Here is a 72,089-nt window from a genome sequence, read left to right on the forward strand (position 1 = left end):
GGTAGGGAATATTAAACATTTCTAATGATTGATTGCATCTCAACTTTCAGGTGTTACATGGATCAGACCTTTAAGGGGGGGTATTATTCCTTTAAAGCACATTAACAGAACTTTCTTATTATTTTTTTAAAAGTCAATGCCCTGGATTTACTATATTTAATCCACATTTTATCCAAGAGTGAAATTCCTTTTTGGCAGAATCATCAATAATTTACTGCATCTCAGACTTCCCTTTCAAATGCAAAAAATATTGGCTATAAGAGTTCTGGCTGACACGTTATAAAATAAAGCTGGCAAATGGATTGTATGATATTTTGCCAATTCCATATCCATGCGAAGATTCCAATGTTCATCAGCATGTCTTCCTTTTAGGGCCACCTTCTGAAGTCTAGTGTTTACCTCTGAGCTTCTAGAAAGACAAGAGCCTTGGCCATGGTCACCTGGAGTGGCTATTAACAGCTTCCCACTTTCCTTAGTCAGGAATTAGTTTATTTCAGAGCACACCCAAAGAGAGGTTCAGTCAACTTCCCTTGAAAGTAGTACTCTGGAATGCCACATTTTCACTATTGATTAGCTCTGAATGCTGAGCCCTCATCCATCCTCTGAGACGTGTTTTTTACTCTCTGCTTGTGGCTGTTTTCTTCAAGACCATGGTGACTATCCCTGACCCTCACTAGAACACAGACTTGCAAGGCCTTAATCTGACCCCCTTGTCGTTTCCATGGGGATGAAGTTGAGTCCTTCAATTCAGTAGATGCTCTTTTTGGAACTTGCTTTCATTTGTTGTAATACTTTAAAAAGCGTGAAGCCCAAATATCAAGTGTTCTGTCAGTTTTAATATACTGCCCATCACTTGTCAAATAATTCTCATTTAATTGCTATATCTGTAGATGATTATGCTGGTGATACAATCATAAAAGTAGTGATAAAAACAGATATTTTATTAATTTGTATTTTTCATATCACAATTAGAAGCTTTTTTGTTTTGGTGTGTGTGTGTGTGTGTGTGTGTGTGTGTGGTTTTATTTGTTGTTGTTGTGTTGTGTTATGTTTGCCATCCATGCATTATTACCCCCATTTTAAAGCTGAGAAGATAATTTCAGGACATTTAAGTGACACATCCAGAACTATCTTCTGAATCTGGGATATTTTGCTAACAAAGTCCTAATGTTTTCCTGTGCAGGGTAAGTTTGGAGCTCTATGTGCTTGGTCAGCTAGGTCATCCCACTGCCTTCTGTGTCTTACTGCTCCAGCACAAGACACACAAGTGCTATTCTCAGTTTTTTCAATTACAGGCCTCTTCCTGTCCATTCCAAACTACAGTCTGTCACGGTCTCCCCACTGCTATCTTCTAAGTCTTTCTCCATGCCACACTGATCTCCTCCACACTGACCTTAGCTCTAAGTAGCCCTGCAACTTAAACATTCACCAATTATCCCATTGTGTGGCTTCATTTTCCTCAAAGTGACCCTGAGCAACAAAACCTCTGTTTCCTTTCTCTGGCTCACGAGATGAAATTGAGTCTGCATGCTGCTCAGGCTAAACATCAGACAGGCTGACCCATGAAGGGATGAGAAACTGAGGCATGTTTGTTGAGACTAGGCAAGATCACTTCCTTGATGCAGAACTGTGTACAAGCTTGGAGGGGTCCCTCAGTTTAGGAGTATCAGAAAGAGTTTTGTCTTCTGATAGACAGACAGATTTGATTATTTATTTATGTTTATGTCAAAATAGAGTTTCTTTCTTCATTCTTAGTAAGAAACGTTTCATTCATACAACCCATTATCCAAGCAGGTGCATAGTAGGTGTGTTTCTCAAGAAATAAATGCACAGAAGAAATTAGGGAAAATTTCTGCTTAGATCATCCACAGAAACTTTTTAATGGACCCTAAAGACAGAAATTGGATGGAGTCTTTCAATTTCTGAGCTTTCAACACAAAGTCATGGTGGATAAGGTGTTCAGTCTTGCTTTCTGTTTTTCCTGAGTTATTAGCATATGTGGAATATAATGAGACCAGCCAGATCCTTTTAGAAGAAATACATACGACTTTCAGTATTTCAAGTATTCTTTAGCAGAGAATCCAGGGTTTTCTAAAGTGTTTAAAAATGTCTGATGATATGGAAAAATAAGTGAATCTTCAATGGTATCCCAGGAATCACACACACACACACACACACACACACACACACACACACACACACACATCTCCATAGTCAACAAGGTCTTGAATGACTTGTAGATGGCTTGAATGGCTCATCAGTGAAGTACAAGCAAAAGGACACTTGTCTTGGTGTGTCGCACTTACTTAAAAGCCAGCTGCGGTAGCACACATCTTTAATCCCCACACTGGTGAGGCAGAGACAGGTGGATGCAGGAACTCACTACCAGCTGATCAAGTCAACCAGTGAGCTCTAGATTCAAGAAGAGACCTTCTCTCAAAAGACAAGATAGAACAGTTAAGGAAGATACCCAGAGTTGACCTCTATCTACACACACACACACACACACACACACACACACACACACACACACACCACAGGAGCATTGAGCGGATGTTAGAGCTCTGCAGTTCATAATAGCTCCCTCCCCCAACTCCCAGTGCTTGAAAGGCAACATGAGAACCCCTGTCATCACTGCCACTCCCGACCTCCAGAAATTAGGGGGCTGTAGAATGAGCACCAAGTCTCTTTGAGGCTGTAACTATTTTGACACTCGGGATAACTTGCTAGAATACCAGTGCAGGCAAACAAATAGGTCCAATCGTCAAACCTGCCCATGCCTTCGCTTTTTCCCCATCTTAAAATCTCATGTGAACATATCTAATTTGCAAACCCTAATTGGTCTCGTGAATCCTGGCCACAGAGAGGTCTATGGAAAGTGGCTCCAAACCTTTTATTTTTTTAGACGATCAGGAAGGTAAACAGCATTGAATGGAAGTAAGAATGGATATGTGACACCAATTTACACAACCCACCGAGTGGGAAATGATCCCTAGACTCAATTAATATACTTGTTTACTCACTGTCTTCTTTGGTGGAATTATGTATATAGTCTTTACCTCAGCATTTTATTTTCATGAATCATAGAATGGACAACATTTAAGGAGGAGGATACTGGAATATACCATAAACCATGTAAGTCAGCTGTCACCTCGGTTCTCAAGCTATGTGGGAAGGCACCCTGCAGCTCCACAGAAAACTCATAGGGTACCTGAATTTTCTAAGGAAGCATAACAATACTTGACATGTATTATATTGTGTGCAAAATATTAGTTTGAAGTAATAGCTTAAAGGAATTTGTAGTTCACAGTAGATTAGACTCAGTGTTAGATTATTCTATGTCCCCTTTGAGGCCTTATCTTTTTGAAAATGAGTCTTTAGCAGTGACTGGGATGTAAAACCTGTATTTCACAAGCCTCAGTGTGAGGATGACAATCTTGGATGCAGTTCTGAGGTCTAGGGAAGTATCCAATGACCCGCATGTCCCATAGGAAGCATCACGGATTGCCTTGTGTTCTACCTCAAACTCATATGCTGAACTAGTAATATGAGGATGTGACTACACTTGGAGATACAGCCTCTAAAGGTGGAGTAAGCTCAAATGCACTTCTCAGGTGAGTCCTTTTACAGCATGACTAGTACCTTTATAAGAACAGAAACCTGGGCACACAAAGAAGCCCTAGGGCTTTACACACACTGAAGACCTTGCAAAGACATGGGGAAGCAGCCATTTGCAAGCCAAAGTAAAATGCCTGGGGAGGAAGCCACGATGTTAATAAAATGACTGTCTTGGACAGATAGCCTGCAGAACTGTGAGGGAAAAAAACCAATTTGGTTGCCTTAAGCTGTGTGTAGCTTTTCCTTAGAGGAATCTGAAGTGATTAATCTGTGTATCAACTTGACAAGACCCTGAGGTGCCCAGTTATTAATTAAGCATCACTCTGTGTGGAACTGGAGGATATTTCTTGCTGAAACTAGAATTTGAATTGGTAGAACTGATTAAAGAAGAGCTTACAACCCACAAATACTGGGGAGCCCATCCACTCAAATGGATAGTGGAATACAGCAAAATCCTGGGGAAAGAGAACTTGCTGTGACTGAGAGAACTGGGACCTTTGTCTCCTGCCTTTGGGATGGCAGATGAATTGAAACACAATCCTAGGGCATGTAAACCAGGCCACCAGAGGCATGGGGCTGGTGAGATGGAGCATGCTCAAATGGAGGAAATCTCAGAATTTGAGAACCGCAGGAGTAGAGCTAACTCCCTCCCTGTTTCCGTGTCTGCCTTGGGGCACATAACCAGCACTCCCAACAGGTAATCAGGAGCAGTCGGCCATGTAGCAAGCACCTGGAATTCTTCCCCATGCAAATAGAACATCACCAGCATCTTAGCCTCAGCCAACAGAATATTTTTACTCACAAAATCCCATCCCACTCCCCAAAGTTCATATATCACAAATGATTGTCAGATACTGGCTATTTTACTAAGGCTAACACTTGGAGGAAGGCTCTCTCTCCCCTAAGCACTGGCCTCTGTCACTCACAGAAGTTCACATCAGAGCACCCGCTCCTGACATCACTTCCTAAACCTCTCCAGACTCGGGAGCCAGCCTCTTGTCCCACCAGCTGCCCAAATATCTCTGTTCCTTCTCTAAGACCAGTAACATTTCCAGCATTTGGTACCCTGTTTCTCCTGGACTCCACCCTCCTTGGTCTGGTGTACAGGGATGGCTGACGCCCCAGAGGGAAGAGGCAGACTGTAGGCCCCACCCATTTTGGACTTTGCACTGCCCTCTCTGAGCCCTCTGAGCCCACTGAGTCCTCTGAGCATCTGCAGCATCTGGGAACTCCACCAAGAGAGGCAGAACACAGAATGACACATTCATAGCTCCTGGGCCTCCAGCTTGCCAACTATAGACTGTAGGTCTTATCAGCTTACATAGGTACATAAACCAGTTCCCAATAATAAGTCCATTATACATGTGCACATACATAATCACAGAAACTTACTAAGCTTCTCTGGAGAGCCTCGAATAACATAGACCCATGACAAACAGAATTCTGCACAAAGGCCAACTCCAAATAGATGGAAGACCTCAGCACAAAGTCAAATCCCCCTAAATTCTAATCTTAAAGAGGAGGGAGGAGAGAATATGCTTTGACTTTATAAACGCAGGAAAAGAACAGGACCCTGGTAGCACAGGCATTAAGACCAACAGTTGACAAATGGGACCTTGTGAAATCAAAAAACACCTGTATACTAAAGGATGCTGTGATTCAAGTGAATGACTGCCTTCTTTACCAGGTGTATACATGGCAGAAAGTTATAGTCTAGGATATACAAAGAAAGCGGAAAGTTAGACAATAAGAAAACAACCACTAAGAAAACTTAAACTTGGAACATGGATTAAAATCAAAATTCTCAGAAAAGAAATACAAATTTCTGAAAAGATTGTACTTTTCATGTTCAATATCTTTAACTATCAATATTAAAACTACTTTGAGATTTCATTTTACTCCAGTCAAAGTGGCTAAGATAAAAAAAAAACTTATAGCAAAATAAAATAAATGACAAAAGGCTGGAGATACGACTCTGTGGTTAAACACACTTATTGTTGCAGAAGACTGAGGTTTGATTCCCAGCACCCATGTGGCTGCTCACAACTGTTCATAACTCCAGTTAAAGGGGATCTGATACCCCTGTCTGGCCTCTGTAGACACCAAGCGTATACATGATATACATATATATATATGTACATATATATATATAGGCAGGCAAAATACTCATACACATAAAATAAAAATAAATCAGACTCGGTGCTTACATTTATGGAGCTTCCCTTGGATGACTTGCTGCTCTTGTGATCTGAGTGTGTGTGGTTTCTCAGAATTCACATGCTGAAACCTAATCCCCAAAGTGACAGTGTTAAGAGGCTGGCATTTTGGAAGTAGTTTTCTCACAGATGCATAGACCTCAAAAGGGGGATTAGAGTTTTTATAAAAAGAGCCCTAGAGATTTGTCCTAGAGGACACAGTGAAGAAGGACTGAGTTACCCCGAGTGCTCGAATCTTAAATGTCCAACTGTCCAAAACCATGAGCAATATGTTTGAAAGCAACCGAGTCTCCAGCATCATGTGGCAATAATCTGAACAAATGCAGGCATCCACCTCCACCCTGAGCCCTTCCTTTGTCAGCCTCTCCTCCAGCCATACGGGTACCTTCTTCTATGTTTGTCTGAATTCACCACTCCTCATTTGAGAAGTCACTCTTTGGTTTATTCCCTGTCCCCTTGAATCTTACATATGGTCCCGTCTTGCCTCTAAGCTTTGTTCATTCTGTAGTGTTCTATCTGGGTTACACTGCCTTGGGGTATCTGGACAATGCATATCCAGCTCCCTACTGGACTCTAGCCCAGTTCTCCTTCCTCTTACTTCTTTCATTTGTTCATCTGGTGAATGCTAATTGGTGCAGTAGGTCATACCGGATGAGTTATAAATAATAAACAAGACAGTTCCAACTCTCAAGAGTTTACATCCCAGTGGGAAAAGTAGGTAAGTAGGGCATCAAAAACAGATCATGTCTAAACAGGAATCAAGATACACAGTGGAGGCATTTGACGTCACTGTAGAGATAAGGGAAGACCTTTCAGAGGAAAGCTGTACCTAAGGTCAAATGAAGAGGACGCATGGGAGTTATCCAAGATAAGGGGAGTATACTTAGGATAATTGGAGATTAGGGGCAGTGCTGTATGTGTGCGTGCTGTGCATGCTGGGGAGGGATGGAAAAGAGAAAAGAATGCTGCATTAAAGTAGTTGAACTTTATCCTGCAAATGATGGGGAACACTAGGAATTTAAAGCAGGTGAAAAGAATCTGGGCCTTTGGTCTATCATTTTTGATAAAAATGTGTCTGTAAGGTAGTGAGTGGCAGTGGAGGCTGTCCCAAAGGTGGGGAGACAAACAGGCAAGAGACAAGCTTTGGAGCATATCACACCTAGTGTCTCCAGATAAATTAAGGCCCCAGAGATAGCATTCTTCCTTGGAATCATCTCTTTATCTTAATCATTCTGGTAGAGCCACTAAAAATTCCACAGGCTGCTTGGGCTCGGCTGGGAGACTGCTGGAGCCCCTCTGCTGCTCAGCACTCCTTGGTCGCTGCTTGTTTTTCAATAGGTTTTCATTTCCCTCTTTGCAGCTCCACTCATCTCGCCATTTATTACCTGGCCTTCATCTTCTAAAGCCCGACTAGCCTGCAGACAGCTTCCTTGGATTTTTTTTTAACTGACAGATGTGGTCTGAAGTTCCCTGCCATTGCCTGGCAACAAAGGGATCAGCGCACCGAATCCCTCCATCCCTTTAAGAGAGAGGATGATAAAATAAATACCGGGGGAGGTGGTAATGAGAAGACCATGCACACTCCTGCTTTCCATCTGTACACACTCAGCCGTCTCCTGAGAAATCCTAGCGGCCTGGAATTTTGTACCTAGGAATATTGTTTCTTAGCTCAAGATTCCATGGGGTGCACGTTGTACATGGGCAGGATTTCTGGGGAGGGGTGGGATGAGCATTTTGAATTTTCAGTTTTAGATCCTTTAAAGATAGGACAGTGTCTGGGATGAAGGAAGCAGTCTGAACTTGTTTAACTGAGTTTCAATCTTTTTCACTACTCAAGTATAGCATTTGATTGGACTTGCCCTTGTCAAGGTCATCACCAATTGGCATGATGATGAATCCCGGGACATCTCTATGTTCTCTTCTTCCTCAGTCTTTCAGCAGCATTTAATAAGATGGCCACCAACCCTTTCCAAGGGCACTGTGCCTTCTCCACTTCTTTTCTGTATTTCTTCTTTGACTCTTTTTCAGAGTCCTTGGCCAGCTTCTCGTCCTTCCTACAGTGAAAACACTAAGTACCTCCACTTTTAGTCCTCATTCCCTTCTCCTCCTACTGGCGCCCAACAAGGCTATCCTCTGTTACATACGCAGCTGGAGCCATTCCCTTCCAGTGGACCCCACTTGACACTTCCGTGAGTGTGTAGTGAAGCTATGCCCAACTCATCCTGCACATGGAGGATGTGCTGATGGATGGCCGAGGCTGCTCTGTTGCATTTTCCTAGACAACAAGGAGCGGAAAGATGCAGAACATGGGTCTGGAAGCCTCCTCCCGCCACCTCCCATCGCATTATACAGTGGATAGACATGAAAGGGGTCGAGAAACAAAATCCCCGTTAGCTACCAGTAGCGTCTCTGATCATTTCGGATTGGTAACAGCTGCCAGGACTCCAGATGTTTCTAGGATGGGACATTAGGCAGCATCAGTAACAGAGATTGCACCTGCTTCTGAACTCGAGCCCATCAATGGCAGGTAGTACCCTGACCTCATTATGCTAACCCATTTTGCTTCATACTCTAAGTATAGGATACATTTATAAGGGTCAACCAAATTGTTAGGCACAATCAGTACACTACCTCAGCCCACAATATATCCATGGATGCCAGAAAGGTTTCACTCACTTTTTATTAAGCCATAAGAAACACTGAATATGTGACAGTGAAAAGAGATTAGATTATAGTTGTCTTCCTACAACACAGTCAAGACTTTGTCAAGTAAAGGCCGACACAATCCATGATTTTTTTTTACAGTGATTTGATTTTTTATTGGATAATTTTATTTATTTACATTTCAAATGTTATCCCCCTTCCGAGTTTCGTGCCCGTAAACTCCCTGTGCCATCTCCCCTCTCCCTTCTTCTATGAGGGTGTTTCCCCACCTATCTGCCAACCCCTTCCCTCCCCCCTGGACATTCCCTTACACTGGGGGTTTGAGCCTTGGCTGAACCAAGGGCTTCTCCTCCTATTGGTGCCCAACAAGGCCATCCTCTGTTACATATGCAGCTGGAGCCAGGGTTTTGCCCATGTGTACTCTTTGAATGGTGGCTTAGTCCCTGGGAGCTCTGGTTGGTTGGTATTGTTGTTCTTATGGGGTTTCAAGCCCCTTCAGCTCCTTCAATTCTTTCTCTAACTCCTCCAACGGGGACCCCATTCTCAGTTCAATGGTTGTCCGTGAGTATCTGCCTCTGTGTTTGTCATGCTCTGGCAAAGCCTCTCAGGAGACAGCTATTTCAGGCTCCTGTCAGCATGCACTTCTTGGCATCAGTAATATTGTCTGGGTTTGGTGACTGTATGTATATGGGTTGGATCCCCAGGTGAGACAGTGTCTGGATGCCCTTTCCTTTAGTCTCTGCTCCAAATTTTGTCTCCATATTTCCTTCTATGAATATTTTTATTCCCCCTTCTAAGAAAGACTGAGGCATCCTCACTTTGATTGTCCCTCTTCTTGAGCTTCATGTGATTTGTGGGTTGTATCTTGGGTAATCCAAGTTTTTGGGCTAATATCCACTTATCAATAGGTGCATACTGCGCGCGCGCGCGCGCGCGTGTGTGTGTGTGTGTGTGTGTGTGTGTTTTTGCGATTGAGTTGCCTCATTCAAGATGATACTTTCTAGCTCCATCCATTTGCCTATGAATTTCATGAAGTCATTGTTTTTAATAGTTGAGTAGTACTCCATTGTGTAGATATACCACATTTTCTGTATCCATTCCTCTGTTGAGGGACATCTGGGTTCTTACCAGATTATGGCTATTATAAATAAGGCTGCTATGAACATAGTGGAGCATGTGTCCTTGTTATATGTTGGAGCATCTTTTGGATTTTTTTAATGGAAAAATAAGTCCAAGAAAGGAAAAGTACCAGCAAAATTGTAATGCATCCTTTATAACAGACCTTTATGACTGGTACCTGTGATAGATTCACCTCTGGTGTAAGTATGCAGAGTAGTTTCTATGAAAACACAAAACAAAAGAAACAATAATACCGGGCACTGCCTAATATGATGCCCTGAACAGAACTCTTAATTCCTTCCCCATCATCCACTTTTTCTCTCCTCCATATCTCCTGAAATGATATCATCATCAGAGACCAGGCCAGTTCCTTAAATGATACATTGATCTCCTGTCTCTATTCCTGCATTTCAAATATCACCAAGTTCCATTCATTCCAGTCAAAAATATTTTAAACTCACCCTCTGGTTCCACCTTTTTCAGGTCAGCATAAACACTTTTTTCTTGCCTTAAAACAAAAACATACCTACTTATCGTGCTCCTTGGAGCTCTGAGTTGTAAAGAATCTGCTCCCCTTCTCTATCTCTTTTTCTGCCTCCCACCCCTTGTTTTGTATGTCCTAATGTGGTAGATAGATTATAGTCATGTACTCTCAGAAGTTTTAATTGCACCTTGCTGCACTCCAGATGAGGAACCCACAACAGAATGAGTGATAATACTATGATCCCTCTCTACCATGGGTTAGGAATCATGAAAACTTCAACTCTGGAGCTCTCTATCCAACCTGCAGGCAGCTCAACAGGTTATCCTACCTCCTTTCCAGAGCAGTTCTTCCCACTTGTATAATCTTGGGGGAGGGTAGAGGTGGGAGGTCTTATGAACCTGGTAAGATTCAGGGACTTCTTGAGACTTGTGAGTTGTTTTCCCCCATGGATCTTAAGCTTACATTTAGAAAATCTTGAGTTTTCACTAGCTTCCTTGGAGAAATCTTAACAGCTTCACTCTTGGATGGGGCATTTCATTTTGAAGAAATTGTTCTACATCTCTCACCTCTGCATGTCCCTATGCGCTTTAGTAACCCCATCATATACAGACAGCACGTTCATAACCATTTGCATCTTTATGCAGATTCTATCTCACAGATGACCTGACCTGAAATTGTGTCTTCCTTCAGAATTCTTATTATAACCTTGGAAGTATAGAGTTATTTTCAGATGTTGGTGATACCATTTCAGAGTTTTGTGACCTCTTCTTTTCAGAGCTCCATTGACTCAATACCTAAAATGGGAATAAAAATTACCTTATAGGGAAATTGTAAGAAATCCATTAAATAAAGACATAATGCTGATCCACAATAGATCTCCAGTAATAATATTGTTCTTTTATCAAAATGGTATCAGCAATAGTATTAAATTTACTGTTTTATTATTTAGAAGTTTACTTAAAGCATATGTAAATAAAAGAAACTAGTTTGAGTTATAAAAATCACCATTGTTCTTGTGCTTCAACAAAAGCTAATAATTGCATCAAGTATTGAGAATCTTGGGATACACAATTTCCAAAGGCCTCAGTATTGGGGTATGGTATTTCCAAAGGTTTCAGTATTCATAATAGATCTGTGCCTGTATATGTAGTGTATTGGGACTCCAGAGACAAATAACATTGAATTCCTGACCCAAATGTGTTTTATGAGTGTTTTCCTGATATCATAGTAGGGCCATTTATGGCTCTCGAAAAATAGACTGCTAAGAGTCATTTCATGGGACAAGAGACTCCAGAATGGTTATAAAAAGGCAATCATTCTGCACAGCACGCCTTCTGGAGAGTGGTTCTGCTAAGAAATTGGCATCAGTCCTGGTCTTCTTCCCCAGGTCATCTTCATTTGCCTGGTTTCCTGAGTTGCTGGGAGATATAAAAAACAGGTGCGCTTTGATGGCAACAGCTTTTGCTACTGAAAGATTCCATTCCTCAAACCCTCCAAAATTTAAAGGGGAATAAAACTGCCTTCAAAGGACTTTTTTCCTTTGGATGACCCTAACACTGATGACACACCAGGCTCAAGTTCTGTTACCATCAGCACTGAGAAATCTGTCCATGAACCTTCTTCCATACTTTGTATTTCAAAAATTTACACTCACCACCTGGGTTTATGCATCTCTATGGAAGTAAAGGGCAAAGAAATCCAAGCCTTAGAAGGAGTGGAAGCGTGTTCTAAAGAAGAGCTCCAGGTAAAGAACAAATTCAGATTTAGAATTCTCCTACCTCATCCCTCCTTCATGCAAGCCTCCCTCAAACAAGGTGATTACCTCAAAAACAGAACCTCAAGTGCATTCGCTCATCAAGTTTCTTTCCCTCTGTTTAATTTTTTTCTCTAGAGGCCAATGGGAGAAAATTCTTGCTATAAAGTCAGTGGATTCTATCACTTCAATATGAAGAAAAAAGGAAACATTCAAAAGTTGTGCAAGAAGACTATTGTCCAAGGCTTCTTTTCTGGAACATTAGATATACAAAATGGCAATAAATATTCTGAGGAAAAAGTTCTGTGGTCAACTAGAATTGAGAAATTCTGATTTAGTTTCTTTTCTGCAGGAATTGTTTTCTACTCAAGTGCATTATAAATCTTTGGAGCAGGAAATGGAACATAGGAATATTAATAAGGAGATAGACCAGTATCTTAAGAAAATAGCAGGAAGCAATACAAACTAAAACGAAATTCCTATACTTGATCAGTCACAGCCTACTTGGGACAATCCGATACAGAGGCAGTAGACTTTCAATCTATGATTGACCTCTCACAGTGGCATTCAGTACACAGAGGGCTGAGGAAGTCCTATAGACAAACATTGCCAGAAAGAGTCCTAGTTTTAGTCCACCCTCCCTGATCATAAGTCTGGAATAAACATGTTCTCTTCACTAAAGTGTATTTGTTCTTTTACTTTGATATGTCTGCCCACACGCTTGCCTTTTGCTTTCTTTGGAAGCTACTTAATGAATACATTATATGCAAATGTCAGTCTCACCCCTCATTAGCTCTGGAATCCTGAACAACTACCTCAACTTCATCTGTGTTTCAGATGAATTGTGATGAGCCCCAGAGATCATGTCAGGAAAGCACCCAGCAAAGTTCCTGAAACATAGTACATTCGACTACTTGTACTACTACTGTTTTTATTAGGTCTTAAAGTTGGAACAGACTTACAGATCAAATGTCCCATTCATCATCATTTATATTATAGCTTCTGTTTGAAACTCTCCTTAAATCCAATTTGCTTTAATTAACTCCCAGACTCTCAAAGACATACTGTTCCAACTAGGATAAATACCAAATGAGTCAACTACAAATCTTGTCCTGAATTGTAATTTCCCAGTGAGATGCTAGGGATATGGCAAAGTAGGATGGAAAAGATATAAAGATAAACACAATAGACATGGAATTCAATAGCCACCAAATACGAGAGTCATATAAGACTCTGCGGAAGAAAGCATTCGGTCTCACTGACAGATGAAATGCCTCACCAAATAAGTGACATTAAATCTGACTTTAGTGTGTGGGTTAAAAGGGAAAGCATCAGCTCAGAACCCCCAAGACTAATTTATCAGACCAAGTTCTCAGCACAAAGGAGATTTATTTGACTCTGAGGCACAGAAGGCAGGAAGAAGGAACAAAAGAGGAAAAAGTGGGGGAGATACAGGAAGAGGGAGGGAGAGGGGGAAGGGAACAAAGGAGAGGGGAGTAAGGGGGAAGAGAGAGGAGGAGGGATATTTGTCCTAGAGACTAAAGAATATTTCTGAGGAGAGAGATGTGGCACATAGGAAAATGGTGGATTATAAAGGTAAAATGAGAAACAAGTGTTAAAATAAGGTGTTTAATTTTAATTGGACATGCTAATTAGGTGAGCCAATGAGGGCTTTTGATTGGTAGACTTCAGTACTTTGATACCTGGACCTTGGTTGTCAGACTCAGGAGAAAGAAGCAGTCAATTGAGGGACTAGACGACGAAGACTAGCTCTAGGGTTGTAATCTAATGGTTTTTAGCAAGGCAAAGGGAATAAAAGAGAAGGGCAAGGACTTGCAGAATCATGCCTACCACAATCAAGCTGGTCAGAGTCTGTTCATGGGTCATAAATAGATTCCAAAGATAAGCAAAGTTAATATGGTAAATGAAATATGAAACAAAAAATAAAATAAAATAAGTTTGTAAGAAAAAAATTGGTTCACTATCCATTTCTACTTATACGCCAAATTATACAACTCAGAAAAAAAAAATCAACAGATACCCTTTAAGTACATGACTGAACAAAAAGAAAATAAGAAAAAAAAAAAAAGGAACCAATAACAAGCAAACAAAACCAAACTTCCAACCCTGACAGCAGTAAGTTCATGAGATGATCCTGGGAGTAACCAAGTACATTTGCGGACAAAGAATTAGGCATAAAAGCCTGGATGGCTGCAGTAGGTGGATAGAGAACCAGTACCTACTCTCAGCGTGAGGTCTTTTCCAGGCTAGAAAAATAGCGTGAACCTGCCTACTAGTATAGAAAGATGCAAATGCCTTTGCTTGTCCTGCTGATCCCAAGAATAAAGCTTTTGTTTCTGCTGACCTGTTTCCTGAGGACCTATTACCCTTGAGCTTTAGTACTACTATATGAGAGCTCTGGAAAACTGAGAGTAGTGAAATCATCACACAAGGACTGATCCACAGCGATTGATTAAGAACACAGGGCATCAACAAGCGCCACTTCATTCTGGCAGACAGATTTTCCAAATAAAGACAGAAAATGTTTCCAAAAGCTAATGTCACACCAAAGATTAGCACACAACAATAAAACAATAGAGCTCATGAAGGAACAACCCCTAATAGGAGGTAGCAAACTAATAAACAACAGAAATAAACCCCCAGGAATTTCAGAAACTCTAAGATACACATGTTTAATAGGACACAAAGATGATGTTTGAAATCTTTAAAGGTGTACACACATCGAGAGGACAAAATATCATTAAAATAATTGTATAAAAATAAATAAATAAAACAAAGGTATATTTATATTAAAAGCTATACACTGTATTAGTCTAAAACAAGGCAAAGAAACAATTAGTGAAGTAGAAAATAGACGTGAAGAAATTCAGTACAGACAAATACATTTTAATTAAGACTTAGGGGAAAATATAGTTTAAAATTATAATAACATGAACAGAAATGAAGTAAAGGACACGTTTGGAAGTTGGTAGCTAGAATTCTTACATTACTTTACACTGTTTTCACTTTTATGTCTGAAACCAATCCAAATTTACCAGGGCTCAGGACTGTTTCAATAGCTTTTTACCCAAGCCCTTTAATTCTGGTCTTGGCCCTGAGCTTCTCATAACATTTGAAACATAAAATAAAAGCCAGGAGCTGGAAACGTTGCTCAGTGGTTAAGAATACTTGCTGAACATTCAGAAGACCTGGGTTTGAACTCAGAACCCAATCAGGTGGCTCACAGCTGCATGTAATCAACCTGTAAGAGATTCGCCACCCTCCCCTCTTCTGGCCTCTGTGGAACTTGCATCCACACGTGCTTCTTTTTCTTTCTTTCTTTTTTTTTTTAAAGTCAGGTTATGTCAATACTGCACTTAACACTCTCCTGTTAATGCTAAGCATAGTATACAGAACCTACCATGGTGTCTCTTGTCAACTTTCTGAATATTTACTTTCAATATTCATCTTAGCTATGTTCCAGGCCTTCCTTTGATCCACCCTTCCTTCAAAATTTAACCATGCTCACTCTACAGCCTCTGAGACTGCACTTCCTCTGGTTGGAATCTCTTAACCCAGGTCACCATAGATCTCTCTTCCTTTGCTTAGGTATTTTGGAGAAGCATCTCTTCATGAGTGAGACCCTGCCTCATAACTCTGTGTTAAATGGAAAGGCTGTTCCCCTTTTCTGCTGGTATTTTTCCATAGCACTTACACAATTGTAGTTTTCTTTCATCTATTTCTATTCATCACTTTCTATCATCTCTCCCAAGAATATAAACTTTGTGAGTCACAGCATCAAAACCAGTAGAGACTAGATAGTGAAGTATTAAGAATTATAGCTTTAAATTGATGTATTATAAAGGACGCATAAGATTAAAATGCTTGCCTCAAAATCTAATCAGCTATAATCGTAAAGCAAAGGGAACCCAAAGGTAGAAATTAAAAGCATAAAAATAGAAATTAAGGAAGTAAAAACTCTACTAAAAGCCTTATTAAAGTCAAAATTTGTGTTTTTATTTTTGAAGTCATATATACATATATATACTCCTAAATATATACATTTATGTTTTAAATATATAAATAAAACCTGCTCAATCTTTATAATGTTACTTGTGTATATATGGTTTCAGAGCTGACCACTTGGTATTGAATAACCAATGTGTGGACTCTTTGATTTTGCCTCTTGCTCTCAGCACTCCTAAGCTGCCTGTAGTTCTATGCTGAGGGTTAAAGTTTTATGAGTTTTTTCCCTTTTCTGTTAACATGATTATCAGTGTTATCCTTGTTCGGGTCTTGTTTAGGCAGCCATGTTGATGAGACTTCACGACTGTAGCTTCTCCGTCCTTTCGAGAAGACAATCTCACAGAAAACTTCCTGCTCCTCTGGCTTTGGCAATCTTTCCATGCTGTCTTCCACTCGGATCTCTGAGCTTTAGGTACGGGAGTTATACTGTAGATGTAGACTATGTAAAAATCACAGAGTCCTGGTGATTTATCTATAAGCTCTAAGCCTCGATTTGGCAGACTTTGGGACTATTCTAACTTACATCGGAGCTGTACATCCCTAGTTATGTGCTGTTTCTTCTGGCCGTGTGCTCATAAACCACCTCCTTCCGTGGCAGCTAACTCCTCTCCTGTCTCTTCTCTTTCCCTTCCTCCCTCTCTGCTATCTCCTCACCCCTCACTCAATCTGCAAGTCCTGCCTTTCTCTTTCTACTGCCCAATCATAGTCTTTAGCCTTTTATTGACCAATTAGCTTGGGGAGCAAAGTTTACAGGACAAAAGCTGATGTACTGAGAGTCTGTTCATCTTGGGGCAACCAGGTCTGAGGTACAGATTTTAGCATTTGAATGTACAGCAGCACCAGACCAACCCCAACAATGTATCTCTGGAGCCTATGGGATGACTCAGAATTTTGACTTGTTGCTGCTTCTTTTTAATGTTCTCTGCCTGGTTCTCTTTTTTAAAAGAGCTTTAGGAGAAATTAGTTGTAAAACAACATTGCAGGAGAATGAAGTAACCAGGTCTGAGAGTTTAAAAAGTGCCTATAGTTTAAAAAATAACAAAACACAGAAAATAGTAACATATCCCAAAGACAACTCTATTTAGTTTGAAAACGTGAAAATGAGGAAGCATTTCTATGACAGATACAAAAACAAACTTAAGAACTAACCAAATCTCAAAAAAGGGATAGAAAAGACCATATGTACAGGTGTGCTGAGAATATTAGCTATAAAGATTGACGTAAGTGTATGTTTCTTTTATCCCCAGCACAGATGAATTTTAGTTGGATGTAATTGTCAGAACATCTATGTACGTATGGTGGTGTGAATATGCTTGTCCCATTGGGAGTGGTACTGTTAGCAGGTATAGCCTTTGAGAGGAAATGTGTCACTGTGGAGGTTGGCTTTGAAGCTCCACCCAGTGCAGAATAGCCAGTCTTCCTGTTTGCCTTCTGAACAGGATGTTGAACTCTCAGCTCCTCCAGCACCATGCCTGCCTGGATGCTGCCATGTATTCTGTCATGATGAACTGAACCTCAGAACCAGTAAACCAGTCCCAATTAAATGTTGTCCTTTATAATGGTTGCCTTGGTCATGGTGTCTGTTCACAGCAATGGCACCTTAATTAAGACAGTACATTTTTAGACTTGGAAAACTTCATGCACTCATTTTGGATATATTCCATAGGTAGTGGAAGGAGAAATGTTTGTGGCAGGAAAGATACATATCGATATTCAGACACTAGCAACTCCCTGGAAGAGTGAGACAGGGCTGAGAGGAACTGCAATTCTAGGTCCTGATCCAGCTCCAGTAAAGGTGAGGACATGAGAATATGGCACACGGTCATGGTTCAGGCTACTACTTTTTATTAGAAAGATGGCGCTCTCTAGTAAAGAAAGAGAAGCATGGGCCAGAGAAGCCACATTTCTTCTAGAAGCAGTAAAGAACGCTTGAAATACCTAAGCAGAAGTCTAACTTGATAGAACATTGACAGGCCACCTCAGAAACCTGAGAGTCCTTCTCCCCAACGTTACAGGTTAGAACCCAGCACATGTCCATTCAAATGGCCATCCCTCCTACATCCCTTCAAGTCAGATCGGTCATCCTAAGCCAGTCCTGGAACAAAGACTCGTGACTGAGAAATTCTGAAGAGAATTGCTTAACTGTTTACTCTGTTGATATGCAAAAGCACCTAGAGACACTCACACAGCATTGTGCCATCTTTCAACTGATTCAATTTCAACTGATGGTGTCTGGAGCTGAGGGAGCAACGATTTCTTCAAGAGTCATTTGAAGCTGTCCAGCACCTTCATGCTGTGTTGTAATCATGGCAGAAGCAAGAGCTACGTGCTGCTGCCAAGTAATGTGTAAGACTTGTAAGATAGAGCAGTGAGTAAAGCACTAATGGGCAAAAGACCTGAGTTTGATCTCAAGAATTCAAAGGGTAGAAGGAAAGAATCAATTCCTGCAGCTTTCCTCTTAACTCCACACATGCACCATAGCGCTCTCTCTCTCTCTCTCTCTCTCTCTCTCTCTCTCTCTCTCTCTCTCAATCATACACACACACACACACACACACACACACACACTCTTAATGGTGTGTAAAAACTACTTTGTAGAACTATGTACATTCTGTGTGTATTTGCATATCTTCATGCTATAGTGTATAAGCAATTTTTCTATAGAATTGTAAATTGTTATTTATGCTTTAGGTGTTTTGATTTTTCTATGTAGTTTGTAATGATTTTAACTCTGCCTCTGTGTGTGAGCTGAACCGCAGAAGGGTTTCTTTCTAGATAGCTAACCATGTAGCATTCTCTAAAAAGTTTATCTACTCTGATCTAAATACTTTTCTTTTTAAAATTTTATTTCATGTGTATGAAAAATTTGCTTGCATGTATGTTTGTGTACCATGTACATCCATTGTCCATGGAGGCCAGAAGAGGAAGCTACAGACATTAGCTCATTGTGTGTGTTCAGGTGTGCGTGTGTCTGTGTGTGTGTGTGTGTGTGTGTGTGTGTGTGTGTGTGTGTGTGTACGTGCAGGTGTGTGTACACTGATAATTGAATCTGGTCTCTTAACTACTGAGCCTCCTCTCCAGCTCCATATTTCTCTTGACAGTGCTTCAGTGGTTTAAATAAGATGAAATATCCAGGGTAATAATTTCCCAAAAGTATTCCACCCCAGAAACTCAAGATTAGTGCTTCCAAGTGAATCAAATTCCATGCCAAATATGACTTGCTCCTTTTTTAAAAAACATATTTGTTTTGATTTCCAATGCTGTCTAAGTAGATAAAGGAACCATTATCTGGATAATTTAGCTCCTGAACACTTTGTCCAAGATTGGATAAGTGACACAGAAATGAGGTATTTGTTGGAACTCTGGTACTAGAAGTATCAGTCCAGAAGGATGAGAAGTCTGTCCTTAAGAATGGGAAGTTAAAGTTTTTTTTTTAAATGAGGAGACAATTATAACTAAATACATACAAAAACCAAAAAGAAACTTGTACCACAGCTAATTTTTAAAGAAAAGTTGCAATTGTCCTTTTAAATAAATAGGAATAGGGAAGAATTGGCGGTCTCTGACATACTTCAGCACACTGTAGGGAAGATTTCACCTGTCAGAATCCCCATCAGGTGTGACATGCCAGAGGGACCACACAAGAGGTAATTTAATCATGTCTTGACATCTGTTTCTGAGAGAACTGTACCTGACCCAGGGCATATGACCCCTAGCTTTCATCTTATAGGATAAACAAGTCCTATAGCTACAGGAGACTCTACACTGTGGTGATTACAGTTAGTAATAATACATCATGCACTGGAAATTGAAACTTTGCTAAGAATACAAATGTTAAATGTTTTCATCTCAAAAATGAATAAGGAAAATATTACCTAGGACACCTAGACAACAGACATGTGGAAAGCATTGGTGGAAAGCACTGGGGAATAGTGAATTAGAAAGATATAACACTTTGGGGTACAAACTGGGGAGTCACTGTGGAAATCAATAAGACTGTTCCTCACAAAGCTAGAAATAGGTCTATCAGATGACCAAGCTGTATGCTCCTAGGTGTATACCCAAGGAATGGGAGAGGTAGCGATTTGTTTATATTGTGTGATTGTGGCTCTTAACTGTGAGTTTTCAGCTTTTAAAAATAACATTGCTCATTAATTTCTTTTTAAGAGTTATTAAAATTGAAAGGAGACTTGGGTAAAGGAAAATTTCCTCTGCTTGCTTTAGATCAGGGATGGGAAAGGTTGTATGCTCTGCCATGTTAGGAAGCATCATTTACATAGATTATAACCTGAGCAACTGTGTTCTGTGATGGCCTTAAATACACTTACATTATGTGCACAATACCTCTGAAGGTGGCCTAATGAATGGTTGAAACCAACAAATCTTTCCTACCAGAGGTTAACAGCTGAGCCCAAGCCAGGAGGGGTGGACAAAGTCAGTTTAAGGAAGGCTAGATTGGGAAGGTAGACCAGAGAAGGCAATTATAACAGGGGAAATGGAGTACTTACAGATTTGTTTTCTGGATAATATTTCCGTTTTGGAAACTATTATTTTAGCTTGTAAAAAAATAGCTGTTTAGAAAAGGTGTTCCATTAAAGTTAAACAATTAGTAAAAATAGAACGTGGCTCAAACATTAGCCTTCCTGGATGATCATTCCTTCAACTACTTAGAAAAGTACAGAATTTATTAAGAAAATCAATCTTAGTAAAATTGGGTCCTATCTCCAAATCGCTTTAGTTCTAGTCTCCTTGAGCTTCTGCCAAATTCTCCACTATTTTATTTAAAGGCAATAGATGGATTTTTCTCTTTGTTACTTTCTAGATTATAAACATTAGTTTAAAGCCACTACCCAAAGACTATACATGGACTGACCCTGGGCTCCAACTGCATAGGTAGCAATGAGTTGCCTAGTAAGGACACCAATGGAAGGGGAAGCCCTTGGTCCTGCCAAGACTGAACCCCCAGTGAACAGGATTGTTGGGGGAAGGGTGGTAAGGGGAGGAGGATGGGGAGGGGAACACCCATATAAAAGGGGAGGAGGAGAGGTTAGGGGGATGTTTGCTTGGAAACCAGGAAAGATAATAACAATTGAAATGTAAATAAGAAATAACCAATTTAATAAAGATGGAGAAAAGGAAAAAAACATTAGTTTAGAATGGGTAGAAAGGACAGGTGTTTTTAGAGATGGTTGAGTGAATGCAGAAAGCCATGGGTTGAAATGGAGTGTGGGAGCTGGTGGGGAAGTGGAGGGATCTGGCTTCCTATCTTGAGCCTTTCCCTGTCTTAGCATTTGTAACTCATGTGCTATTTACATTCTTATTTTCTTATTTATCTGACAGATCACAGGTTCTTAGCATGAATTCGTTAGAACGTAAATTGGGTCTTCCCAATATGGGAAAGAATTTTATGACCTGCTAACCCTTAAAATGTGCTATCACCTGGAGCCCGCCAGACACTCCAAATGACAATCCTTACTGCTGCAAATCAAGAAAGGTGGCATAGTGTTCTCATTCACAAATGGGGACACCAAGAATCAAATATAGTAACTGATGTCTTGGTTACAAGGAGTAAGAAATGAGGGTAGACTCAGAGTTCACCACAGATTTATACCTTTCAACACTTCCATGGTGAAAGTCAGAAAATCAAAGCCTTGCCAGAGTTTCAGAATATACTCAGAGGCATAGCCTTAGTGTCTCCTTATGTATCAAATAGCCAAACTGGTTCTCATACCCACTCACAAGACATGAAGCTACAGAAGAACTTAAGTAGTTATTAAGTGGGAGGGTAAACTGTTTGCCAAAGACTGTTTTGTTTTACTTCTCCTTGAGTCCAGACAACTAACAGCAAGTTTTGTTTTCCTTTTTTTTTTTTTTAAGTGAAATGTTGGCAGACAAGTTGGCTAAAGCACCAGACCTCTTTGTCATCCCAGCAGACACTAAAGATGAAAAAGAGCCTGCCTGGTTATCGTTGTCTGGTCTCTCTTGGCTGAAAAATAGAGTATCCCTTAGAGAAAGGGACTGGTCTCATTCTTACAGTTAAAAGACCCTACATAAAAATTATTCTTTCGGTGAAAGGGGAAACCCTTTAGATCTCAATTCTAGTTTTTAAAAGCAAGAATTGTGTTTAAAAGAAAGAACGGGTGGCAGACATGTAGGACATTGTTGGGATTATTAGTTCATCTCTCTTATATCAACAGTCCATTTTCTAACCACACAGAAATGCATGGAATGAATGCAGCTTGGGTGAACCTTGCCAAGGTTAGACGGACTTAAATGTATTTTCCTTTCAATAAAAATTGGTATCTTTTTTTGTTTTTAGACTTTTCGTTTCCCCTCTTGACTATCAGGAACCTCAAAATCCGTGTCCATGTCTGATGATATCACTGTCCCATAGCATAAATTCTTCTTGTAAAATGGTGTTCTTTATACTAGCATGTTACTAATAGACTTCTGTGCCTTTGGCTGTGAGTGTCTATAGGTACTTGCTTGAGGTATGATGTGATTCTTCCAGAAGCCTGGAATTTTCAGACATGCTAGAGGCAGGCCCTCATCATGGCTCCACTGCCCAATTCATTGTGGCACCTTGACAATTCAGTTTGTCCAGAGCAATGAAAGATGGTGGAAATGACAGTGCAGCCACACTGAATTCAGGTTTGAAGATGTTCCTTGCACATTGGCCTTCACCCTGAGAAGGCTGGGTGCTCAGCCCGCTGGTCCCATGGAGTAGGTTACCCCAGCAGAGTTCCACTGAGGTCTCTTTTTAACAGACCTCTGGTGGGCTTGAAGAAATACGAATGACAGCCAACCACTGTTGTTTATTTAACCATTAAGTTTGGAGTTCTTTTTATGCAGTTCAAGGTAAATAGGAAATATTTATTAGATACACACTCTTTAATGCCTACTGAGAATATTCTAATGAGTGTGTGAAAGACTTCCAATGTTTCAGAAGAGATATATTAGTTAATAATTCTATATATTTGGACATGCTCCCCCTGGATGGTCCTTATCTTGTAAAAACTTGGTCTCATATCAGAATTCTCTGGGAAGTCTGCCCTAATATCTCCTAGAATTGAACCCTCTCCCTGCTTATGATTCTTATGACTATGTTCCTCTGTCTGTCTGTCTGCCTCTTGGTCTCTCTCTCTCTCTCTCTCTCTCTCTCTCTCTCTCTCATTTTTTATTCATTTGACAATCACAGGTTCTTCTAACAAATGTCTTGGTAGGTAAGTTGGGTCCTTCTGACTGCGTACGGGAACAGATTCTAAGATCTGCTGATCCTTAATATGAGCTATCACCCCAGGCATTAGTAGGCAGGAACATGGTTAACTAAGAGAAAGGAAGAATCTAGGGTGAGCCTCAAGCCTCCAGTGGTTTTGATTTGGGTGAGCTGCCAGATGACAGCAATGACAATGGTGGGAAGGAGGAAGCAGCTTTGCAGGGCAAGGGGAACCAACCTTCTATCAAGCAAGTTTGAAGTGTATATAGGATGTCCAACTGCATTTATACAACTGGGTGGTCCTCTTTTTAACAGTTCAGTAGACACTGAGAAAGTGTTACAAGAGATAGAGTGAGGGAAGGAAGGAAGGGAGGGAGGGAGGGAGGGAGGGAGGGAGAGAGAGAGAGAGAGAGAGAGAGAGAGAGAGAGAGAGAGTGTCTAGGTGTAAACTTTCCAGTTTCTTCTTAGATTTGACCAGCCTTTGTCTCTATCTCACACATCCTGGAGACTATGCTCTCACCCACTACTTTCTGACCCAGGGGCAGTGCTGTGATTTGCATATGTCCTCCAGTATTTGTGATTAGGAGCTGTTTTTAAGAGGTCGTTGGTCATGAAGACCCTGCCTGCCTTTCATCAGCAGTGCGTTCCTCGTAGAAAGATTAGGTCATCCTCCTTTCCTCTCTCCTGATCCTCTCTTCTACCTTCTGTTAAGGCTGATGCAACAGAAGGCCCTTGTCACATTGCCAGATGTCACTGTGACCTTGGACCTCTAAGTCTCCAGAACCAAGAGTAATAAATCTCATTTCAGCCTCATGTATTCCTTCGTACTTACGAGAGGCAGGCATGTACCCCATTTCTTAGGGTTCTTATTCTTATTCTAGGGTTTCCTGTGTTCATCAAATCAATCTTACTCATTTGTATGTTCCATGCTTTTCCTGCTGGGACACAAAATAGTACAACTGACATTTGTTAAATAATTATTTTACACCCCAAGTGTGACAATGTACACCTTTAATCATAGCATTCAGGAGGCAGAACAGGTGAATCTCTGTGAATTTGAGGCCAGTCTGGTCTACACAGCAATTTCCTAGACAGCTGGGCTTATATAGTGAAACACTCTCTCAACAAAGTCAAAGAAGACAAGAGAGAGAGAGAGAGAGAAAGAGAGAGAGAGAGAGAGAGAGAGAGAGAGGTTTATAGATGAATATATACCTTAGTGAATGGATCTGTACTTGAGAAAATGAATCTTGTTGGGCTATGTGGACATCTGAACATCAGGAAGAGTCATGAGATGTCTGAGAAAGCCTCATGGTGTAGTCCGAGGAGAAAGCATATCCAACAGGAATGAGAAAGAATTTGAGAAGTCCGTGCGTTGGGCAGAGGAAACTCCACGGTGGTATGGATGACGTGGGCAGAGCATGGTGTTATTTAGGAATCTTCTCCTCAATAAAAAATTTACTTCTCCTTAGAGATAGATCAAGGATAAGATAAGGGGGGAACCGAGGGGAAGAAAGTTAAAAATAGCCTGCCCACACTTCTTAATTAGCTTCAAAGGAGATATCATTGCCAAGCACAATTATGCACACGTTGGAATGTCTGTGTCCCTCCTGCTACAGCTTTCATGCAATTTGCTTGGCTTAGATTTGTTTATTAGCAACATAAACAATTTCAAACCAAATAGCTTGCTTCCCCTACAGCAGACCTGAATATAACTACTGGCTGTTGAATATATATATCCATTAAGTAAACTTGCCAAGAAATATTTGTCAAAAAGGGAGGGGGGAGCTCTTCTCGTTCTGCTCAGACCTGCAGGCCACCCATCTCCAACTGTAATGAGATTTTGGAAATAGCTGAAGTTGGCCTTGTACACACACAACCTTCTAGGCATTCCTCAAATGAACAAGAGATGAAATCCACCACAGCGTAGTGCAAGGTGGTGACCAGGCTCTTGCCAGGAACTGAGTACAATGGCCGTGTCTCTATTCCACATGTTTTATTTACAAAATAGCAATAAGTGGTAGTGGAACTATAATTAATTTTGAAGAAAAAGGAGAAGAGGAGGAGCAAGAGAAGGAAGAGGAGGAGGAGAAAGAGGAGGAGAAGGAAGAAGAAGCACTATCCCATATGAGAAAACTCTGGAGAGTAGCTAACAGATATTTTTATATTTTCAATGTGGAGACAATTTCATGGCCATATAAACATCTCAAAATGTATCAATTTGTATGCTGTAAGCGTGGGAATTTTACTCCATACCAATTTTACCTTAATAATCTTATCTAGAACAAGAATAACCTTGTGGATAGTTGTGAATATGCAGGTAAAGGCAGGCACAAGATAAGGCAAGGCCTGTGATTGGGCAGTGAAGAAGCAAGGCAGGCACAGAGTTTTGGAGAGATGTGAGAGGGGGAGAAAGAAAACGAACCAAGAAGGAAGAGGAGAAGGCAACCCAGATCTGTGTGGCTTTAATGGGCCACAGGTAATTATGAATATTTCCTAAGGGATGGAATTTTACAGGACAGTTTTGTCTTATCTAGGTGGGCAGTTGATATCCATATTAACTGGATCTAAGTTTATTGTGTGGACATTTTGTGAAAATTTAAGACGTAAATCTGATTGATAAATTACAAGCTTATTGAGTTTTGATTTTGACAGGTTACTGGGAATTGTGACTATAACCACAGGGAATGGATGCTGGGAATGTGAGCAGAGTCTGCAACAAGAGAGGCACAAGATAGGGGGTCTCTGTGGAACTGGTGAGATGGCTGCAGGGCCTGAAGAGTAGACCGTGGGATGGAAATGGGGAACTTAACGAGTCCGATGGAGACGATTTGCTGATTGAGATGAACATACCCCACAGACGCCATGTGGCCCGCTGGAGCTGGCAATAGCATGGGTTGGTGAATTCTTAATAGCATTTACTACTTCAAAACCTCATAAACATTATGATTCTACAAAGCCCGATGTCTCCAGCCCCACATCCTCTGGCTCTGCCAGTCATTACTTCTTGTTCAGCACATGGCATCACTGAACAGACACAGCCACCTTCCTTGGTACCTTGTACTATTTCCTTTCTCTGCAGTGTTTCTTCTACTCCCAGCTGTCTCCCACGCCACAGCCAGATCTTATAGAGGCATCTTCTCTAGTGAGGTTCCCTCCTCTCAAATGATTACAGTTTATATCATGTTGACTTAAATCTACCTAGCACAAATGGCTACAGATTTTATGTACGATGGTATATATATACTTATATTTATTTGTAGGGGATTAGCTTGGCTTCCACAAGAATTAATATTAAAATGTCTTCATCTGTCTTAAAGACATCTTTCAGTAACACAGGACGTACCTAGACTCTTAACATACAAGACGTGGGAAGCCCTAGTGTTCTGGTTCAGTCAGATATTTGGGTGGCCTTTTTATCTGTCTTTGCCCACCTCAACAAGCGCACCTCTAATCCTGTGTAATTCTTTATTCATTTTCTGAAGTGCTTAACAGCAACTAGGAGGGTGAATATTGTGTCTAGATATCAGACAGGGCTGACAGACATTTGGTTAGTTTTCCTCTAGCTGTTATCGTGAAGGTATTTTTTTAATAGCTGACTTTTTACATTTGTTTTGCTTTGTTGAAACAAAGGAACTCATATACTCCAGAATGCCCTAACATGTGCTATGGAATTAAGACTGGCCTTAAACTATTGATCCTTTTGATTGTACCTCCCAAGTGCTGGGATTACTGATCTATGCCTGATACACGGTGATCCCTGCCTTAAAATGTAATTAACATTTAAATCAGTGATTTACGCGGCAGAATATTCCCCTAATGAATAAAGATTTCAGGGGACCAATCACTGGGTGAGGAGTAGACAGGACTTCAGAGTCGGAGAGAGGAAGAGGGGAGGCAGGAGGAAGATGCTTCCTTTCAAACAGGAGAGTTGATGGAGGACACCTGTAGGTGGGGGAGCCGCTCTGGTTCAGGCGGCAGATTCACCAGGTTCTGCAACCAGAGGATTTATAACTTAGAAGAGCTTACAAGTTAGGGTGCTAATTGCTGTGCCCAGCAGTTGTGTTACCTGTTGATTCGAAATTAACTTTGTGTGGTGTTTTCTTTCACCTGGCTACCCAACTGGGTTCCAGAAAGATATGGTGGCAAAGTGTGGGTTCGCGAGAAGTGCACCCCAATTACTCGTTGGAATTTGGAAGCATGGGGGCGCTGACGTGGCAGCAACCTCGCCCTGTGAACTTAGCAAGCCAGGTGGAGAGACTTCAGAGCTCCAGGTCAGAGTCTGCTGAGATGAGAACAGGTCGGCCTGCCTGCCTGCCAGTACCCTGCCAGCGGTAGTGTGGATGGGTTTTTAAAGATTATTTCACACCACAGTGTTAGGGTTGAGAAAATGATACTCTAAGGTACAGTACTTCTATGCGTTGAGCTGGGGTAGCAGTCTTAGAATCAAACTAGTTCACTCAGGGCCCTCACTTCAGAAATTCAGTTTTCATTCCAAAACCATCCCCCAAATATCATTATTTTAAACTCTTTTAAGAATCTCATCCAATAACCTGGGAACATGAGCCATGGAGAGGATGGGAGGATAAAGACCATGACTGCTGTGCTGGTTCATCTTATGTTAACTCGACGAGCTAGAGTTCTCTGAAAGGAGGAACCTCAACTGAGAAAATGCCTCCATTACATCAGGCCGTAGGGCATTTTATTAATTAGTAATCAATGGGGTGGGATCAGTCCCTTGTGGTTGGTATCAACCCTGGGCTGGTGCTCCTGAGTTCTACAAGGAAACAGGCTGAGCAGGCCATGAGGGGTCAATGAGAGGCAGGCAGCTTCTTCCAGTTTTCCCCAGAGTAACACGGATCACCTGGGAAAATTTATCTGTGCAACATGGCACCTTTTCTTTCTCATCCCCACTGCCATCTCCCTTTCCAGAGAGAATAGAACTACATGGTCGTGTGCATGTGTGTATGTGTGTGTGTGCTCATGTGCATGCACATACCTGCACGTGCTCGTGAGCTCTACAACACACAACATTGCAACCAGAGGTTTTTGATTTATTATTATTCCTCCTCATAATACTGTTCATTCCAGTAGATTTCTCCTTTTAGAAATTGGGAAATGAAAAGATGAGTTAAATAACACACAGGGAGAGAAGTGAAGGGTCCCCAAAGCTGCCTAGTTCTCCCAACCACTCACCTTCCAGCCTTTCCTCCAGTCCTCCTTAAAACATCACAAATTCTCTCAGACAGAAAGATACCTTGTGAAAGTTATTTTCAACTTTCCATTGTAATTATTCATGATTTTCTCCTTGATGATCTATTGACTTTAAGGGTTACAGCACCTAGCACAGCGTCTGTCACCCAGTAGATGCAGGCTAAATGAGCATCTAAAGGTGGTAATGATTGGAGAGCAGAATGAAGGTGCACAGGGCCTGTCTACAAGTAAGGTAAAGAACAACGATGAGACTACTCTTCAGTTTCTTTTCAGCAAAGCTGCATATAGGTATCTCCAGGAAATCAGATGAAATACACACCAACCAAAGAGAGACCAACCAAAACAATAGGTAACAGAAAACAATCTCTGTACTGACAAAAAGCTTAGGGGAGAAAAGCCTTTTTTATTGGGCCTTCAGGATAATATTTCTTATTGTAATGCGGAGCTCTGCAGCAGTTCTTCCTAACATCCGCTTTCGTACTTCATTTCCTTTGCTTGTATTTCCACGACCCCAAGCCTGCACAGCTCCTTTCCTGGTGCCACGTGTGCATTTGAAGCTGATCGCCCATTGCAGAATTGTCCTGTGTAGCACTAAAGATACTACGGCCAGAACTTTTTTTTTTTCTTTTGTCCTCTTTAAATGGGATAAGTTCATGAGAAGTTAGGTTATAATTTCCTGAGCCAGGAAAGCTAGTCACCAGGGATGGAAATTGAGGAACAAATGACTTAAGTTTTCTTCTCCATCAAATGACTCAATAATAATAATTATAAAAAAGGTTATATAATAGGTTCAGGGGTTCTCAAAACAGAATGGTAAAAATCAACTGTAGAGTTCTTTTACAGTGCAGTTTCCCTGCCCCAAACCCCACAGAGATTCTGACTCAGTGTTTCTGGGATGGGACTTAGGTGTGCCAATTTTTACTAAATGACTTAGCTGGTTCTGTTCAGGTGGTAGCCGGGTCACACACTGAAGAAGGAACCTTTGGTTTAAAAAAAATGCTGAGCATTGGGTTTTAAAAGCATGGCCCTATATTTAAGAGCTTTTAAATGCAAACAACTTCCATAAACACTAGGAACCACCAGTTATTTAATGATTTAAAGGTCACCAAGGGCTGGAGAGATGGCTCGCAGTTAAGCATGGCTGCTGCTCTTTCAGAGGACTAGAGTTTGGTTTTCAGCTCCTTACTGGGCAACTGACAACCACCTGTGCCTTCAAACCAGAGCATCCCCATACTGTAAAGTATGTTACAGGAGAGAACCTGTGCTTAAATGTCTTGGGTTGATTCGAACAGGCAACAAGGCACCTGCTCATTGCTCTAGAAGTAAATATTGTCTCTACCATTTCAGGATATAAATAGACCTTGCCCTTACCCTTGTTTTTGCCTAGAGGAAGACAGTCCATTTAAGAATGTTAGATAAGCATTTTTGAAAAGATGGTGTAAAAGAAAAACAATCAGTACCACTGTTTGCAAAAATACAAAATTATAAAAAGACCTTTGGAGAACTACCTTCCCATGCGTGCTTAGAGTGAAGATTTTAGCTCCAGATTCTGTATGACAAAAACAAAAGGCAACATACTTATCTGGCCTTCAAGCATAAAAGACTACAAGATAGATAGATAGATAGATAGATAGATAGATAGATAGATAGATAGATAGGCAGGCAGAAAGACGGATGGATGGAAAAGGTATGTTACATACTGAGAAAACAGAATAGGAATTAAAGTAAAAATTAGTGGAATAAAACATAGAAAGCAGAGAAAAAAGTCAATAAAAACAAAGGCTATTTCCTTTAAATGGCCAGTAAAGTTAATACATTTCTGTAATAATCAAGAAAAAAATGGAGGGAAAACACAAGTGACCAGTCTTTGACCTGAGATAAAGAGACAGCACTACAGACCCTACAGGCATTGAAAGGACAAGAATAGAATGCTATAAATACAATAATAGCAAACTAAACAACATAGAAAATTGGACAAATTCCTAGGAGATTACAAATTACCCAACTGTGTTCAAGAAAAACAACAACAAAAAAACCTCAACACTTATTAACTAATTTTGATTTGTAGTTAATAATTAAATCTATAAAAATTCTTATGCTTGAATGGCTTCCCTAGTTGATTCTTATCATATATCTAAGGAAGAAATAATACCAACCATGTTAATCATTTTTCAGGAAACAAGAGAGGCTCAGACATGCCTCTGTTTATGTTGCCCTGATGCCCAAAACCAGACACAAATAATTAGGGAAAGAAACTACATTTTGCTAAGTAAATGAAAAAAAAAGTCAGACACTATGGGTCCATGTTTTATGACTCCATGGAAATTAAACTTTAGAAGAGTCAAAATGAATTTCTGTAATTAATCTCTGCAATGATAGAATTAAATTAGTGGTTGTCTGGAACCTAAATTTGGAGAAAAGTATTAGTGTCAAAGGCTAGCAGGAAAATTTAGGGAATCATCTAATTATTATACATTTTGCTTGAAATGATATTGCATGCAGTAATTCATAAACATCAAAACTTCAGCAAATGGTATACTTGAAATAAGTTCCTTCTGATAAACAATGAATTTGAAAGCAGCATGGCTATTCACAATATTTAGGTGTGCTAATATACATATGAGTAATTAAAAGTTCACATACTACTTATTGGAGTGACGATTGATTTATCTACTTAAGAATTATAGTTGGTAATCCTTTGTAAAGCTGATGATACACTTACCACTTGGTTCAGGAATTTGCACATATGGATCAGGAAATAAACAATATTACATCAATGTTTAAAAAAGTATACAATAAAGTGGCCTGAATGTCCATCAACAGTATAATACAAATGAATGTTGGCATATTCTAAGGATTAAATGATACTATTTACTTGAGCATCAATTTTTAGAGTCACATGTCTCAGCAGAATTAAAATTTAAATGATGTTAATAGATAAAAAGTAATTGGCTAATTAATTGTGCTGTACCATACTGTTATTTTTTATTGGATATTTTTTATTTGCATTTAAAATGTTATTCCCTCACCTGGCTTCCTATCCATAAACCCCCTATCCCATCTCTCTGCTCTTTCTTCTATGAGGGTGTTCCCCCACCCATCCACCCACCCATTTCTGCCTTCCTGCCCTGACACTCCCCTACACTGGGGGGGGGTGGTCCAGCCTTGGGAGGACCAAGGGCTTCTCCTCCCATTGGTGCCAAACAAGGCCATCCTCTGCTATATATGCAGCTGGAGTCCACGTGTACTCTCTGGATGGTGGTTTAGTCTGTGGGAACTCTGGTTGGTTGGTATTGTTGTTCTTTTGGGTTTGCAAACCCCTTCAGTTCTTTCAATCCTTTCTCTAACTCCTCCAACAGGGACCCCATTCTCAGTTCAATGGTTGGCTGCTAGCATTTGCCTCTGTGCTTCTCGTGCTCTGGCAGAGCCTCTCGGGAGACAGCTATATCAGGCTCCTGTCAGCAAGCAATTCTTGGCATCATCAATATTGTCTGGGTTTGGTGGCTGTATGTACCCAGATGGGGCAGGTTCTGAATGGCCATTCCTTCAGTCTGTGCTCCAAACTTTGTCTCTGTACCTCCTCCTGTGAATATTTTTGTTCCCCCTTCTAAGAAGGACTGAAGCATCTGCATTTTGGTTATCTTTCTTGAGCTTCATGTGGTCTGCATATTGTATCTTGAGTATGCTAAGCTTTTGGGCTAACATCCACTCATAAGTGAGTGCATACCATGTGTGTTTTTCTGTGATTGGGTTACCTCACTCGGGACAATATTTTCTAGTTCCATCCATTTGTCTATGAATTTTATAAAGTCATTGTTTTAATAGCTGAGTAGTACTCCACTGTGTAAATGTACCACATTTTCTGTGTCCATTCTTCTGCTGAAGGACATCTGGGTTCTTTCCACATCTTCTGGGTATATGCTCAGGAGTGAGATAGCTGGGTCCTCAGTTAGTACTATATCCAATATTCTGAGGAACCTCCAGACTGATTTCCAGAGTGCTTCTACCAGCTTGCAATCCTACCAACAAGGGAAGAGTGTTCCTCTTTCTCCGCATCCTCACCAGCATCTGTTATCTTCTGAGTTTTTAATCTTTGCCATTCTGACTGGCGGGAGGTAGACTCTCAGGGTTGTTTTGATTTGCATTTCCCTGATGACTAAGGATGTTGAACATTCCTTTAAGTGCTTCTCAGCCATTCGATATTGCTCAGTTGAGAATTCTTTGTTTAGCTCTGAACCCCATTTTGTAATAGGGTTATTTGATTCTATGGAGTCTAACTTCTTGAGTTCTTTGTATATATTACATATTAGCCCGTCTATCAGATGTAGGGTTGGTAAAGATCTTTCCCCAATCTGTTGGTTGCTGTTTTGTCCTAATGACAGTGACCTTTACCTTACAGAAGCTTTGCAATTTTATGAAGTCCCATTTGTCGATTTTGATCTTAAAACCTAAGCCATTGGTGTTCTTCTGTTCAGGAAATTTTCCCCAGTGTCCATGTGTTCTAGGCTCTTACACTTTTTCTTCTCTTAGTTTGAGTGTATCTGGTTTTATGTGGAGGTCCTTGATCCACTCGGACTTAAGCTTTGCACAGGGTGATAAGCATGGATCGATCTGCATTCTTCTACATGTTGACCTCCAGTTGAACCAGCACCATTTGCTGAAAATGCTATCTTTTTTCCATTGGATGGTTTTGGCTCCTTTGTCAAAAATCAAGTGACCATATGTGTGTGGGTTCATTTCTGGGTCTTCAATTCTATTCCATTGGTCTATCTGCCCATCTCTGTACCAATATCATACAGATTTTATTACTATTGCTCTGTAATACAACTTGAGGTCAGGGATGGTGGTTCCTCCAGAAATTCTTTTATTGTTGAGGAGAGTTTTCACTATCCTGGGTTTTTTGTTATTCCAAAGGAAGTTGCAAATTGCTCTTGCTAACTCTATGAAGAATTGAGTTGGAATTTTGATGGGGTTTGCATTGGATCTGTAGATTGCTTTTGGCAAAATGGCCATATTTAAAATATTAATCCTGCCAATCCATAAGCATGGGAGATCTTTCCATCTTCTGAGATCTTCTTCAATTTCTTTCTTCAGCCTTGAAGTTCTTGTCATACAGATCTTTCACTTGCTTGGTTAGAGTCACACCGAGGTATTTTATATTATTTGTGACTATTGTGAAGGGTGTCATTTCCCTAATTTCTTTCTCAGCCTGTTTATCCTTTGAGTAGAGGAAGGTTACTGATTTGTTTGAGTTACTTTTATGCCCAGCCAATTTGCTGAAGTTGTTTATCAGGTTTATCTGGTAGAATTTTTGGGTCACTTAAGTATGCTATCGTAATATCTCCAAATAGTGATACTTTAACTTCTTCCTTTCCAATTGGCATCTTTTTGACCTCCTTTCTTGTATGATTGCTCTGGCTTGAACTTTGAATACTATATTGAGTAGATAGGGAGACAGTGGGCAGCCTTGTGTAGTCCCTGATTTTAGAAGGATTGCTTCAAGTTTCTCTCCATCTAGTTTGATGTTGGCTACTGACTTGCTGTATATGGCTTTTACTATGTTTAGGCATGGGCCTTGAATTCCTGATCTTTTCAAGACTTTTAACATGAAGGAGTGTTGAATTTTGTCAAATGCTTTCTCAGCTTCTAATGAAATGATCATGTGTTGTTTTTATTTAAGACTGTTTTTTTTATAGTGGATTATGTTGATGGATTTCCATTTATTGAACCATCCCTGCATCCCTGGGATGAAGCCTACTTGATCATAATGGATGATTGCTTTAATGTGTTCTTATATTCGGTTTGTAAGAATTTTATTGAGAATTTTTGCATCAATATTCATAATGGAAATTGGTCTGAGGTTCTCTTTCTTTGTTGGGTTTTTGAGTGGTTTAGGTGTAAACATAATTGTGGCTTCATAGAAGGAATTGGGTAGTGTTGCTTCTGTTTCTATTTTGTAGAATAGTTTGGACAGTATTGGTATTAGGTCTTCTATGGAGGTTCAATAGAATCCTGCACTAAACCCGTCTGGTCCTAGGCTTTTTTTTTTTTTTTTTTTTGGTTGGGAGACTTTTAATAACTGCTTCTACTTCTTTAGGAGTTATGTGACTGTTTAGATGGTTTATCTGCTCCTGATTTAACTTTGGTACCTGGTATCTGCATAGAAAATTGTTCTTTTCATCCAGATTGTCCAGTTTCATTGAGTAAAGCCTTTTGTCATAAAATCTGATGATTTTTTAAAAATTTCCTCAGATTCTGTTGTTATGTCTTTCTTTTCATTTCTGATTTTGTTACTCTGTATAATCCCTCTGTGCCCTCTGGTTATTCTGGCTAAGTGCTTATCTATAGTGTTGATTTTCTCAAAGAACCAGCTCCTAGATTTGATGATTCTTTGTATAGTTCTTTTTGTTTCTACTTGGTTGATTTCAGCTCCGAGTTTGATTATTTCCTGCCTTCTACTCCTCCTGGGTGGATTTGCTTCTTTTTGTTCTAGAGCTTTTAGGTGTGCTGTCAAGCTGCTGATGTATGCTCTCTCCAGTTTCTTTTTGGAGACACTCAGAGCTATGAGTTTTCCTCTTAGCACAGCTTTCATTGCGTCCCATAAGTTTGCTATGTTGTGCCTTCATTTTCATTAAATGCTAAAAAGTCTTTAATTTCTTTCTTTGTTTCTTCCTTGGCCAGGTTATTATTGAGTAGAGTGCTGTTCAGCTTCCCTGTATATGCAGGATTTCTGTTTGTTTGTTTATTTGGTTTTTTGTTTTTTGTTTTTGGTTTTTTTTTTTTTTTTTTTTGTTATTGAAGACCAGCTTTAGTCCATGGTGATCTAATAGGATGCATGGGACTATTTCAATCTTCTTGTATCTCTTGAGGCCTGTTTTGTGACTGATTATATGGTCAATTTTGGAGAAGGTACCATGAGGTGCCTAGAAGAAGGTATATTCTTTTGTTTTAGAATTAAATGTTCTGTAGATATCTGTTAAATCCATTAGGTTTATAACTTTCTGTTAGTTTCTCTGTGTCTCTGTTTAGTTCGTGTTTCCATGATCTGTCCATTGCAGAGTGGGTTGTTGAAACTCTACCACTATTATTGTGTGAGGTGCAATGTGTGCTTTGAGCTTTAATAAGGTTTCTTTTATGAATGTAGATGCCCTTGCATTTGGAGCATAGATCTTCAGGATTGAGAGTTCATCCTTATAGATTTTTTTCCTTTGATGACTATGAAGTGTCTTCCTTATCTTTTTTGATAACTTTTGGTTGAAAGTCAATTTTATTTGATATTAGAATGGCCACTCCAACTTGTTTCTTGGGACCATTTGCTTAGAAAATTGTTTTTCAGCCTTTAACTTTGAAGTGGTGTCTTTGTCACTGAGGTGTGTTTCTTGTATGCAGCAAAATACTGGGTCCTTTTTACGTATCCAGTCTGTTGTTAGTCTATGTCTTTTTGTTAGGGAATTGAGTCACTGATGTTAAGAGATATTAAGGAATAGTGATTGTTGTTTCCCCTTATTTTTGTTGTTAGAGGTTGAATAATGTTTGTGTGGCTACCTTCTTTTGGGTTAGTTGAAAGAAGATTAATTTCCTGATTTCTCTAAGGTGTAGTTTTCCTTGTGTTGGAATTTTCCTTCAACTATTCTTTGTAGGACTGCATTTGTAGAAAGATATTATGTAAATTTGGTTTGTCATGGAATATCTTGGTTTCTTCTTCTATGGTAATTGAATGTTTTGCTGGATATAGTAGCCTGGGCTGGCATTTATGTTCTCTTAGGGTCTGTATGACATCTGAACAGGATCTTCTAGATTTCATAGTCTCTGTTGAGAAGTCTTGTGCAATTCTGATAGGTCTGCCTTTATATGTTACTTGACTATTTCCCTTACTGCTTTTAATATTCTTTCTTTATTTTGTGCATTTGGTGTTTTGACTATTATGTGACAGGAGGAATTTCTTTTCTGGTCCAATCTATATGAAGTTCTGTAGGCTTCTTATATGTTTATGGGCATCTCTTTCTTCAGGTTAGTGAATTGTGTTAAAGATATTTCCTGGCCCTTTAAGTTGGTAATCTTCCCTCTCTTGTATATCAATTATCCTCAGGTTTGATCTTCTCATTGTGTCCTGGATTTCTTAGATGTTTTGGGTTAGGAACTTTTTGCATTTTGCATTTTCTTTGACTGTTGTGTTAATGCTTTCTATGGTATCTTGTGCACCTGAGACTCTCTCTTCAATCTCTTGCATTCTGTTGGTGATGCTTGCATCTATAACTCTTGATCTCTTTCCTAAGTTTTCTATCTCCAGGGTCTTCTCCCTTTGTGATTTCTTTATTGTTTCTATTCCCATTTTTAGATCCTGGATGGTTTTGTTCAATTTCTTCACCTGTTTGGCTGTGTTTTCCTGAAACTCTTTAAGGGATTTTTGTGTTTTCTCTTTAAGGGTGTCTACTTGTTTACCTGTGGTCTCCTTCTTAAAGTCCTCTATCATCATCATGAGATGTGATTTTAAATCCAAATCTTGCTTTTCTGGTGTATTGAGGTATCCAGGACTTGCTGTGATAGGAGAACTAGGTTCTGATGATGCCAAGTAGTCTTGGATTCTGTTGCTTATGTTCTTGTACTTGCCTCTCGCCATCTTGGTATCGCTGATGTTAGTTGGTCTTGCTGTCTCTGAAAGGAGCTTATTTCTCCTGTGGGCCTGTGAGCCTGTGATTTTGGGAGTGAGAGCACTCTTGGGAGACCAGCTCTCTCTGAGCAGGCTTTGGGTCCAGAGGGCTGTGGGACAGCCTTAGCTCTTGGCACAGATGGAGACTGGAACAATCCAGTCCCAGGCTGCTCAGTAGTTCCTGTGCCCTGTGTGTTCCTGGAGGATCTCTCTTTGGACAGTTAGTAGACCAAAACTGGGGCCTTACCTGTGATCTTAAGAATGAGAGTTCGCTTGTTAGATCAGCTCTCTCTGGGAGGTTTTGGGTCTGGAGTGTTGTGGGACAGCCTTAGCTCTGGGTACAAATAGAGACCAGAAGGGCAAATATAAATTTTAATTGACAAAATATATTCATCTCCTCATCAACCACTTATTTTTGCAGAAGTAACTGAATAATCAACTAATGGAAAAATAAATATCTCCAGGTCACTAAGTACAGTGACAAAGAAGTAGACAGTTAAGTATGACTTTTACCTTAGGGCAGAAGGTTAGAAGACAGATGTAATTGGAAGTGTGTTAATTTCTACCATGCTGAAGTGACCCTGATAGTACCCCTCCTGCTCAAGATAAGTTGGGTATTCCCAATAAAAGATAATCACAAGGGAATATTGTCCTTGTCACCTTCATGGTAAGTAGAAGTTTACTGAAAAGAAATTGGGTTATAACACAAAAGCTTAAATTTGGCAACTAATCCTAAAATGTAAATATAGTTATTTTTGTCTTTTATATGTACATATATGTGATTCATGTATTCATGGGTATAAAATGTATATAAATAATATATTATATATAAGCATTAGAATAGATAATATATTAGAATATTCCAGAATATAGAATAATTATCATACATTATAATAAGTAATAAAATTAATAATTCTACATATTATGTCTATGTATTTTATTTATATTATATAGAATATTTATATTGTATAGAATATGTGTAACAATTCTGAGAATATATATTATAAAGCATAATATATAGAATAACAGAAAATTATAATATATGTATATATACATATATATTCTAGGTTTAAAAAGTACATTAAACATAAAGTTACATATAATAGACATGGAGATTAGGGTCACTCTTAAGGATCTTGGAGAAAGGAGCATAATGAGCCATATTTCCCAATCTGTACCCTGCTAAAACCAGGTGATGCTTGGGAATGGCCACAGACAACTACAATTTCAATCAAGAATTATTGTAACACTGCTGCTCCAGTGTATCAGAAGGAGATTAGCAGGACCTATGAAACTTTTATCTAGAAAATGTACTTTAGTATTTCAAACAGAATGACTTTGAAAAGATAGCATTATGATGGCAGGGATAAACTATCTGTGAGATGTTGCTTCAAATCTATGTACATTGTAACAGTATAGTTATGAATTTCATGAGCATCCTACCGAATAAATTATTGGTAGATTACATTGATTGACTTATGGTAATGAGGCAGAATTAACAAAGAAGCTGGAGGTCCTGTCACATAAAGGTGCTTCAGAGGTGAAAAATAAAACCTGTAGAGAGTCTGAGCTCTGGAGTATCAGTCAAGGTCTCAGGAACTCAGTGGTCAGAGGCACGCTGGGTACTGGGACTCACATCTATTAGCATAAAGTAGAAGACAAACTATTTTATAAAATTCTTTGATCTCCAGTGAGACAGCTAGGAATGTCTTCCAATCTGACTGTGGATACTGAGTAACCAGTAGGTGTGGACTTTGCCTTAGGGGACTTGAATATAGTGAAAATAGACACAGTGTGAATATTACTGAGGGAGCAGTGGAAAACCTACTTGTCCTCAATCAACGAGAAGTAGTCTACAAACCACAACGACAAAGGAGGCCAGGAATACCTCAGTCACGGCATAGACCCATCCTAGAAAAGGTTTGTCCTTGGGGAAGGGAGGTCTCTGCAGCTGACATGATGCCTGAGAAAATTCCTTGCTGATTCCAGTCTCCTGGAAACATCTTTGACAGCGGTGACAACACTTTTCCTGATGAGGAATCTGGGCAACTCCCTGTTGTGTGGAGTGGAAGTTTACAGCCAGAGGAGTCACAATTGTATAGACTTAATACTGAACACCACCGCCTATATTTTCTAAAAGTTGGAGCTAAAAAAAAAAATCTGCAAATTTGATTGCCTTTAAGGTAGCACTTTTATTAGGGTCTATTGTTACCTGTCAGTAAGGTGACACCATGCCAAGAATTGAGCACAGTACCCAAGGCTTTAGGTAACCATTTGTAAACCAATGTTCAACAGTTAAAGCAATGCACTAACCATGACTCATATTGGCCACATTACTTCTTCTCTTACTTTTTCTTCTCATTTCTTTCTGAACAATGTTTCCAAGTCCCTGTGTGGCTTTATTTTGATGGATGGTTGGCCCTGAGGAGAAAGGTAAGACTGGCGGAGGATTAGGAAGGGAAAATTCTTTGCTGTGTTTGCTCACTGTGCCAGTAGCCCTGGCAACAAACTACAGGCTGGCTCCGTGGACATCCCAGTCCCACCTAGATTTATGCTGCCCGGGTTCCAGACCTGTATCAGAATGGATTCTCCAGGTGTCTTCTGATCCCAACACTCTTCTGGGACACCTTAATCTTCTGATCAAAGAAAGACTTCCACTTACAGTAGACAGAGAGCATGATTTGACCAAGTCTAATTTTCCATGGATATGGGTGTGTTTTTATTTCCCCCTTCATAAAGGAGAAAAAGAAAAAGAAAAAAAGAGAAAGAAAACGGGAGGAAGGAGCATGTGCCTTTTTTTTTTTTTTTTTTTTTTTTGCTGCCATCTGAAACAGCCAAATGGAGAGTCAATTTATTCAGCTTAATTCGTTCCAGATTTCCCAAGGAATAAACAGTATTCTCAAGAGTTCTCAGATGTGTGGCCAATAGAGATCCAGTTGCCAGAGAGAGCTAATATCAAACATTCAGGTAGCCTTCAGTTAGAGCACAGGGCACTAGAGATGGAGACCAGACCCCAATATGCTTTCTGGGAAGCCCTGGAGGATCGGGAGTTGTGAGATGTGACAATGGCTTTGCATGCTCTAAGCACAACCAAATAGGTTCTGGAAGCAATATTGTGTTTCATCACTCCAAATTAAAATCAACTCTGCAGAAAGAGAGAAAGGGTTCCTTTCTCAGAATAAGAAGAGCAAAGGGAAGTTTATTGGAACCCTTCTGAGGCCTACACAGACTTCAAGAACCTGCAAGACCCTAGCATTTCTGTAAAGTCATCTAAAATGATTCTAGTTTATACTAATAATGGACATCATGTCCCATTTCTCGTGTGAGGAAATAGAGATTCCTCATTTGCTGGACACAGAACTCACTGACTTTTTTATAATGGTTGGCATGCACAGAAGACAGATCATGCCTTGGAGGCAAGTTGTTGTTGTAAAACTATAAAAATTAAAAAAAAAAAAGTAGGGTTGTCTTTTATCCCCACTAGGTTCGGCACTGCAGTGCCCCAAGATGCCTGCTGGATATCTTGCCAGAAGCACACATTCCAATTCTGTGGCAGCCCAGACCAGCCGCCCCACACTCCATTACACTTAAATCTACATATGAAAGAACACACAACACAATAACAGTTGACCCAATTGATAAGGTATACTTTCCTACCTAAACATACAAAGCCCAGTACCATCCATCCCTTAAGAACATTAATAACAACCTGTAAATACACAAAGCGGAATCTCAATGTCAGCCTCCACTGTTGTCCCTCGGCCCCTCCGTCTCCCCCTCCTGTCTCTTCTCCTCTTCGGTCAAGTCTCCTCCTCTTCCTCCAAACTTCTCTCCCACCCATCCTTCCTTCTCCTCCAATAACAGGCCTCTTCCTATCCTGTACCTGCCTCTCACCTGTATTTTACAAATTTAATGGAGTGAAGGTTCTGGTGAAGTCACCTGAGTCCCAGTACGTGACTGTCCTTGGGGCAGTGGAATTAGCATCAAAATGCAGATAACTCCAGGGCAAACCACAATAGCAAGTGGCTGGGGTTCCAGTTCGAACTCACCTTTACTTGCTATGTGAATTTGAACAAACTGGGCCTCAGATACTGTTTGTTCATTGAGAAATCCAACTATGAAAGAATGCAACATGCAGGCCCATGCAAGAAGCATTTCTATAAGAGCTCACAGACTTCATGGTACTGAGGACAGGTATTTCTCTTTATACAGTGATGTTTCCTAATGGACAGCTGATGCTCTGTAAACAAATGTTCAAAATGCTCCAGCTGTTCATGGCAAACCTCTTGAAGAAATGGAGAAACAGCATCTTCGACTTACGTTTAAAATATCGGCATTAAAATCTGGCATTAATTTTCCTTGCTCATGCTCTAGAAGATAAATGTTAGATAGTTTACCAAAAAAGAATTATTATCTATTGGGCTCATTTCGTTTGAGGGCACTAAAGACAACAAGGTTGCAAATGACTTGTTCAAAGTCCGGTCCTGGTCTGGACCTAAGCAGATCATTTGATTGCAAAGTGAACAGTGTTCCAATTTCACTGTCCTGTGTTCCCTATCTAACGTCTGGAGCAGAGAGAACATCTGGAAACTATCACGTATTTAGCCATAATGACAGCATTAACAAGTTGGAAATATCCTTCTTGAACTGGATACTCACAGCCCCAGGGAGCTCACAGGGGTATCCTGGGGCTACTTGAAGCCAAAGAATAAGCCCCCTGGATCCTCCTGAGCAGGCAATTTGCTTGAAGACTTGAGTGACCATGTAAGTGCTTTAAATAAAAGATCAGTTCCTGTTAAAGCTAGCATGAATACATTATGAGCAAGAATGCAATCCTCACGATCTTTATTGTAAAGTATATAAAAGACGTAAAATAATTTCTGGCTTCATTGTTTAAACTTTAACAAATGCCTACACTTGGGATGGGGTGTGTGTCCTCAGTCCCACTACAGAGGTATTTGGTAAGACCTTATGCTATATATTTTAAGTACTAGGCCATTTTTAAAAACTCAAAGTAACACATGCACATAATTAGCAAATAAAATAGCATGGAGATTATAATGGAGTCCAACATTTCCCTATCCTTTCCTACCCATCCCCAGCTCCAGTCTCTTTACTCAAAATAGTGGTTCACTGGCTGCCCCTGTGTTTTACAATCATTAAATACTATTTGTGTTATTATGTCTTGGTGAATCAACTTTTAATATTAGCCATTAATTTCGACCTACAATAATAAAGATTTACCTTTCTTTGACATTGCTGAAACTATCACTTACCCTATATGGACCTGGTTTTTCATCCTCTTAATGGTGGTTTGAGACAGATTTTTGAGACTATTTTTTTACACATAGTCAAACATACTCTCCTTAAAGATTATGAAATGTTCGACTATATAATCTTTCAGTTGCTACATGGTTTTTCATTTAGACCCTTAGTATGCCTGAAACTGTGTTTTTAGTTGTAAGTATAAGAAATAAGATTACATTTTATAGGATTAAAAAATACGTATTTACAAAAATATTCATATTCAACATATAACCAACAAAGGGTTTATTTCATAACATATGAAGAATATCTTCCAATTTGTTTTTTTTTTAAAGCTTGAATGTCCATACAGGCATGTATTTTATGTTAAAACGAAGATTCTAGAAAGGCTGTTCTAATAACTCACAAATATCTGAAAAAAATTTAATTTTCAGAAATGCAAACTAAAACAATAGTGAGAAATCATGTTATATCTTTGAATGACAAAATATTAAAACTTTGACCGTAACAAATGTTGACAAAATTGTCGAGCAATTGGGTGACTTTTGAGTACTCATGAGAACATAATTTGTTAAACCAGCTCGGAAAACGTTGTGGTTTGAGTCTAGAGTCACCTTGTAGTGTCATGCTTTAAACGCTTGGTCCCCAACTTGTGGCACACTTTCAAGCTGTTCTGAAAACTTTGGGAGATGGGACCTAGATGGATAAAATTTGTCACTAGGGGAAGATCCCTGGAGCTCTATGATCCTTGACTCCTTCCCACTGTGCATTCTGATCTTCTACACTGTGAACATTATCTACACATGCTCCCACGACCACTGTCTGAGCTCAACTACCATGCCTTCCCTGTCAGGATGACCAAAATCCTCTGAATGCTTGAGCCAAAACATTCTTGTGGGTTCTTTCTGTTGAGTATCTTGGTCATAGAAATTCACAATAATAAATATAGGAAAGTGGTACCAGAGAGGGGGGGGGGTCATTCCCATGACTAAATCTAGTCATGTGGCTCTCAAGCCTTTGGAACTAGTTTGTATCAGGAATTTGAAAACATATGGAGATGAAGACTTAGGAAACCCTAGGATACTGTAATCAGGGCTCGGTGGGCCATTCTGGTAGGACTTGAGATAACCAGAGTGTCTATAGGCAAACATACAGTTTTAGATGAAAATAAGGATGCTATTTGGAACTGGGTTATTTTCCATTCATGTTGCATTCTGACAATAAATTTATCTGCACTTGCTCACGTCTTGGAAAAGTGAGTGAGGCTGAATTAAAATGCCGTAATTGGCAGAGGAAACCATGTTTTCAGGCTGTGGGATGGTTATTACTCACTACTTTCAGCTAGGTTTATGGGAAGAATCAGCAGCAAAAGAATCAAGTGCAAAGATTTGAAAGACACATAGTTTGTCCAGAAAAGGAGTTTGTGGAAAGCTGTTGACAAAGAGGTCATCATTGTCAGACAGACTGGACTCATTAAAGGAAAACCATCTGTTTTGCAGGTGGACATGGGGATGGTGCTGGAGGACATTTCACAAACTGACTAGCCCTTGCTTAAGGAAGTCTCTGGAATATAGACTGTAACCCATTTGAAAAGCCTTTCTTTGCAAAGAACTGCTGGAATGTTCTATTTTCAAAAGGCCACCTATTTTTCCAAGTTCAGCTATCAAGGCATTTAAGGGCCACTATGGCTGAGGTCCAAGAGTGCCTAGCGACATCTCCAACTGGACACAGCCAAGTGACATTATCTGAGCAATGATGATTTGTCAAGAATGCTAAATACAAGAGTTATGAGACCATAGACACTTCCACCAAGATGTTGAAGAAAGACTAAGAAGCTGGGTAATGTGGACCAGAATCCTGCAGAAAGCCTGACAGGATAAGACATGAAGCTGTTATGGTGAAACCTAAACTACAATAGAGGCTCAAAGATGTTGAGCCATTAGGTACATGTGATATTTGCCATAACAAAGCTCCAGGTACCAAGGGAAACATCCCCTGGGAGAGGCTCTGTGGCCTGCATATGTGCAAGGCCTAAGGGTAGAACCAGCCAAGTCCACTGGAGAGCACTTCATGCCATGATGCGCCCCAGACGCTGGACCTTGAATCTACAGAATTTGATATCTGTACTGCTGAACGTCATTTCTGCTTTGGTCTCATCTATCCTTTTTATCTTCCTCCTTCCCTTTTGTGATGGGGATGCTTGCTCTATGCATTCTTTGTATGTTGGAAGCATATAACTTTCTTTTTTATTTTACAGAGGCTCACAACTAAATGATTGTCTGGAGCCTCGATACAGTCTTTAGACTTAGGCTTCTGAACAATCTTGAAACTATAGCAACCTTTAAAGGGGATTTAACATATTTGTATTATGTAGTGGCTATGAGCCTTTTGTAGCCAGAGGTAGAATGTCCCCCACAGGGTCAGGTTTTGAACTCTTGGCTTCCACCTAGGAGCACTACTTTATGAGATTTTGGAAACTTTGGGAGGCATGGTATAGATGAAGGAAGCAGGTTACAAAGGCTAAGCCCTCGAGGTTATATCATCTCTGACTCCTTCCTTTTATCCTCTTTCTCAGTCTACTATGATTTGACCAACCTCTGCCACACATTGCCACCATGTGATCTGAGCTGTCCCACAATGTCTTCTCCATTCTGATGGTCTAAAAGCCTCAGAAGCTATGTCCCAAAACAAAACTGCTCTCCCTTAACTTGTTTCTGTGAGGTATTTTTGCCAAAGTGATGCAACTTAATTAATGCAGAAAATTATTGAACATAACTGCTAAAGCTTAATAAACATTCTTTATAATCCTACAGGTCTACTCTTTCATACCAACAAAATATGTACATAAACACAAAGATGTTTATGATAATTTAATGCATATTATTCATAATAAATCCAGAATGAAAACAATCCAGAAGTCTAAAAAAACAGACTAATGCACTGTAAAATATTATTATATAAAAGAGTGATGATCCATAAATATAATACAGACAAACTGATACACACACATGCACAGACACAAATGAGCACACACATGCACACATACATATGCATACACATATATGAACACACGCACAATCACACACACATACAGACATACATACATTACATAATTCATTTGAGGACTGGAAACCAAGCTGACAGCTTGGAAGAAAGCAGATTAGTAGTAGGAAGCTAGTAGATAGAGAGGAACTCACCATATTGAGTGTATTATGTTGTTATGATTGCCCATAGCATGGTGCCCCACAATCTGTGGCCCAAATGACATAATGCGATTGTCTCTCAATTCCCAATCTATAATTTTTGGTGAGACCTAAAGAGCTTGACAGTGTTGAGAGTTGAATTCTTTGTGGGCCACTCTCCTTATCTTGTAGATGGCTATCTCCTTCCTATGCCTTCACAGGCTCTTTTGTCTCTGTGTGTCTGTTTCCTAAAAGAATGTCAATTAAATTGGACAAAGGCTCGCCTTAATGATCTCATTTTAAATTAGTGGAACTTTTAAAGACCTTCTGCCCACACATAGCCACATCTTGAGTTGATAAAATATGGAGACTTTGATGGGACACAATGCAGCTCTTGAGATATGATTTGAATGAGAATGGCCCCCATAGGCTCATACATGTGAATACTTGGTCTCCAGTTGGAGGAACGGTTTCAGAAGGATTAGGGAGCATCGCCTTGCTAGAAGATGCATGTCATAGGTTTGAGCTTTCAAAGATCCATGCCATTCCAAGTGTTTCTCTCTGCCTTGTGGTCATGTCTCAAAAAATGCAAGCTCTCAGCTACTGCTGCACTGCCATGCCTGCCTGCCTGCTGCCACTCTCCATGGCATAGCTGTCATGTTCTCTTTCCCTTTGCTACCCTGGGAACCAAATAAACACCTTCTTTATCAGTTGCCTTGGTTGTGGAGTCTTATCACAACAATCAAAAAGTAACTCAGACAGCAATGGGAAAAGGGCCCAGTGCCATTACTGAAGGTGGAAACATTTTAGTTCCTGACCTGCCACATGGTATTTGGAATTGTCACATGGGATCTAACTGAGAGATAATCCATGGTAGAGAACATTTATGTCCTTTTTTGGATGTGTATTACGTTTCATTATTTGCAAGATAAACAGATATGATTAATAACATGATCTAGTCATCTCTAAAGTAACAAACAACTAAATTCTCAGGGGTTTATAACAGTAAATATTTATTTCCAATTCTCATTCCTTCTTGATGGTTATGAAGTGGGTCTGTTGAATCTAGGGGAAAGGCAAAGCCATTACTGGAACACGACATTCTTATGCCAAAGAGAGAAGAAGAACAAGAGAATTGTTAGAAACTCATGATGCCCCTTAAAGCACAAACTAAATGTGTAATATACTGCCACCCTTTAAAGCCACTAGTAATTAATGGCCAAGCATGCACCATAGACAAGAAATATTGAGCCCTTCCTCTTTGTGAGACAATGCAGGTCATACAAGCAAAATTGCAAAATTGAAAAAAAAAACTTTTAGAAATTGTGACAACAAATAACATAGTTAGAAAGTTCAATGGAAAATGATTGGGCTTTGGAGCTGGGCTGGCCACACCACTTGGCGGGAAAGTACCTGCTTAGCCTGCAGAAGGCTGTGGGTTCAGGTCTCACTTAAGGAAGGAAGGAAGAAGGGAGGATGAAAAGGCAAGAGGAGAGAGGAAAGGCTGGGTAGAGGAGAGAAAGGTATAGAGCTGAGGAAGATTTGAGCTGCTGCTTGGGAGAAACATTTCTGCGTTTCTGACATAACTTAGAATAGGAAAACATTCTACTATACTTTTAGAACTCCAAGGCAGCTAAAGTCCAATTTTAACATAAAAATTTGAAGCTACATTTAATAATAAAAAGTTAAGAAACTTTGAATTCAAAGTGCACAATGTAAATGAAAACCTATGCTTATTTGAAACTCAAAATACAAGCAAAGGGCATTTTTCAGAGAATATGGTATGCTTCACTGAGTTAATAAGAAAAGGTCTGAAAACTAGACATGAAAACATACCCACATACCCTAGAGCCAGGACACCATGAGAAGAAATAGAAATAGTTTACACACGAGAAAATGATAGTAGCGTTTCAGTTAAATCCAAATTAAATGCATTGTGCACTCTTAGTTAATAAGACGGGCAAAAGTTGTAAACATAGATCGTTAACCATGTGGGCTAGCCTGCAACCTTATCTATTTCTGGGGAACTTAGATAAAACCATGTGGGATAACCTGTAACTTTATCTATTTCTGGGGGTGGTGTAAACTATTTTCTCAATAGCCATGAAGAACAATTTGACTGTGTCTCCAAATAGTGTATCCATGTACATAACTTTTGAACAAATGATTTAATCCTTAAACCTACCTATCCACAACCACACATGCACAGAAAATAAAAGCATGTAAGATATTTGTTACAGTATTGTTTGTAAAAAGAAAAATGACCCAATGGAAAATGAGTATTCTCCCATAAAGTACTGAAAACATAAATGTTTTCATGAATGTGAAGCCAGGACACAGAGGAGACACCCCTTTGAGTCCCCAGTTAGAAGGTCTGGCATACAGTAAGTGCAAGAAAGGAAATTCAGAAAAAGATTAAACTAGAAGTCTACCCGTGTGGAAAGGAAAGATGGACAGACTGAAAACTACTGGCTGATTTGCTATGGTGGAGCGACTGAGGCAGGCAGCAATGGGAGATAAGGCTTTACCTTCCTTTAGCTCCTACTGTACCATTATTCCCCTGATTTGTCTGATTGAAAACACCCAGTCCAGCAACAGGCAAAGTAATGTATGGGCACAGACAATGGTCCAAAAACCCTCACAGAAGCAGTATAATACGCTGCAGGATTTGTTTTTTCAATCTCTCTCTCTCTCTCTCTCTCTCTCTCTCTCTCTCTCTCTCTCTCTTTGTGTGTGTGTGTGTGTGTGTGTGTGTGTGTGTGTGTGTGCATTCATGTGTGTGAATATAGGTGCACACTTGCCGTTGTGTGCATACAGAGGTCAGAGCACAACATCAGATGCAAGTCCTCACCTTACACCTTGTTTGAGACAAGGTCTCTGTCATCATCTCTGCCTTCCATTTTCCCCATCGTAGTGCTGGGATCCCACACATTTCTGCTCTGAGTCTGGCTTTTCCATGGGTTCTGGGGCTTCAAACTCAGGTCCTCTTTCCTTGTACTGGTATTCTCTGAGCCAATTCCTCAGCCCCAGGTCCAGGATTTATAACCAAATGAATCTGAGTTCAAATCCTAAGGTCTATCTGTGGCATCCCCGTTTCTCTAAGTTCCATAAAATTTAAGTCAGTGAAATAAAAACCACAGGACTGAGCTAGTGGCACTGTCAGTTGAAAGAGGCAGGAACACGAAGTTCTTGACTCAGAGGACAACAGCCACTATTGTGTCACTCTTCTGGTCACTTCACATTTGGGGAAATCCATGCCCATGGAGAATATGGAATGCATTGTAAATCATCACACATGAGTGTTCGCCTAATAAAGAGTTCTTCCTCTGTGGCAGCCTCGGTCTCGGCAGCACTGGCTAAGCTTCACTGAGATGAGGGTAGTGGTCTTGAGGGCAGGGCAGCGCTTCTGTTTGATGGCTCAGTTTCAGGTGCTGTAGACTAGCGGCATCATCCTTCCCAGGCCATCTTATCTCATGGATGCACAGTTGCTTCCTTGTTTCCTTATACACTGTTGGGTCAGCAGCAGACACAGTGGGAAACCTGCTATGTTAGCTGCTTCCAAACTCCAAGAAGGCCCAGTACTTTCTTCCATTTTGAGGTTGATTTTATCTTAGTTTATGTGAATGAGTCTTTTGCCTATATGCATGTCTGTGCATGGTGTGCATGCCTGGGGCCCGCTGGGGCCAGAAAAAGGCATTGGATCTTATGGGAAGAGAGTTACAGGTTGCTGTGAGTCACTACATAGGTGCTGGCAAACTAAAATTGATGACCTTAACTATTGAACCATCTCTCTACGTCCAAGGCCCATTTCTGGTGCATGCTCCCCGAGTCCTTCTCCGGAACAACCTGTGCTTCCTGACGGAGCTGTCATGGCAACTGACAATTTAATCTCTGCAATCACAAGGAAGGTGAAGTCACCTTCTTTTAGAACAAGTGGCCACTGAAGCGTTGCCCTTGCCGCCATCTTGAAAGAACACTGAAGCATGACCATGCTCGGGAAGGCTGCTTTTAACTGCATGGATCTGTATGCTACAGTTCTCCTCCCTCCATTGGGATGCTTCAAGGGTAACTCATGGTTAACACTGGCATAGAGTTAGGCACCTCTCTCTGGAGCACCATTTTCCTGTGGCATAAGATATTCCAAATATGAAGCAAGTGAAGTTCACAGAATATTAGGAACCATTACACATCGGGAGCTCAACTATGTAGGCTGAAATCTTTGCCAGACAAAATGCCAGGTTCCTGTTAGTGCTCACTAGAACCCATTGGCCTCCTTTTTTTTTTTTTTCTTTTTTTTCGGGTCTGGGGATCGAACCCAGGACCTTGCGCTTCCTAGGCAAGCGCTTTACCACTGAGCCAAATCCCCAACCCCCATTGGCCGCCATCATAGCCAGCTTCCGGCAGATCGGATGGGAGCAGAAGAAGGTTCCCTTGGCCGATGCTTCCTGGTGCAGAAAGGAAAATAGCTGGGCACTCTGGAGACAAGCCAGATGATATTTCTCAGTTTTACAGATAAAGATGCTCATAAATGAACCTGACATGACAACATCCAGGTATGCTAAAGTCAGGTATGATGGTATCTACTCGTGATCCTAGCCCGCGGAAGGCCCAGGCAGGAGGATTGTGAGTTCCAGATCAGTCTGGTATACAGATGGACTGTATCTTAAAACAAACAAATTAACCAATAAATAAATAAATAAATAAATAAATAAATAAATAAATAAATAAATACTAAACAACCAAAAACCTCGTATCGCGTAGCATGATCAAGTGATCAGCCATGTTTAATTTATATATTATGAGTTCAGCACAAATGGTGAGCCCTGAACAGCAAGTCAGTCATCAACATTGAATAAGCACTCGGTGCTGGGTGGCTCTCTCTGAACTCTCCACTTATGAGAGTGGCATCCATATGGAGCACGTACTTTTCAATTTACCGATCATCCTCAACTCCACTGCCCTAAGTGTTTCAGTTCTGAAAGCTTAGGAATGTTATAATAAGGCAATGGTCGCTCTTTCCAGTCAACAGCTCCCTCTCAGATCAAAGGACTTCTCCTTGGAACTTGTGCCACACTCACTTTCTGGTCATCTCTTCAGTGGGAGGGCTACGAAGTGACTTCATCTTGAGCTGACTCCAGGCAGGTGCTCTGCCTAATTGAAATATTTCAAGGCCTTCAGGCTCAGGCCTTCAGCTTGCTCAAGGATGTCTCTTAAAGTGCCCGAAGAGCAGTAGTTTATGAATCTGCCAACGAACAGAATTTAGGGGGATAAACCTTCCGAATGTCTTGATGTCTGGTGTCAGAAAGTTCTTAGGGATATTGACTTTTGCTTTTCTAATTCTGCCTTCCCTCTTTTTGTACGCTCAGGTTTCCACAGAGATGTGGCCATGTGCTCTTCCAGTCCAGTGATTTATTTCTGCCAGGCAAAGTTAGGACGAGCAGCTGGTAAAAGCATTTGAGAAAGACTGAATGGATTCTCGGGACATGAGGTGTCGTAAGACTTATAAGAAGTTTATGGACCTCCATGGAAATCTGACTCATTTTTCTTATCACCCATATAAAGGTTTTAAGGCAAACAGATGAATCATACAGAGGTGCTTATTTGACGAATAGGGGACATCTGGGCTAGAGTCACAGTAGGTAAATATTAGCTGGTGAGGGTTGGGGGAGGGGAGGCCTCAACGCATCTGGGAAGATTTCGAAAGACAAATGTTGAGGTTAACTTATCTTTTCAGTCGGTTCATAGTGGCTAAATATTCAAGCTTTACTCTTTGATGAGAGATTCCCCAAAATTTTAATCTAGAATAATGATATACACTTTTAATTCTTGACTGGATTGAAGATCAAATCGAGGACCTTATACTTGCTAGGCAGGCAAGCACTCTATCACCGAGCCATACACAGCTCCCCGCCCCCAGTCCAGCTGAACATTTTTACACACCCAGTCTTGATATTCTCCAGAGTTTTTCCTGTAATAAGCATGTCAAGTCCCTTGTCAAGGACAAAGGAGTCCATGACCTTTATGTTCCATGTGTTGACTCTTGAAAGAATCTGAGAAAAAGGTTTTGCTTCAATATGTTTTCAGGGAAGCAAGCTTCCATTGATCCTGGAGCCTGGGTAAAAATTACCCCATGCCAATCAGCAGGGGTGTAGAAGAAATGAGGTGTGGGAATGAGGCTGGGGTGTGCGGAGCAATCTTGCAGCCAAGTTTAAAAATCCATGCTTAAAGAGAGCCTTTGCCTCCTGGTAGGGAGGTGCTTTTATCTCTGATTTTCCAGCCTTGAGTCCCCTTCATTTCCACTGCAGTTCTTTCTAGCCTCAGCGATCGCCAGGATGCCCTGAGTATGCCAGAAGCCCTAAGTGGCAAATCCTGAGCCTCAGGTCAAGCTGTTACCCCTGTTTGCAAAGCTTTCTCTGTCCCTGGCATCTGCTGGGCACTTGACTTTTAGTTAATACTTATTCAGACTTCCTGTGGTCCCTGGGATACTCCAAGATCAATGGAAGCTTGCTTCTCTGAAAGCATATTGAAGCAGAACCTTTTTTCATTATTTTATATAGTCAAGGATCTAATAAGCCCAAGCTGGGAAGAAGGTCTTAGCAAATAGCCAAGCCTTATCAGCAAAGCTAGGTTCTTTCTGTGGGGCGAACAAATGACCAAATGACACTTTGAGGACTGAACTTTTTAGGAATTCCAGAAAAACCAGAGGATGTGAGAGATGATAGAAGATAGGTAGGTAGGTAGGTAGGTAGGTAGATAGATAGATAGATAGATAGATAGATAGATAGATAGATAGTTGGATAGATAGATAGATAGATAGATAGATAGATAGATAGATAGATAGATGATGGATAGATAGATGACAGATGGATGAATAGATGGATAGATAGATTAATAGACAAGCTAACTGATAGCTTGTTGAGTATAAATGATAGATAGATGGTAGATCACATATTATAGAAATAGAAAACTAAGATGTGTAATTGACAACTGGGATACAGGAAAACTGCCAATAGGCTTCAAAACTCTGAGAACCAAGAACTGAAAGTTCAGTGTCTAGTTCAAGAGCAATAAATAGACTTAAGGCCTAACATGAGTCCGGGTCTAAATGGATGAGACAGATTTCCAGCTCAAGCACTAAGGAGTTTGCCAAACTCTAAAGAGGGGAGTCTACATTTTCCTCTCCTCAAGTAATTGGATGAGGCCTGTCACCTGGGAGAGGGCATTCTGGGACACTATCTGCCAACTTAATAAATGTTAATGTTAGGCAAAGCACCATCTAAGACACAACCAAAATTATTTGACCACCTCTGGATACTCTGTGGCCAAGACAAGTTAATGCGTAAGATTAACTTTGATATTAGTTATTTTGAATGTCTATAAAGCAACTCTTCATGTCTTCCGTCACTATTACAACTGACAGTTCCTGTCAATGAGACGGGAAGTCAGATGAGAAGGAAATTCCTTGCCTTTTTTCTGTGGCAACTTTGTATTAGTGAGCCCTCAACTTCAGTTATCTATTCATTTTAGTTGTTTTGATATCAAACATGAATCATTTCAGGGCTGGCAATGTACTCAATGAGTAGAGTGCTTGCCTTGCAAACATGAGGCTCTGGGTTCAATGATTAACATTCCACAAATAGCATGGTGACAGATCCTTGCAATCCCACTATCCAGGGAGCAAAGACAGAAGAATCAGGCATTCAAGAACCTTGGCTATGTAGTGAATCTGAGACTAATAGGCTCCAGGGGAACTTCATTTCTAAATGAATAAATAAAGTGTGTAGCAGAGTACAAGATGCCTAATATTTAAAAGTAGATCCTAGAGTTTGTGTGTGGGACATTGATGGCTGCAAGGGGGGCACACAGGCTCTGAAGGCACAAAGCAGATCTTAAGGACAGTGTGGTAGTCACAGGTAAATTGCCAGTGATAGGGTTAGGTGTACATTGACTTCTCACCCTGCCCAGGCCACACAAAGGAAAAAAAACTCTCAAATAGCAGGCCCTATACTTGGTCATGTCTGCTTCTGCTCACCCATCAAAGATGCTCTACTGAGCTAACTCTGCAAATCCACCCAAGAACCCCCTTTCTCTTGCTCAGTTGCCACAGTCAAGTAACAGGTTCATTGAGATTTTGAGGATCCACTCTTGTTTTCCAGTTGTCCTAGCCATAACGATGGCAATATCATAGCACCAATGCTCAGCCCTAAGGTCCCCACAGAAGGGGACTTCCCAGAAGGAAACTCAGTCCTCTTGCATTGGCTCAGCAGATACCAAATATTGTAAGACCACTCAATCCCAGGAAAATGTGGAGTCTAAGCTCTCCTCCTCACCTCCCTTCTCCCCTTCGCCAGAAGCTGTCAGATCATTTTCTCTGCCTCAGATGTTCTCAGAAGAATTTCTCTACTGGTACTTAAGCACAAGTTGCCTAAATGAAATCAAGAGGATGGTGCCAATAGTCAAACACCAAGTGCATCTGATCAAGGCTATTCTCTTGTCCAAGGCCATCCAGCCATCTCTTCCCTTTGAGAAACTATAATTACAGCCAATGCTACTAGACTGACTTTTGTCCCCATTCTTAGAATTTATAGTGCCTTGGGGGTATGAAGGAAGTTGGTTTGTTTTTGTTGTTTCCTAACCAAAATGGTTAGCTTATTTTCAGAAGGTAGATCATCCCAGAGCAGGAGTTCAAGGTGAGTTGAAGTCAGTCTGATTCCAAGGACAGAGAACGGCATGTACCAACCCATCTCAGTGGAAGATTAGTTCTGAAAAATTAGCCTGTCCATGCCAAGCCTTGACTGTTTTTGAGTAAGTTGTCCTTTCTAATGAATGGAAACATGGTCTAAAAGGCTGATCAGGTGAGGGATTCTGATTTGGGATCCAACATGCAAGGTGTATAGAACTGGCACCTCCTATCCACACAAGTAAGAACAATCGGAGTAAACTGGCAGCCCCGCCTCTCCGTCAGATCTATCAGAGACCCAGGGTTACATGACAGACACCTCCCCAACCAGAAAGACATAGAAGCAGTTACAGAGAGCAACAGTTTAGCAGGATAGTAACCTGTTAGCAGGACTTACTGAGCAGAAGACTCAGGTAGAAAGCTGCTATACCGTGACTACACACTGTTGGCGACTTACCGTGGTGTTCTGGGGAAGATGTGGCTATGCTTTGGAGAGTTTTACCTCTGGGGGTATTAACAGATTCTCAGAGTGAAGATGGGAGAAAAGATCGTTGGGCTCCTGGAGGAGGTGAAGAGATGGAGAAGCCATTGTGAAACAGGACACAAAGTTCTGCTCAATTTAAGTATCCCACACAGAGGGGCTGGTAGTCAAAGCCTCCAGCACACCACCAGGGCAGAGGGCAAAGAACTTGAAAAGCAAAGGAGTGGCTCAGCTCACACACAGTGTGTCTCACACACAGTGTGTCGTCTTCCTGTCTCAGCTTAGCAGAAGGAGAAAGTCCAACAGTGTGAAGCCCATGGCGGGGGCCAAAGGCTAAGCAAGAACTAAGTGTCATAGAGGAGGAAGGACAGACTTTCCTTCAGAAATGGTGCAAGCAAGAAGAGATCAAGGAATTTCAGATATTGAGATGCAATGAACAAGCAAACCTACCAGCCCAGAATACTGTGCCCCAGATCTATCCTGAGAAAGAAGGCGTAGTGGGTAAAGGTGCTTGCCACCAAGCTTGGCAACCTTGAGTTCAATTACCAGGACACAGGACAAGGTAGAAGGAAGGAACCTACTCCTAGAAGCTGTTGTCTGACTTCCACATGCATTTAGTGGCATGCATATATGCATATATATATACATACACTCATACACTATACGTTTGCACATCGTACACATGCATACATAATCCAATGAATAAATGTCAATAAACTTTTAAACATACATGCTCTGAAACTGCCAATTAAAAATCAGAATGTCAAAGTAGATAAAACACTGCCACCACCACCACCAAAGACCCAACTACTGTGTACAAATCCACTTTAAATATAAATACTCAGACTGCAAACAGAGATGGAGAAAGATTAGTCAACCCAGTACTCTCTAGTTATGGCCAGGTTTGTCCCTAGATTCTCTGTTCCTGTTAAGTGAACTGTTGCCAAACCTGTCTCATTTATGGGGAAATTGGAGAAATCCTACAGAACAGAGCTTGCCCTGGGCGGTGAGAAATCCATGGTCACTACTCAGCAGCAAGTTAAACAACTCTTTGAAAGGAGACCACTCTCTCTCATGGGAAACTAGACTGCCTATATTTTCATTTCAATAAATAAAACTTAAATTCATTCATTCTGTCTGTCTGTCTGTCTGTCTGTCTCTCTCTCTCTCTCTCTCTCTCGTGTGTGTGTGTGTGTGTGTGTGTGTGTGTGTGTGTGTGTGTGTGTGTGTTTTATCTGATCATACTTAGCTACTACTTGCATATGTCTTACATGAAATGATAGGTTTAAAGTTATGGATTTGGGATTTTGATTCATAATCACAAGGCTCAATGAAAGAGATAAATTTAGAGTGTATAGTGCAGCCAAAGGTGACCTTGCCAGTGATATTCAATCAAGATAAACAGGTACATTTGGACCACTGCTGTTAAAATGATGGGCAATTGGTTTAATATCTATCATGTTCTATTTCACTGTTTACTTCCTTCCTTCCTTCCTTCCTTTCTTTCTTTCTCTCTTTCTTTCTTTCTTTCTGCCTCCCTCCCCCACCCTCCCTTCCTTCCTTCCTTTGTTTCGTTTTGTCTTTCTACTTTCACTGGTTTTAATAGAGCATATGTTTAATTGAGCATACCTCTCTCCTAGTATATGGGTTGTGCTTCTTTCCTCCTGTTGTTAAGTGAATTTTTGAAATTCTGTTGCTGATTGATTGGTGAGGCATCCTCTCTTAGGGCCATCATTTGGATTAGTCTTGCACAAATACCACTAACAAGCCAGGACTGGAGCATGGGCTCTATGCAAAGGTATAATGAATGATGCTGAGAATAGCAAATAGCCCATTAAATCTGGAAAGCCACAGAGGCTTGAGTGCTAAGAGAATAGTCTCTTTTGTTCTGGGTCAAGTTCTGCCCTCCTGGGGAAGGAGAGAGGATATTTACATGAAGTGTGATGGAATCTGTCTTAAAGCTCTAATCCTATTTGCACCTTGAGTTTTTGGCCCATCAGTGAGAAGGATGGAAAGTATTACCCACTGTTTTTATGCGTAGAAGGCAGATTATTGCGGGATACCAAATTCTTGAAACTCCCCAAATGGAAATGGAAGGCCCCTCATAGGATATGAGGCATTGTCTGACATGAAGTTCATGTAAACATGGACAGAGCAGCTGACTAATCAGTTGCTCACACACAAATTGTCCCCTCAGGACCAACAGTGATCGCAATCGGTGCTCTTATGGTTCTGGGAAGTGAAGATCATGAACGTTTTCCTCAGATATTTATACCACAATAGAAATCCCAGTCAAAGACTTGGAGGCACAAAGGATGATGGAAAACAGCTGCCTTCACCTTAGGAGCTTCACTCAGGTCTGGTCGGGATGAGATGATGTTAAACTTACTGGGACAGACATGCACACATATGTTCAAGTCTTCTCTTCATGAGTACTAAGACGTCAAAAAAGAACAAAGCAAAGTACTGAGTAGTCATAACAAAGGCACTACTTAGAAATATGGAGCCTTACGAATACGAAGCAAGGAGACTGCCCCAAAACCCTTCCACATGTTTAAAACAATGAGCACACATCTACAGTTCCCCTTCGCACGCATGCTGGCTGGAGTCTATAAATCTAGATTGAGCCCCCTCCCCAGCCCCTACACACACACACACACACACACACACACACACACACACACTCCGATCAGTGAAACTTGAGTTCCACGTGGTGTGACATGTTGAACGTCGTTTTTATCTTCCTAATAGAGAAATTCCTAACTTAGTAGCCCACAGAGAATTTAATGGTGAAAACTTCCATGGTCATCCACCAAGCCCTGTTAAGTTGCTCTGTACAGCCAACCCACAATCCCATGGGGCACTTTTTAGCAACATACATACTTAGCAGACAGAGAAGTTGAAATATAATATGGAGCAAACCTGTGCATTGAAGAGACATAAGTCTACATCCTCTGACCCCAAAGTCTTTTGATTGACCTCCTACACATTAAAGGCATAGTGACCTCTAGAAGTTACCGTCCATTAACTGAGTCACAAGTCATGTTGTTACTCCTGACGTAGTCTGACCACAGAGTGACCACAAGAAACCTATTGCCACTGTATGCCAGCATTAATAGTGGCCTTTTGGTCCTTCCATGGTGAACCTTAGCATCATGAACTCAACAGTGGGCACTAGGAAATAGAAAATCCAGCAGCGACAATCTCGACACCTCTCTCTGGATATTTGGAACCCTTTCAGGGTATTGTGAAACTAGGTAGTGTATTTGTCAAAATTAATAAGGTTCTAGGGGCAGAATACAACCACTGCTTAGTGGGCAAACATTCCAGGATCTTCCGTCCCAGAAATTACTGACAGCCAGTACAGTACATAATTTATATTCAACAATGAACGAAAAGGAACTGTGAATTGAAAGGTGGGCAAGGAGAGGAATATGGAAGAGGTTGGAAGGAGAAAAGGGAAGGGGGAATGATACAATCATAATTTTAAAAAGTAGAAGGAAAAATGCTTTTTAAAGAATCTTTTTTTTTAAAAAGTTCCTAAAGATTTTACCTGAAAACTCAGCTTTGAAAAAGAAAAGTTTGCTGTTTGCAATCCTTGAGTAAATCTAGAAGAAATAAAGTTGTGGGGATCCCTGCAAGGTCTGTGGCCAGCAGGGAAGCAAACCGTGAGAGGGAAGAAGAAAATCCAGCTCAGCCTGGCTTAGTCTGCTCTGGTACAAACCCCTGGAGTCTGGCATCAGGTAGTTTATTGCGAGCATATTGAAACACAGCACAATTTTGGGGAAAATGTTTCTTAGTGTAACACAATCCCTGGCACACGAGGAGACTTAATTGTGCCTCAATGCAACTGACAAAGTACTTGTCATTTCATTCAAGAAGACAGGTTTTAGAGACAGGTTATACATATTATCTGAAGGACCTAGGGAAGGTTCTGGTGTGGTCTTGGTCATACAGATATGGTTGAGATCATTTGAGCTATTAGCTCCCTCTAGTCCTGGTTATGGGAGTATGGGGGTGCCACTGGCTCAACAGATAATGTAAGGGTCATCTAGACTATTTTATCACCAGTCTGGTTGTAGGAACTTGATATGTCCTGGCCTTTCAGATAACACAGGTCACGAGGCTATTAACCACCTCCAATTCCCAGCTTTCTGGGTGGAAAAAATACATTTTTTTTTCTCCTGAAACTACTACCCTTTATATTTAAGCTTCCTGTTTCCCCTGGTAATTGGTGGGTACAAAGACCTTTGTGATTTCAGCATAAAGCAAAGTGAAATAAACTAGGTGCAGGAAAACAGCCCATATTCTCACTTATATAGAATCTTACAGCGTTTGTCTCACAGAGTGAAAGCACAGCGATGCTTACCTCAGGCTGAGACAGGTGGTGAGGGGGAGGTTGAGGAGGAGGAGATGTGATCAGGGATTCCATTTAGACAAGGGAATGATGCCTGGCTATCTACTGAACAATGCTATTGCTACAGTGGCTACAGAAATAACAGCACAGGTAAATTATATCCTGTATTTCAAAATTATTATAAGAATGGATCTTAAATGTCCCTACCACAAATAGGTGAAATGAGAGGTGACAGACAGGTTCATGAGCCTAACTGACCATTTTGTAACATATATATGTGTTGAAATATCACAATTTATAGAATAAATATATGTAACTATATGCTAAGTATAAGTACAAATTTAAGAAACTAAATTTTGTTTTTAAAAAGTAGCCAAAGAATCCATAAAAATAAGTAGTCAAGATAGAGACACTAATAACGGAAGTCTGCATTATATAAGAGTTTTCAGTTTTTGAAGTTGCAAGTATTATGTATTTTTATATGCATTTTTTGGCTAAAACTATAAATAAATGCTGACCTCTGACAACTTACAGATGTCCTCATAGGCAAATTGACTGATTCAGTCAATTCAAATTGACCAATTAACAAGTTAAATATCTCTCTCTCTCTCTCTCTCTCTCTCTCTCTCTCTCTCTCTCTCCATATATATATATTTGTCTCTCTCTCCCTTCTGTTTCTACAAGCAGTCCTCTCTCTTTTTCTCTTCCCCCTCACCCCCCCCAGCCCCATGTCGACTTCCTGGCTTCAGTTCTTGGGGCCACTGTACAGCTTCCCAATAAACCTGCCCTTAATAGATAGATAGATAGATAGATAGATAGATAGATAGATAGATAGATAGATAGACAGATAGATAGACAGACAGATAGATAGACAGACAGATAGATAGACAGACAGATAGATAGATAGAAGATAGATAGACAGAAGATAGATAGACAGATGATAGATAGATAGATAGATAGATAGATAGATAGATAGACAGACAGATGATAGATAGATAGATAGATAGATAGACAGATGATAGATAGATGATAGATAGATAGACAGATGATAAGTAGATAGACAGATGATAGACAAACAGATGATAGATAGATAGACAGATGATAGATAGATAGACAGATGATAGATAGATAGACAGATGATAGATAGATAGATAGACAGACAGACAGAGCTAGAGAATTTAAACAGTGCATGAATGATAACTGATGGAAAGTATCAGTTACACAACTTGGATTGTGTGAGCAGGAAGATTTGCTACATGCTCAGCAATGTCGTAATGAACCATGCATGGGTATGGAAATACAAGTAAAAGCTAGGCTTGTTCGTGCGACTGCTCAGATGCATTTAGCTTCTCTTGCCTTCTCCTATTTCATTCCTCTCAAGACTGAAAATGAGAGTTGTATTCCACAGCCCTTTATTAGATTGGGCTCAGCTAAAAACCACTCCATTGGCCTGATCTGCTGACCTATGGATAAAGTCCAGCCATGCCTTCCTTGTCTTTAACTTTGCTCGAGGTTAAAACCCTTTCACTCACAGACATGGGCTGACATTCTGCCAGGCCTTCATCTCTCTTCCTGGAGTAGAGAGTTCTGAACAGCACCATGACCCAGATCTGACTTTATCGTGATGGCAGATGACCTAAACAACAGGAGAGAATTATCCAATTCTGGGAATGTGGGAGAGTTCACACCTCCAAGGTCCTGGAATAGCTGGGGAAAGGATTATGGGTACTTCACCAGATTCAGTGTACCTTTCCCGGGGATTCTCCTGTGTTTAAGAGACCAGTTTTAAAGTTCTAGGAACTATGACCAAGTAAGTCATGCCTGTCTTTAATTCTTCCTTCTTTGTTCCCTACTTCTCATCCCATTCTTGTTTCCTTTGGACTGGATATCATGTCCCATATTGTGTGAGTATATGGTCTCAAAAATGATAAAACATTCAATTCTTGCACTTAGAAGTCATTGCTGCCTAAGTTCTCTAAGCAACCTTGCATAACCTAGAACCTGGTACAGCCTTCAATCACATGCCCTGCGACTGCTCTGAAATCTCCAGTATAGGGCTTCCCCAGTGGTCTAGAACTTTCTGTGGACCTCTGTTAGCCTTTCTTCCCATTGGAAACAGGCCTAAGCCTGGTTTGCTCAAACTTTCTTTCCTCCTTGATTTTAAGCAATAAGATACTCTATGAAAACAAGACACCAATGAGATTATGTAAGCTAAGAGGCTGTCTTCCTGAGCTTGCTGATTCATTCCCAGAACAAGCTGAGAGTGAGCCTGGTGAGCTGGCCAGCATCCTTGTGAATTTCCTCAGGCAATGACTATGCAATCACCTAAACTACGTGATGCTTATCTTTTAGCAAAGGACGATATCTGCTCTGCCCACACCTAATTAAAAGGCCCGATTTCATTATAACACTGTGTGGCTTGGCTGTTCTCCTGGCCCCTTCTTCTTTGAGTAAGCTGAAAAGAAATGTCCCAGGGTGTGCTTTATTTCATCTCTCACGTTCCCATGAAATGGCAGCAGGGCAAAAGCAGCTGTCACATCCCTGAAATGACAGCCGTTCGATTTTGTGTTTGATAAGTTAGAAAGCACTGGACAGAAGGCACACGATGAGGCCACAACACACACAAACTATCATTGTGTGCACTGGGGGGACATGGGTTGTCTGTGTGTACCTTACAAATTGCATTTTTCAGCATAAACAGTAACCCAGCCAAACCACCACAATGTTTACAGAATCTGACGCAACCCATCTGTCGAAGAGGCTTTTCTGTGTTTAGGCTGATAAAATTTAAAACAGTTGGGGAAGTCTTAACAAAGCCCATGGATCTTGATTTGAAGAGTGTGTCTGTCATGTTCTTTCTGGGTTATATGATGACAAGATGACAATTCTTGCAGAGGTCTGTGGAGCTTGACAAACTCTGCTGGATAGACAGTCAAGACTTAGTCTAAGGTTCAGCTGTCTTCCCATGCACATGGCCTCCCTTGAAATACAAGGTATACAAAGCACCTAGGCTCTCCTCCATGCTACCGTCTTCCCTTACAGGTACACTAGGCATAGCATGAACAGGAACAGTATAGTTCAAATCACCTTAACTGAGTGGTCTTCCTGCCATTGGATGCTGATTCTTATTTCCATGGTAAGCTAGAAGACAGAGATCTAGACACTTTTCAAACAATGCCTTCTCTGAGACTTGGTGCCTTAATTTGGTTTTCTATTGCTGTGCAAGAATACCATGACCATAAGCAACCTAGAGATGAAAGTGTTTCTTTTGTCTTATGGTTTCAAAGAGATAAAGAGTCCATCATGGCAGGCAGGCATGGCAGCAAGTGGGAGGAGCCCGAAGCCAGGAGATCCCATCACAATCACACACAGAGAGCAGAGTATGCAAATTGGAAATGAGACAAACTCTAAACTGTCAAAACCCACTTCCAAAGACCCACTTCCTCCGAACATGTCTCACATCTCCAAAGATCCATAACCCCCCAAACAATGCAACCACCTGGCGACCAAGTGACCAAGTGTTCAATGTGTTCAAACCACCACAGAGATGCAGGTCCTGAGTCTAAGATTCGGTTTTGTCTCAAGTAGCTTGTACAAGAAATATAGGCAGGAGGAGAATGGAATTTGGGCAGTAAGTACATTACTAAGATGGCTGCCTCATGGTGACTGGAGCTTAATCTTAGAAGACACGATACAGTACATAGCACTTGGGGCAACCCTGATTGTGCGGAAGAGGACCTGAGCCCCTATCCTGGGTTCCATCGTTCTTTGCTGAGAACTACTGTTCAGAGGAGGGTGTTCTCAGTATTGCAGCCTACCATGCATGTGCCTGCAGAGCAGGATTTTGAACATTGCAAGAGTGGAATTTTCAAGAACACAATACACCAGCCAATTCTGAGGGAGGAAAGTGGCCACCCACTTAAAGGGACATCAGCCCTATAATACCTAGTAATCCTAATAGGGTCTCGTGGGCAATAAATTTAACAAAAAGGTGGTTGAGATTGAAAAGAAGCTTACCTGACCAGTTTTGCAGAGCAGACATTCTTTCTCCCTTGAAAGAAGCATGTTCATCTGTTATCTCTACAAGAACTTCCTTCATGGAAGGTTCATCTTCCCTCCTTGAGTCCTCCCGTCTCTCAGGATTATTATAAAGATTTCGGGATTAATTTTTTTCCTTAATGTTAGACATCCAATAAATGATGATATCAGAATTCGGATCCAAGTCTACCTGTAGGTCATATACAACTACTGCTTATGAATTACTGTGAGGCTACGTGGCTTCCTTCTGAAGGCCTGTTCTAGCTGTGTGGAAGTTCATTGAGTTGCCTAAACTTTGAGTCTGCTTAACTTAGGAATGTTTTTGTTTATTTACAAGGGGTTTATAATCAAATTGTTTTTAAAAATTAAAAAATGACAAGGGTTTTTGATCTCAGTCACATTTCAATTAGATTTCCCAGGAGACCCTCATATCTTACTGAGTAAGATAGGGCCGATGCCCCTTTAAGTGGGCGGTCATCGTCCTTCCTCAGAATCAGCTGTTACCCTGTGTCCTTGTAAATTTCAGTGGTGCATGGTTCAGAAGCCTGCTTTGCTGGCACGTGCATGACAGGCTCCGAATTCTGAGAACATGCCCCTCCAAACAGTAGTTCTCAGCAGAGGAGAAAACTTCAAAAGTAATTAAAAGTTAAAGTGGCACACACCTTTAAATCCCAGCACTTGAGAGACAGAGGCAGATGGATGTCTAGGGGTTCAAGGCCAGTCTGGTCTTGAAACACCCAGAGTGAATTCCAGGACAGCCAAGGCTACACAAAGAAACCTTGTCTCCAAAAAACAAACAAACAAAGAAGTAAAATAAAAAGATAAATATACTCTAGTACGAGAAGCTTTTAGCCACGGTGGAGGCAGCCATGATGATCCTGCTCCCTAAGGGTTATTTGGCAATGACCAGAGATAGGTTTTGTTGCCACAAATTACAAAGGTATTAGTGACACTATTGAGTAGTGGCTAGGGACACTACCAAACATCCAATGCCCAAGATGACCTTTCTATTACTAAGAATTCTCTGATCCAAAATATCAACAGTGTGAGGTTGGGAAAAACCTTTCCTACAGATTAATGCTGCAGGCCCTGACCCTGCTGCCTATTAACTGCTTAGGGAACCCAAAAGCCACTTTCTGATCAGTCATGAAGAAATGAAGCATACATGATCTATTTTTTTTTAGCAATCAACTCTCATGTTTGCTGGGCATAATTTCAGGAGTGCCTAAAAATGCAGATTCTTAAGCCATAAAAGCCATAAAGATTCTGACTCCATAATTCTGGAAAAGGACCCAAAAATCTGCTTTTAAAAGTACTACCAGGTATGTGAAACAGCCAGTCTTCACAAGTTACTTCCTATGTTAAAATTATATTGAACAATTTAAGTATTTAAAGTACTTAAAATGTTCCCAAATGTAAGTTGTCCTTATGACCACGTTTAAAGTTGACATTGTCAGCACAAAAGCTTTGGCAGAGAGGTCAGAACCATCCAGAAAAACCAGAGAGGCCAGGAAGCAGACAGAGTCAGGTGCTATTAGCAGGGATATGATATGAGAGTATCTGGTGGCTACAAGAGACTTAACATCCTTCTCTGATGAATAGTCTCACGGCAAAGTAGGCTAGGGAACTTGTGTTGCTACATAAAAGTCTTGTCCAAGCCTGTCTATAAAATGCTGAAAATATACTGCTTCTAAGAACAAGATTATTTATTTCCACATCCCCAAAATATTGCTAATATCAGTCACAGTAATGATCTATCAAACACATTTACTAGATGGGGTGATGGTGCAGAGAAAAAGCCAGCATTCTTGTCCAAAAGCTGGCTTAGTTTCCTAGTTCTGTAAATTAGGACCTGGCACCTCCCATTAGAATAATCCCAGCCCTCATGTTACAAGGCATCCCAGAGTCCATGCCCCCCACCCAGCCAAGCGTGAGCTGGCAGTGATTGACATATACACTGCTCCTGAAATTTGCCAAAACATAGTGGGAGCCACCACATCTGGGGATGCTGTCCCCTGGAATGGATAGGTATGTAAGGCTGATGTCCAGATACAAAGGTAAGCCCCCTGTCCCAGTTGGGGTGATTCAAAGGTACAATTTATGTTCCATAGCTCAGGGGCAATTTGTAAATAGACCACATCTGAAAGCATAACATTTATTTGTTCCTCTGCCAAGCTCCACCCCTTAGTCCCACCCCCAATCCACCCTTCATACCCCCACCCTACCCCCACCCCTAACTTAAAGCTTTCTCCTTAAAATTCTGCTTCAATGCTGCACAGAAACCTGACCTGGGGGCACTTGATATGGGAGTGAAGGTTAAATCCACATGACTACAGAACCCATCAATCTTCCCATATAACATACCACACAGAAGCTGCTGATCTGATGGAAGAGAGAAACTACTTCCTAAGAACTGAGGGAATGGTCAACCAATGACTGGTTCAACTTGAGACCCACCCCAGGGGCAAGAGCTAATCCTTGACACTATCAATGATACTGTGTTATGCTTGCAGACAGGAGCCTAGCACAGTTGTCATCTGAAAGGCTCTACCCAGCAGCATACTGAAACAGATGCTGAAACCCAAAGTCAAACAGTGGAGCTCAGGGACTCTTGTGGAAGAGTTGAGGGAAGGATTGAGGGATGCAGAGGGGGTAGGAACTCCACAGGAAGACCAACAGAGTCAACTAACCTGGACCCTTGAGGGTCTTAAGATACTGAACCACCAACCAAAAAGCATGTGGGCTGGTACTAGTCCTGTCCCCATGTGTAGAAGTGCAGTTTGGTCTTCATTGTGGGTCTCCCAACAACTGGAGCAGGGGAATGTTCTTGATTCTGTTGCCTGCCTGTGGATCCTGTTCTCCTAACTGAGCTGCTTTTTCTGACTTCAATGGGAGAGGATGTGCCCGATCCTGCAGTGACTTTTTAATGCCAGGGTGGGTAGTACCCATGGGTGGCCTCCCTGAAGTGGAAATTTATGGTTTCTTTGGAAACTCAGTTGTGTCACGTGATATTTTTCTGGAGGCTATTTTGTGAGAGGATGTTTTGTTGAAGCTGATACATGAGAGGGCATCTGGAGCAGACACTTGACAGGGCCTGTGATATTTAGAAAGAATATAACTATAACCCCACAAGCAGTGAGAGGATGCTTTCACATTGCTACACCTTGCAACGCTTCACTGGTCTTCACTAGTCATACACTACGATGGTCTTCGTTGATCTTCACCTCTTCCACTGACTCTATGTCAATTCAGTGGAGCTTTGCAGGTTCTGCTGGATTGAGCTGCTACTACTAATTTGTGTTTCGTATCTGCTATTGGACTGCTGATATCCTGACAGGGAATATTGGAATTGCCCTAAAGAACTACTTCCAAACAGGTCCATAACCCCTTTTTACTATTAACCTTTTTTTCTTTTTTCTTTTTTTTTTTTCTTTTTTTCAGAGCTGGGGACCGAACCCAGGGCCTTGCGCTTGCTAGGCAAGCGCTCTACCACTGAGCTAAATCCCCAACCCCTACTATTAACCTTTTTTCTCTGCTATCTCTGGTTGGTGAGCTAGAATGGAGGTTGAAGTGTTTAGGAACGCTAATTACAATACATTTTGGAAAATCTTCTAAAAGGAGAAGGGGAGGGGGAATGGAAAGAGGGGCTGTGTGAGGGGGAACTGGGAGGATACAGGGGCTGTGATAGGGATATACAGTAAATAAATAAATAAATAAATAAATAAATAAATAAATAAATAAATGGGGGAAAGAAGTGACTAATCTGTAAATTTAAGACTTACACACAGGCAGGGGACACTGCCTTTATGGATGCCATATTCATCTAGAACCAACAGCCACTATATGGTGCTGTGTTCTCCATAGTTCAACATCTGGGTTTAGGAACCAAGAGGGAGAAATAGAGGTGAACCCTCTCTGTCATCCCAAGGGCCTACTTGGGAGTCTAAGATACTCTATAACATGAAGTTTTGAGGATCAGGGATCCTGACTCCTGTGTGAGATACCTCCCCTAGGAAGCACATTAAGAGCCCTGCTTATCTTAACACCACAATTGATCACTTTGGGCTCCTGGTACCCATATGGCAGCAGGCAAGGGGAGAATACCATTCTAGAAACTACTTCTACTATTAATCATGCTCATCATGATATGTTTCCTGACAAGATGCTAATGGAATATATTGGAGCCTAAGAATTAAGGTACAGCATCTTGGTTACTGCTGCTATCAAAATTACCGCATGTGTTTAAACCCAGCAAGGGTTACCCAGCAAGGGCATAGGAACCAGGCAGGGCCCAAGACTCTTCCCAGGCAGCAGGTCATCATTCACACCCACAGAGCAGAAGTGTTTAGCCAAGGTGAATGTCAACACAAAGAAACACCGCTCTCACCTCAAAGGGAATTAGATAGTTTATTTTGGAGCAGATATAAGTGACCATGATCCAGAAACATAGATTTAGATTGCCCCAGATACCATACGCCAATGTTCTAACAGTTTTGTGAAGTTTTTATAACAAAGACTATCATAAATCAAGATGTTCTGAAATACATTAGTGGAAGCGTCAGGTGGGTGGGTTACAGTAAGGACGGGAAAGTTCCATGCTGGCCATTAGGAACTATCAAATGATGTCCTTAGCCTTGGAGTTGGAGGGAGTCGGGGGTCTGTCATACATTCCAAGAGGGTTTACCTAAGAGTCACTAAGAAGTTAGGTCAAGAACAGAAGTGGGTAATAAATGACCATTCCAGGGGCTAATATAGCTTCCAGATAATTTAGCTGTGGCCCTGCAATGTTACCAGTCACCTCAGCCATAGGTGTATTCTGAGTTTCTCCGCAAGTGTGATTAAGCAGGGACAAGAGAACCTATGCCTGGACTGTGTCAAATGGCAAAACTATGGACCAAGCTCCCAACACATGACCTTTCAGGGGACGTACTTAAATCAAATCCAAACAAGAACTACTGCCAGGAGGGTGAGTTTGATCTTCTGGGAATTTCTGAATCCTCAGCTAAGCTCTCACCACCTAGAAGAAGCTGTGCTTTAGAGAGGGTCTGACTGGGCAACACTCACCATTTGCCTGCATTGTTCTCTATAAAATTCTATTTCCGAGGACCTGTCCCAACATTCCAGTATTAATCTCTGCTAAGGGCAGTGTCCCAAGGGCAGTGTCCCAATGATCCACTTACCTCCTGGGGTACACTGCCTCTTAAATGCTTTACCACATGACACATGGCCACACTATGGACCACGCTTCCAACACATGATGTTTCAGGGGACACACTCAAACCAAATGTGCCTTTCTCAGCCCTCTGGGTTCCTGTGACATTATTAGTCAGTTCTTTCCTTGTTCTCTGCTTCTTTGTAGCTCAGCTGAGGGTGCCGTACTCAGTGGCTACAGGAGAGAGGCTGCCTGATGTTGGGATTTCTCTCTCTTAATGTGAGCTAAATAAACCTCTTTCTTTAAGAAATATCACTCGGGAAGTCTATGATAGCAACAGAACATGGACTGAGACAGCAGCCAACATCACAAGATAGAATGAGATGAAAGCACAACTCCCTTGTCCCGTAATGGACAGACGCAGTCACAGCATCCATACCCTGTGATGGACAGACACAGTCACAGCATCCATACCCTGTGATGGACAGACACAGTCACAGCATCCATACTCCATGGTGGACAGATGCAGTCACAGCATCCACACCCTGTGGTGAACAGATGTAATCATAGAATTCATACTCCAGTGCTCTGGCTGCAATGCAGGTTAAGATTTTGACATCTGACATCACACCTTTCACAAGAACTCTCCCTGTGCTTCTGATTAGAGACATAGAATAAGAGCAGACATGCCAATGAGATCAAAACAGAGACTGGGTGTTTTGCCCTTCAACAAGTGTGGAAGAAGAATCTGCCGTTTCATTTGTCAAGTCTTGAAATTGAGATCTCAAGAAGCTGAGTGACCCAATATTCATTTTATCACTACATTTCAGTGAGAAACAAAGCTGACCTTGACTGAGGACCAGATTTCAAAGGCCTCTTTACTTTCCACATCGGTCTTCTTGCTGGGTACCTACTGAAGCTGTTACCTGTCTGGACTCAAAGCACTATCCTGCAGGATCTCACCACCCTCTCTTCTGTCCTGGTCTAGTCAGGAAGGATGCATAAGACAATGACTAGTTGTGATGGTTGGTCTCGAATGGTCACCGTAAGTAGACATATGCCATCTATGTATCCCTGAGTTATCTTATCCACAAGTCTGACCTGGCATTTTCTCTTACAACTAGGCCTGCTAGCCTGGTGCTTGGCTATTGCTAGTTGTCTCCTATTTCCAAAGATGACATGAGGTAGATTTTATCAAAAATACCCACCATTTCCTTAGGAAGGGGTTTGGATCTACTTTACCAAAGCCATCGTTCCCTTCCCAGTGGTGCTTGTGGAGCTAGCCAGGGTGCCATGTTTACTTGGATCTACTCTGCTCTTCTCTTAAATGACTTCAAGGAGTAAGAAATAGTCAGAGGATGGAGAGTAGGAGATAGAACATGACACTGCTGGAAGGGTCATGACCCACTTGATGGGAAGCATGGATTCTTACCACAGATACAGCTGGTGGACAGGCTCAGGGTGTGAACAGTAGGTCTTCAAACCAGAGACGCATGAGCTGTTGTTGGGCTGTAGGATCCGTATGTAGTTTCAGGAAGGAGACGTTCTAAAAATCACTTTAGTAATCAATGCAAATAAATGTCCAGGATTTATAGGTTTCTCTTGTGGTCCAGCCTCAGAAATTATATTAACGTCTATTTCTTGAATGCATAAAACCTTGTACTCCTCAGCTCAGGGAAAAATTTAGGCCAACCAATCACTTGCCTTAAGAAAGACAAGGCCACAGCCTCACAACAAGATGACCAGCTACACACACAGCATTTATTTAGCTGGTAAGTAGAGTCTTGGTTCCAATTTCACTCCTCAGGGACTAAGTTCTGGCAGCTCAAGGTGATACTCCCACAATTTACCCTGCCTCCTGAATGATTGCTCACACTAAGAGTTCTGCCTTCTTGTGAATTCTTTTGTGAGTCTCCGCCAGCTCAGATTAAACACGACTGTGATAGACTTTCCTTCCATACACTCAGCCTCTGTATCCATGGCTGTGTAACCCTGGAGTCTGCCAACCGAAACCCAAAAATGTTAATTTTAATTATGGGAAGTCCCAAATGCTAAACTGGAATTTGCTATATGTCAAGTATTCTTCTGCATTTCTCTACCCAAGTGAAGTAATGTACGCCATCGAGTTTGATAGTGTATGTAATCCAGAGGTAAATTAAAGTGCAGTGGTCTCTTGGAATCATGGGGGGATGAATTCCAGAACCCCTAGGATACCAAAATCTGCAGGTGCTCAAGTCCCTTACAATGGTGGCATATTTGCATATAACCCCCAAACATTCTTTTACATACTTGAAATCCCTCTAGATTATTCCTGGTAATAGTGCAGTGTGCACACTGCTTAGAGAACACTGGCAATAGAAAGCTTGCTGTCATAAGTTGGCTAACTCCATGAATGTGTAATCCACGGAAACAGAGCTGTCTGCATATAGGAGGATGTGCGTAAGTTACGTGCTAAGGTGCACCATATTATATTAGAACCTTAGACAGCTTTGGATCTTGGTATTCATAGGGGACTTGAGAATGATACCGAGATATGTGTGTATATGTGTGTGCGTGTGTGCGTGTGTGCGCGCGCCGCACGCGCATGCACGTGTCTTTGTGTGTGTGATCTTCCCCTTTTGTCAATCTTTAAGTTCCATGACAGCAAGGGATCTTTCCCACTGTGTCACACTCCTAGCAAGTGCCAGATGGCTTGATGGACGAGTGAGATTCTGCTCTGCTTTATACCTCCTGGCTTCAAGGTGAGGACTGGAGATGTTTAGGAAACTCCCTGGCACAAATTCGAGGGCTGTTCTGACTACAGAGGAGAATTCATGTGCTCCACAGCATATCAACTCTATTGCTAAAAGATATTTTAGCAACTTGGAGTTTATATAATAAGGCTAACACAAACTCTGTACTTTAATTTCTCATGAGAGAGATTCAAACACCACTCTTCCTTGCATCATAGATTCCATAATTGACCTCTTGGGGATACTTTGGTAGTGTGGGCTCGTTCACACCATATCAGCTCTAACACACGATTGTGAAGGATGCTCCATGGATACTGATAGGAAATCGGACTGCTGTTCTGATGTCTTAACACCCAAACACGTTCAAATGAGCTTCGGATTAGAATCTCTCAAAGGGCTGTTTTCTTGGTTTCTTTAAACCCGTTTTCCTTCTGGCGTGTCAGTGACTCATAAATTACAGCAAAGCTGGAGTTTATACTAACTCATAGGTGATTACACTGGACAAGTAGTTTTCCCAAACCCTGGGGCCCCTTGGAAAATGAAATAACTCACAAATGGAAGGAATCAATGGGTCGAGGGGCCCCTACCTATCTGCATTCTCAAGCTTCTGAAACCCTGTTTTGATAAGATAAGAGGAAGCAGGGTGAGGAGGAACGTATAGAGTTGTAGAAACTGGAAACCAAAGCCCCCACTGCTGTAAAGGCTGCTTTAAACAGGCAAAACCACTCCACTGAAGAAATGCTGACCTTCGCCTAACGCTAAGCATGCACTCTCCAGCCTAAACTGGCATTTAACAACCCTCTAGGAACTATGCGTTTCCTGAGCGCTAGGGGAATACTAGTTTTCAATGATTGTTGATGTTGTCGCCTTCACCTACCTGGTCACAAAGCCACGTGTCTTAGGTTTTGCTTTTGGCAGAGTAGTCCCCAGAATCACACTGAGGATGGAAGGAATTTCAGCTCACTGAAATAGCTGTGGCTAGCCCAGGGTAGCAGGATGATCCTCCCTGCACCCCAGCTAATGTTGCCAGGGGCCTATCGGGCCAAACTTTTAGATCTTGCTGTGGCTTGAAGATGATTTGCCTGCACCATGACATATGCTCACACCAGATTGATCAGTGCAGCAGATGAGCGATATGATCTTTATGGGCTAATAGATCAGAACAGTCCGTCCCAGGAATAGTGACTGTGGTACTGTGAGAATTAGTTATCTAGAGAGCAGGTCAGTACCATGGATCAGGCATTC

The sequence above is a fragment of the Rattus norvegicus genome, chromosome 5 (assembly GCF_036323735.1).
Source record: "Rattus norvegicus strain BN/NHsdMcwi chromosome 5, GRCr8, whole genome shotgun sequence".
In the NCBI taxonomy this organism is placed as follows: Eukaryota; Metazoa; Chordata; class Mammalia; order Rodentia; family Muridae; genus Rattus; species Rattus norvegicus.